General features: G+C 40.1%; 1 protein-coding gene across 2 annotated transcripts; it reads left to right on the forward strand.

Moving 5' to 3' along the window:
• The first annotated feature begins 2,339 nt into the window (after positions 1-2,339).
• CXADR (CXADR Ig-like cell adhesion molecule) lies at positions 2,340-53,901 on the forward strand. 2 transcript variants are annotated; one of them, XM_068546918.1, is made up of 7 exons: positions 2,340-2,493; positions 33,834-34,000; positions 39,158-39,362; positions 46,140-46,295; positions 47,239-47,361; positions 47,924-48,062; positions 50,277-53,901. In XM_068546918.1, the coding sequence occupies exons 1-7, from the start codon at positions 2,454-2,456 to the stop codon at positions 50,539-50,541; spliced, it is 1,095 nt and encodes a 364-aa protein (XP_068403019.1). In that variant the 5' UTR covers positions 2,340-2,453; the 3' UTR covers positions 50,542-53,901. The 2 variants fall into 2 exon arrangements, with proteins under 2 accessions (XP_068403019.1, XP_068403020.1); XM_068546919.1 differs by lacking the exon at positions 47,924-48,062.
• Positions 53,902-69,920: the final 16,019 nt, after the last annotated feature.

Below are 69,920 nucleotides of genomic sequence, written 5' to 3' on the forward strand. Positions count from 1 at the left end.
TACCAAACAATCCATAATTTGTACATTCCAGAATTAATGAGATTATCTCATTACAGATTCCAGGAGACGTAATTTCCAAGCTGACAACAACAACAAAGACTATTTAAGGTGTCATTAAGAAGTTTCAGACTACTGCATAATTTCAGCTACTGTTTATACGAAATAATGTACTCATAAGCCAAAGTCTAAAGATGACTTCAAATAACTTTTTCCCCCAGTTTTAATGTAATTTCTAAAAGAAAAATAGTTCACTAAATAAGATAAACTGCTCCTTTCAAAGTTACTTAAATCTTAGAGATGATACATTTGAAAAATCTGTGTTCAGTAATCTAAAGAAGTAGAAAACATTAATTTTGTGAAATTTACCTTTACTTGCTAAAAAGCTATATTAAGATGTAATGATTTGTGAGTTATTGTACAGATATTTACATACACTTTATTAATATATGAATTAAATATATTCAGTTCAACAAATACTAGAGAACCTACTATGGGCTGTGCTCCCAAGAGTAAAAAAGATGAATAATGTGCCTTTTGGCCTTCTAGGAATATTCAGAGTAAGAGAAGTGATTGATAGGTATGAAAATGCCTACCACAGAAGGAGGCAAAAGGTAAGGAATGTACAACAAAGTACCAGAAGGAAAAGGATTAAGATGAAAATCCTTTTGGGTAGTTGCTAAAGATTTCCTCTAGATGACCCCTGAGATGACCCCTGAGGGTGGGTTTGCTTTCTACTGAAGGAGACACTCAAGGTAGCAACCTGATAACAAAATGTGTGCTGCTTGGAAGTGATTAATACTAGAAAAGTCCTCATAAACAGTCTGCAATAGATATGAACTTTAATACTTAATCTCTTCTAATCTCATAAAATATAACGTGGTGCGTAAAATTTCAAGTTCCAAATATTTTATACCTTCAATTATATCCAGTAGAATTCCTGTTTCCTCAACTAATAGGAAGTCCCTAGCAGTTACTCTGGACTCTCCTTAGATCAGCCAGGATCCCACTGGAGACAAGTTAAATCAGGATCGCTGGAGTAGGGGTTCAGGTATTTGTATTTTACAAAAGTTCTCCAGATAATTTTAATGTGCAGCCAGGGTTGCAAACGACCTGCCTAAATTGTAGCTGGGCAATTTTGGTCTTCCCGATAACTGGTTTACTTTCTTTGCTAGTTCAATAAATAACAAGAATTTTCCAATATTATTTTTTATTAGCTTCCACTTTACTGACCACTTACTATGTGCCAGGCATGGTTCCAAGCATACTTTTGTGCATTGTCTCTAATTTTCATAGCTACCCTTGGAGTAGGTGCTGTTTCTAAGTTACTTGCCCAGTTACTACCCCATTCCGGAGCCCAAGAATTTACCCACTGCACAATACTGCTTCTCTCCTCACTAACTGACTCCTCATAAGGAACTGTTGTGAACACCAAAGTCTCTCAGCAGATGTAAATCAACGTTATCTGGAAAGACCAACGAAGAACAAGTAATGGAGGGCACCAGGAGGCAGAAGCGACATTGCAGGGCTGACCTGGAGATTCTGCGAGATTCAAGATCTCTAATCCCCCGGTCTCCCAACTACCACCCGCCCCCGCCCCCGCCCCAAGCCTTTAATCGTCCCTACTTAGCCCCGCTTTTCAACCTCACTGGTCCTTGTTGGCCAATTTCAGAGCTGGAATAACGTTTAAATACAGGGGAAGAAGCCCAATCCGGGTATTTCCCAAATTAGCTTAGTCATTACTGGAGATGGGGAAAAGCCTTCTCTAGCCTTCTTCTACACCAGCCGGAAAGGACTCTACGAGATGGGAGCAAATGCCAGGGCTGCCCACTTGGCTTCCTCTAGGGCTTTAGGTGGAAGAGCCCGCCCCAGCAGCAAACATCCAGAGATAGGAGGCGTGGCTGGAGGCTCCCACCCCTACTACCCCGAGGGGAAGGTGGGGTAAGTGCAGGCGGGGCTGACTGCTTTAGTTGCCTTTCAGGGTCCGGGGGCAGGTGGGCGAGTTTTGTCACGTGCCTTGCCTTTAAGCCAGGGTGCGATAGCAGTTTCAGTCATCTGGGGAGAGGGGCTGGCCCGACCCACGTGCACAAACCCAATTTAACTGAAGGCATTGAGGGGGGGGATCCGAGTTCAGGCTTGGGGAGAGTAGCTGCCGGCGCACGTCAACGCCCGAGCTCCGCTGGCAGGAGTTCCTTACTCGCGTGGGTCCCAGGGCAGCCCGCCGTGGGCTCCCGGTTGCCATAGCAACCCCACGCGCCTGGCAGGGACGGCGCGCGCCGCGGGGCTTCACTACTACCGGAAGTGACGTGTTTCACCTGCCGAGCGAGGGCGGGGTGGGACCGGGCTGCGAGGTGCCGCCGCAGCCAGCCGGTCGGGAACGCGCGGGGAGCCGGGTGACTGAGACCCCGGGTGAGAGCCGCCTACCTGCAGTCGTCGCCCACAGCTGGGCCGCCACCATGGCGCTTCTGCGCTTCGTGCTCCTGTGCGGATTCGCGGGTGAGTGGGGGGCAGATCGGTCCCTCGGGTCTTTATTGCCTGGCCAACCCTGGGGCGCTCGCTGCCTGCGGCCACCCGGGAACAATGAGGCTTGGGGGAGGGGGCGGGCGCGACTCGGGGGCGCTGCGGCAGTGGTGGCGGTGCGCGCGGAATTGCACCGGGGTGATTTTGCCGGACCGGGCGCGCGAGCCCCGAAGGTGGGGCCAATGGGAGGGGAGCCCTGCGGGGCCGTGGGGTACCGGGGGGGGCGTTGGAGTGGGGGACCGAACCCCGGGATGTGGGGCGGCGGTGAAGAGGGCTCCCCGGGCGCGGGTGGGTGGGCGCGGCGTGCCGGCTGCGCCTGGCGTCTCTCCCAGACTATTCTTTGCCGCGGGTGCGGGCTTTGCTTTATTTGCTCTTGCCCTTTCCCTTGTTAGCCGCGGTGTCGTTTCCATCGGGGTTACCCGGTTTCAAAAGCCTTGGGCGGCGAGTTTTCAGGTGTGGAGCAGTCCAAGCCAGGAGACCGAATTACAAACGCCATGATTAAATGGACACTGAGCTTTTCAGTGCCTCAGATCGTCCAAGCTACCTCTAGGAAAGAGGCGCTGAGCGAACTGTGGGCTGAGCATTCTTGGTCTCACGGAAGAGGCGAGCCCAGGCACGAGCTGTTAACTAGACGGTAACTCGACGAAGTGGACCGTGGAAAATCAGTAGATTCCTGCAAAAATGCAGTATTGATTTCTGCAGTCGCGGGGCAAAGTGCAAAGGAGAAATTAGTAACCTTGGTTTTGAGTTTATAACGTTTTGATTCATTTTGATGATAAGCTGACTTGTACAGGGAATTTCGAAAGGATTCGCCAAGTAATACATGTTCGACTGCGCGTTTCTCGGGAGGGGGAAAAGGGCATTTAAAACTGAGTGGACAAAAAAAAAAAAAAAACTGAGTGGACATAAGGCATAATCGTTCGATATCTTTAAAAAACGGATTTGTTGCCATGTCCGTGCTTTAACCGACTGATATTGTTTTGTCAAAGTAAGCATTTTAGAACCAAAGGATTCATTAAACCAACCACAACAACAAAAAAATCCATCAGTGGGACCCTAGGAGGCACACTTTGTGTAGCCTCCGGAAGGATAATTTTTTTAAGCGCTCTAAAGCTGGATCGAGTGGCCCTTTCTGTTGGGATGGCTCTCTGCTTCCTGTTGAAATGTTAATTCCATTGTTGGATGCCCCAGCTGTAAGCATTACTCATGGGATCAACATTCTATTAACAAGTCTAATCTTCGGTATGAGTCTATAGCGTTACCTCCACCTTTTTTAATACATATCATTTAGACATGGGTGAAATTTCCAAAGTAAAGCTTCCGGAAAAGCTAAGAGTCAGTAACCATTTTACATGATATGTTACGCCTTGTTTTGGTCAAGGACTAAACTGAAGTAGAAGTTGAGAACATTGTGATCTCTGTGGGAAAAAATGTTTTAGCCTACATCCAGAGCAGAGAAGTGGAAGAACATAAACCATATAGAGGATTCCCCCGCCCCCCCCGCCCAGGGATATCAGGATAATTGTCTGGATTTCATGTTTTTCTGGATGCCTCACTTTGGTAGGCACAATCTCAACCTAGGATATTTTGATACATATAGAGTCATTCTGCTCATATACTGTACACTATGGTACAGTGAACATCTCTTTAAAGGACTGTTGTCTTCAACTAAACTATTTTACCTCAATTTTCCAGCTTAGGAAGCAACTCAAAAACTGTAATTGATGTATGGCTTTGGGTATTTCTTCAGATACTTCTTGACATCTTAGAAATTTATTGCCATGAACTCAGTTTGAGTGGTAACAGGATTGGATTGTACAATTGGCAAAACAAGGTGGAGGCTTACATATTAAAAATTGCAGTGCTATTAGTAGATCTTCCTCTAGAGCTGTCTCTATGTGGGTTGTAGAGTTTTGTGTTGTACTCTGGTTGCTGATGGAACACTTTTTGATGCGTTTTTATCGCCTACCTAGCAGCAAGTCGTACCACTAGAAATAGTAGTGTCAGTAGTGGTAGAGCAGTAGCAGTAGTAGTAAAAATAAAGCCTTGATTACACAGTTATTTTTTTTAAATAAATTTATTTATTTATTGGCTGTGTTGGGTCCTTGTTGCTGCGTGTGGGCTTTCTCTAGTTGTGGCGAGCAGGGGCTACTCTTCGTTGCGGTGGCTTCTCTTGTTGTGGAGCACGGGCTCTAGGCGTGCGGGCTCAGTTGTTGTGGCACATGGGCTCTAGAGTGCAGGCTCAGTAGTTGTGGCGCACGGCCTTAGTTGCTCTGCGGCATATGGGATCTTCCCGGACCAAGGCTCGAACCTGTGTCCCCTGCATTGGCAGGTGGATTCTTAACCACTGCGCCAACAGGGAAGTCCCTGATTCCTCAGTTATTAAATGCCAGGCACTGTTCTGAGGGCTTTACATACACTTATTTAATGTACCTTGCAGCCCTAGAGGATATATATGTATTATAATGATCCCTACTGTACAAGTGGAGAAACTGAGGCATGAAGTGGTTGTATAACTTTACTTGCCAAGGTCACAAATTTCCTTCTGAATCCCTGCTCTTATCACTATGCTGCCACTTTCCTCTTCGATTACCTCTAATCAACATCTTAAATTTGTATCACTGGTTATCTGTCATTTATTAAGAACCTGCTGTTGGTTTGACCGTGTGCCAAGTACTGAAGGCTTTTATTATTAGCCTTTTAATTTCTTGATCTTAGTTGAATATTTTCAGGCCCTCTGCGAACACGAGGATCCAGGGCTTAGACTGGTGTTGTAAGCTTAAATGGCCCATGACCCAGCAGCATCATTGTCACCTAGGGATGACAGTGTCAAACCACTTGTTAGCCGTGCAGTGGCGGCAGGACCCTGTTCTCTGTGCTTCAGTTGCTGCTTGTGTCAAGAATGGGAATCCCACTATAGCAGCTGATATAGTGGGAAATGTTTATTGTTTTGCTTTACCTGGAGTTTTTTCCTTTACTTGAAAAAAATGAAGATTGTTAGATGTGAACTTTATCCCCTCCATATGCCTCTCTCTTAATTACATTCCTGTCATTATACCACCACCAGGGCAAAAGTTGCCTCTTCTCCAAGGCAAGCCACCCAACATTGGCTCCTTACCCTATCTGTTGTGGAGTTTCCATAAAATTACCCAATATACCTCATTGCACTAGGTCAGAGGGCAGGGGCATTGCCTGTGCTTCTGTTCATTGTTGCAGTCCCGGTGTTAGCTTGTGGCACCTGGCAGACAGCAAGTGTTCAGCAAATGTTGCACGGCTGAACGTTTTCAGCCTCTTTGCCAATAGGCCTATGTATATGATATGGCTCTCTTCAGTTATATCTCTCTTTCCCTTCTCATCCAATAAAGATGGTCCTCCACTAGTGATCATTCCACTAGCCTTATTTCATTCCATTGTGAGAAGTTAAACCTCTGCTTTATCTCTGACCTCATTATTCTGTCTCACCCACCTGCTTCAGTTGCCAAAGGTACCAATAACCACGTGCCAAATCCATTTATTTCTTGAGAGCTCCTTGACACCTATTTTGGTTCTTTCCTACTCTGTTAACTTGCCCTTCACTACCTTCTTCAATAGGTCCCTTAAATGCCAGCCTCCCCCATGATTTGACCCATAGCCCTCTTCTCAGTCTCCATCTTAAACCTGGGTGACTTCATCTATCCATCACTGTACACTCAGAATTGTTGCTAGTGACTTAAAAATGTTGCCAACTCACCTCTCCTTTGAATTCTGGGCCACTATTTCCATCTGCCTAACATTCGGCATCCCACCTGAATGCACTTGAGTACCTCAGGCTCTGCAGGTCCTCAACTGAACTTCCCATTAATTAACTGATTAAATGATCCAGTCATTCAAATATCTATGGCCTACTGTATACTATGGCTGTGCTAGATGCCCCTACAATAGTACAGGCGTTTGCAAGGTGCAAAAGGTTTGGTGGAACGTTCCCAGCAGATGGAGATCTGAAAGGGTATGATGTGCCTTGGGTTCAGTGCGTATAAGGCATCTAACTAACACTTCTCTTTTTGATGTGCACCTGAGTCATTATAAGGATGTGTGGGGTGGAGCTTGAGAGTTTACATCTTAACAGGTTCCACATGACGTCACTGCTGAGTACACTTTGAGTGGACAGAGACCCAGAGACTGTGCCGAGAGCTTAGGAAATGATCCCCCAAGAGTGGCACTGAGAAGCTTGTGGAGGTGTTAAAGAAGTGAGGTTATACACTGAGGTTTAGTCTCTTGAATGGTGTAGAACTCTGCAGCAGTTCTGGAGGCAGTTAGGACCAATAGATCTAACGCATTAATCCATCTGGGATGACCTGGACACAAGCAGTCCCTGATGAAATACAGCAGAGTGGTGCTGGGCTTCCTCTTTCATCTGAAAATTGTTCTGAGGGAGATGCAGAGGAACCCGGTATCTGGTTGATTGAATGAGTGGCAAGAAAAAGTTGGAGGGAGCCAGTAAGATTTCTGGCTTGAGTGAATGATCATGTCACTAATCTATAGGGAATAAAGAAAGGAGAAGCAAGTTTTAGGGAGATGACAGTGAGCTTTGGACAAGTTGTATCTGTGGTGCCTGAGGGGAATGGAGGTGAAAGATACCCAGTAGGAAGACTTAAGCAAAGGACTGGATCTCAGGAGAGAGGCAAAGATTGGCGATACAGAATTGAGAATCACTGCTGATAGGTGGCATCTGTGTCTGGTTAACCAGGAAAAGCAGGAAGGACTAGAAAAGAAGGTGAAATGTGATGCTGGGGAACATCAACATCTAATAAGTAGGCAGGAGGTGAGGGACCCGGGGACAGTAAGGAGTGATGGAGAGTGCAGGAGAACTAGAGGATGAGGTGTCCCAGAAACTGATGAAGAAATGAGCCCAGTGGGTCTTACATTAGGAGATTATTGAGAACATTTGGGAAGTGATCGAATCCAGAGGGAGGACAGTACCTGTACTGAGAGTAAAGCTAGATTTTAAGAGATTGAGGAGAGGGCATCAGGTAAGTAGAGAATGAGAGATTACTTTGCACTTGCAGTTGGTTTAGTGCATGTTGCACATATGGCCTTCATTCCAGGGGACAGTAGCAGACTCCATGGGAGAAGGTAGAAGCCAGAAGATAAGAATCTTAACTTGTGTGTGTGTGTGTGTTTATTGAAGTTTAGTTGATTAACAATGTTTCAGGTGTACAGCAAAGTGATTCAGTGTGTGTGTGTGTGTATATACACACACACACTTTTTCTCATTCTTTTCCATTATAGGTTATTACAAGGTACTGAATATAGTTCCCTGTGCTATACAGTAAGTCTTCATTGTTTATCTAGAACTCTTAACTTCCAACCACCCAGACATAGAACCTTGTTCACATGATCATTCTTCTTTAAAACAGTGTATTCCTCTTTACACGCATTCCGGGACTCTGAACCCCTTGGCTTCCCAGGGGGTGTCACTGTCTCATCCCATCTCTTATGTAGGGATACCATCAACTTTAAAAATGCTTAAATATCCCTCCTGACATGCCTTCAACCCTTATATCCCTCTTTCAGTACTGCCTGTCTCTCCTTTTCTCCACCGGATTTCTTGAAGAAGTTGCCTGCATTTGTTGACTCCATTATTTTCCTTCATATCCATTAATTCTTCCACCCTTTGCAATCTGATTTTCACCCCCCTCAACTCCTGTGAAACTGCAGTGGCCGCTGTGGCTGCATCCAGTGGACATGTCACACCTTCAACCTCTTAAACCTCTTAGCGAGAATGGCTCTATTGACTAATCTCTTTCTTCCTTGAGCTGTTTCTCATTCTCCTTTGTGGGCCCACTTTCCTCCCTCTACTTAAATGTCAGTTTCTGGCTTCAGTTACCATTTATGTCCTTACAGCCTCCAGTGTGCTTCCTGTCTCACTCTCCCAAAGCTTTGCCCATAATGTCAAACCACTCACTTGACAGCTCTGCTTAGACTTCCCACAGGTACCACCAGTTGAACCTGTCTCCAAACCACTGTTCTCTCTCACATTAAATGGCATTTTCAGCCACCAACATGCCCAGGCAAAAATCTGGGTACCTTACTTGACTTTTCGTATTCTCTTCCCAGCTTACACCTAGTTTCTAAGTCACTTGTGTCCCTCCAGCCACTCCTGGAGGGATACAGCGTACCTCAGTGTATACCACCATCTCTTAAGATGGTTGAAGTAGCTTCATAATTGGTTTTTCATTGAGTGAGGAAATAAATGGGGAAAGATGTACTAGGCAGGAGTTTCTGTTTGTTGGCTTGAGAAAAGACCTGGAAGGGAAAGAGTATTTGAAGATCAAGGATAGGTATATCGTTGAAGAGGTGAGCAGGGCTGGGCTCGGCGTCCTGCACAGGCCAGCTTTGTGTGTGTCAGCCCTGCCATGCGTTCAGTATTGGAGTGAATTTATGTTACCACTCCAGTCTCATTTTAATCCCCTGCTTGCAGCCTGTTCTCCCCTCTCCCTTCGTTTCCGCCTTTCCTCTCTCATGCTCAAATCATTATCAGGTGTAACTAAGTAAAGGCAAGAATTGAGACTGGGAGCTTTTGATTTGCTTCATTTGGTGGCCAGCAAGTAATGAATGTGAACGTTAAAATAATTTAAAAATTATTAAAGTAATTATTAAGGTAACCTGGAAAATAATTAAAAATTATCTAACTGAAATGAGCTTATGTCTTTATCTTACTGTCATCTACGTAGCATTTTTATTTCTATTTTTATTTATTTACGTATTTCGGCTGCGCCAGTCTAAGTTACTGCATGTGGGATCTTTAGTTGCGGCGCGCATGCGGGATCTAGTTCCCCGGCCAGGGATGGAACCCAGACCCCCTGCATTGGGAGCTCAGAGCCTTAGCCACTGGACCATCAGGGAAGTGCCTCCCTTGCATTTTTTAAAGAAAACAAATCTAATGTTCTAGAATAATTGTTAGATTGGTTTTGGAATTAGATTGGTTTCTGTTAAGAATATGATGCTAAGTGGAAGTAAAGAGCAGTAACCTTTTTTAGCCCTGGCTCCTGTATTTTCTACTTAATTTCTTCAGTGGGGCTGAAATTACAAATGGTGGAGTGTGAGGGGGATGGGAGAACTTCACCTTGGCCCAGTGAAGTGGTCTGTACAGGAAGCTGGTAGTTTATGGTCTGGTGATCTCTTGGGGCTCATTTATTGATATTCTTTGTAATTTGTTCACTTTGTTGAATCCATTACTGTCTCCACGTAAAAGAAAATGGGAAGGAAGTTGAAAATGTTTCTGTATTCAGTGGCAAAATGGTGACTTAAAGGAACATTTACCTCTTTTGTGCTTTCCCACTGGTCTTTTCTGTAGGCTTTCCCTCCCCTGATTGACTCACCCTTTCTGGTTTCTAATAATGAGTTAGCCAATTAAAGTTTAAGCCTTAAAGGCCTTAGCTTGACTCAGCAGTATTTGCAGTTTATTTTAATTGGCAGGGTGCTGGTAGAAGAAAAGGTTATTGCCTGCCCTGTTGACAAAGGGAAGGTAGGATAAGGGAAGGAGATAGTAACAGTCTATTTTTAGGGTAGGTGTGAGATCAATGGCATGGTTCAGTTTGTCCTCTGATAGTTGGTGAGAAAAGGATTAATAGTCACGTTAACCAATGTTTATACATACTGAGACAGTGCAAATTTCTTTACAGACTATTAAATCACTTTCATTCTTTCAAAGATATTTTACAGGTTGGAATGGGAATGACTTTGTTTCATTTACTTCTAAGAAATAAAACTTTAGATTTCAAGAAGAAGCAACATAACTAATCATGATTACTTTTTCACTTCCGTATCATGTAACTGTACGTTCTGTGTATTTATTTATCTATCTATCTATTTATTTATTTATGGCTGCCTTGGGTCTTTGTTGCTGCACGCACGGGCTTTCTCTAGTTGCTGCGGTGGCTTCCCTTGTTGCGGAGCACAGGCTCTAGGCACACGGGCTTCAGTAGTTGTGGCCCGCGGGCTTAGTTGCTCCAAGGCATGTGGGATCTTCCCGTACCGGGGATCGAACCCATGTCCCCTGCATTGGCAGGCGGATTCTTAACCACTGCGCCACCAGGGGAGTCCCTGTGTGAGTTTTATAGGTTTCTCCAAAGGAAGTATGGTTTGGCTGCACAGATAAAAATGCTGTTAAGGAATCTCAAGGAATATGCAGATACGGTGAAATGAAACGTGTTGAGCCACATCTTTGCTGAATTGTTAGAGTGACTCTAGTTGACCCTCCTCAGTCTCTCAGATGCCCCAGTGAAGAGTGATTTGAACTCTTGAATACCAGACTATTCCCATGGGGGTTTTCTTTAATGGACCAGACAAAAACTTCAAGTGTTTTGTGCCCTGGATAGTTCTACAGTAAGAATTGAGAAGACTCTTTAACCTACTTGGTTGTACACTGTGAAATCTGATACTTTTAGAATGAGCTGGTAACTCTGGACTAGAAAAGTGATCTTACTGTGTTTTTAAAGATAGTTTCACATGCATCTAATTTGAATCCACTCTCCTGACAGACTATGGGTAGGAAGGATACATTTTTTTTTTTTTAAATAAGGAATCAAGTTGTAAAGCCAAGGCCTTAAGTTCAATAAATTATGGCATTGGTCCGAGACAGTGCTGTCCTAGTAGAAACATATGTCATTTAAAATGTTCTGGTAGTCACATTTAAAAGTGAAAAGGAGAAGGTGAAATCAATTTGTATATATTTTGTTTAACCCAATATATACAAAATATTAATTCCATATGTGGTCAAATTGAACATCAGTAAGATTAATTTTTTTTTTTATATATACTAAGCCTTCAAAATCTGGTATTTTACCTACCTGTGTGCGGCTAGCAGATACCCTTTTGGTCAGCACAGGTCTAGAACTTGGAGCTTTAGTTCCAGAACATTCCACCATATTTAGTTTCAGAACATTCCACTAACTAAAATAGCATGGGTGTGGTGTGCCATCAAAACAGCTTTGTCAAATAGAAAGTGCCTTTGGAACTGCTCTCATGAGATTTTATCTAAAATAATTATTTGTGTCACAGTATTCCCGTTGACAACAAGTTAAATAAAGTCTCTTGTTATTTAGTTTCTTGTAATCATCAGAGCATTTGTTGCACACAAAATTATATCAGCTGTCCTTTTTTGGTAGTTATATTTTAGGTATAACGTAGAAAAAACAAATATATGGACAAAAATAATATTTTTGGCTTGCCTATGGGGGGAATAAATGCATTTATGGAGAGATTGAAAGTAAGGATAGAGTGGTCCCTGGTGATGGTTGCTAGGAGATTTGAATTCATTTTGGGATATTAGAAAGGAAATCATGCCAAGATTGAGGCAATCTTAACAACAGTTAGACATGCTTACAACAGGGTTTTTTTAAAATTTTTTATTGTAACTAACCTTTTCTTTATTAACTTCAGTATTTTCCATAAGTAGATAACTTTTGCTTGCTTTGCTATTATGTCTCTTTGCGCTTTTTTTTTCATGTGATCTCATCTTTATAAGACACTTCACCTGAGTTTCTTTGCTTTTTTTTTGTTGTTGTTTTTTTGGCCAGGTACTCACTTTTCCTGTTTCATGTTAATTAAAGGAAGAAAAGAGAGCCTGAAGTTTTTTTTGAACAAGGAGGCAAAGGCAGATTTCTTAAAATGAAGCGATACATGTTATTTTATGAAGGTGATGAAAATATTCACTATGGCAACAGATCTGCTTTACCCATAATGCAAAATACCCTATTTGCATTTGTTTTGCCAGAGACTTCTGAAATTAGCATCTCTGTATTAGAGAACATGGGGAAAATAATATACTACATAGATTGAAAACAGGCTGAGACTTAATTTTTTTTTTTAAGGTTTAAAAAAACAAAACTTTTATTTAGAAAGGCTGAAATGATTGCATGCTAATTTGAACAGATAGGTTGTATAAGAAAATTCCATTTTTGATACCCTCCAAGAGTTGGATTCCATTATGTGTGCTTTGCTCTTTCTTTAGACCTCTTAACTTCAGACTGGAGTTGAACAGAAATGTGGCTTACTCCTTTCCCCTCAATTCACTGAGAACTAATTTTATTTATTTATTTATGGAAGGGTTTTCTTTTTTTTTAAATTAGTTATCTGTTTTATACATATCAGTGTATACATGTCAATCCCAACCTCCCAATTCATCCCCCACCCCGCTTTCCCCCCTTGGTGTCTATACGTTTGTTCTCTACATCTGTGTCTCTATTTCTGCCTTGCAAACTGGTTCATCTGTACCATTTTTCTAGATTCCACGTTAACAGAATATAGAAATTCCATGCTGACTTACTTCACTCTGTATGACAGACTCTAGGACCATCCACATCTCTACAGATGACCCAATTTCATTCCTTTTTATGGCTGAGTAATATTACATTGTATATATTTACCACATCTTTATCCATTCGTCCGTCAATGGGCATTTAGGTTGCTTCCATGACCTGGCTATTGTAAATAGTGCTGCAATGAACATTGGGGTGCATGTGTCTTTTTGAATTATGGTTTTCTCTGGGTATATGCCCAGTAGTGGGATTGCTGGGTCATATGGTAATTCTATTTGTAGTTTTTTAAAGCACCTCCATACTGTTCTCCATAGTGGCTGTATCAATTTACATTCACACCTACAGTGTGAGAGGGTTCCCTTTTCTCCACACCTTCTCCAGCATTTGTTGTTTGTAGATTTTCTGATGATGGCCATTCTAACCAGTGTGAGTTGATACCTCATTGTAGTTTTGATTTGCATTTCTCTAATAATGAGTGATGTTGAGCAGCTTTTCATGTGCCTCTTGGCCATCTGTATGTATTCTTTGGCCCATTTTTTGACTGGGTTGTTTGTTTTTTAATTTTTTTAAAAATAAATTTATTTAATTAATTTTTTTAGGCTGCGGTGGGTCTTCATTCTGCACGCAGGCTTTCTCTAGTTGCAGTGAGCAGGGGCTACTCTTCCTTGCGGTGTATGGGCTACTCATTGTGGTGGCTTCTCATTGCAGAGCACAGGCTCCAAGTGCGCGGGCTTCAGTAGTTGTGGCACGCGGGCTCAGTAGATGGGGCTCACGGGCTCTAGAGCACAGGCTCAGTAGTTGTGGCACACAGGCTTAGTTGCTCCGCGGCATGTGGGATCTTCCCAGACCAGGGCTCAAACCCATGTCCCCTGCATTGGCAGGCGGATTCTTAACCACTGCACCATCAGGGAAGCCCTGTGCAAAGGTCCCATTTGTTTATTTTTGTTTTTATTTCCATTACTCTAGGAGGTGGGTCAAAAAATATCTTGCTGTGATTTGTGTCAGAGTGTTCTTCCTATGTTTTCCTATAAGAGTTTTATAGTGTCTGGCCTTACATTTAGGTCTTTAATCCATTTTGAGTTTATTTTTGTGTATGGTGTTAGGGAGTGTTCTAATTTCATTCTTTTACATGTAGCTGTCCAGTTTTCCCAGCACCACTTTTTAAAGAGACTGTCTTTTCTCCATTGTATATCCTTGCCTCCTTTGTCATAGATTAGTTGACCATAGGTGCGTGGGTTTATCTGTGGGCTTTCTATCCTGTTCCATTGATCTATGTTTCTGTTTCTTGTGCCAGTAGCATATTGTCTTGATTACTGTAGCTTTGTAGTGTAGTCTGAAGTCAGGGAGTCTGATTCCTCTAGCTCCTTTTTTTTCCCTCAAGACTGCTTTGGCTATTGGGGTCTTTTGTGTCTCCATACAAATTTTAAGATTTTTTGTTCTAGTTCTCTAAAAAATGCCATTGGAAGTTTGATAGGGGTTGCATTGAATCTGTAGATTGCTTTGAGTAGTATAGTCATCTTCCAATCCAACAGCATGGTATATCTCCATCTGTTTCTGTCATCTTTGATTTCTTTCATCAGTGTCTTATAGTTTTCTGAGTATAGGTCTTTTACCTCCTTAGGTAGGTTTATTCCTAGGTATTTTATTCTTTTTGTTGCAATGGTGAATGAGATTGTTTCCTTAATTTCTCTTTCTGATCTTTCATTGTTAGTGTATAAGAATGCAAGAGATTTCTGTGCATTAATTTTGTATCCTGAAACTTTACCAAATGCATTGATTAGCTCTAGTAGTTTTCTGATGGTATCTTTAGGGTTCTGTACGTATAGTATCATGTCATTTGCGAACAGTGACAGTTTTACTTCTTCTTTTCCAATTTGTATTCCTTTTATTTCTTTCTCTTCTCTGACTGCCGTGGCTAGGACTTCCAGAACTATGTTGAATAATAGTGGTGAGAGTGGACATCCTTGTCTCGTTCCTGATCTTAGAGGAAATGCTTTCAGTTTTTCACCATTGAGAATGATGTTTGCTGTGGGTTTGTCATATATGGCCTTTATTATGTTGAGTTAGGTTCCCTCTATGCCCACTTTCTGGAGAGTTTTTATCATAAATGGGTGTTGAATTTTGTCAGAAGCTTTTTCTGCATCTATTGAGAGAATCATACGGTTTTTCTTCTTCAATTTGTTAATATGGTGTAGCACATTGATTGATTTGTGTATTTTGAAGAGTCCTTGCATTCCTGGGATAAATCCCACTTGATCATGGTGCATGAACCTTTTAATGTGCTGTTGGATTCTCTTTGCTAGTATTTTGTTGAGGAATTTTGCATCTATATTCATCAATGATATTGGTCTGTAATTTTCTTTTTTTGTAGTATCTCTGTCTGGTTTTGGTATCAGGGTGATGGTGGCCTCATAGAATGAGTTCGGGAGTGTTCCTTTCTCTGCAATGTTTGGAAGAGTTTGAGAAGGATGGGTGTTAGCTCCTCTCTAAATGTTTGCTAGAATTCGCCTGTGAAGCCATGTGGTCCTGGACTTTTGTTTGTTGGAAGATTTTAAATCATAGTTTCAATTTCATTACTTGTGATTGGTCTGTTCATATTTTCTATTTTTCCTGGTTCAGTCTTGGATGGTTATACCTTTCTAAGAATTTGTCTATTTCTTCCAGGTTGTCCATTTTATTGGCATAGAGTTGCTTGTAGTTGTCTCTTAGGATGCTTTGTATTTCTGCAGTGCCCGTTGTAACTTTTCCTTTTTCATTTCTAATTTTATTGATTTGAGTCCTTTCCCTCTTTTTCTTGATGAGTCTAGCTAAAGGTTTATCAATTTTGTTTATATTCTCAAAGAACCAGCTTTTAGTTTTATTGATCTTTGCTGTTGTTTTCTTTGTTTCTCTTTCATTTATTTCTGCTCTGATCGTTATGATTTCTTTCCTTCTACTAACTTTGGGTTTTGTTTGTTCTTCTTTCTCTAGTTCCTTTAGGTGTAAGGTTAGATTATTTATTTGAGAGTTTTCTTGTTTCTTGAGGTAGGATTGTATTGCTGTAAACTTCCCTCTTGGAACTGCTTTTGCTGCATCCCATAGGTTTGGGATCGTCCTGTTTTCATTGTCATTTGTCTCTAGGTATGTTTTGATTTCCTCTTTGATTTCTTCAGTGATCTCTTGGTTATTTAGTAGTGTATTGTTTAGCCTCCACGTGTTTGTGTTTTTTACGTTTTTTTCCCTGTAAATGATTTCTGATCTCATAGTGTTGTAGTCAGAAAAGATGCTTGATATTTCAGTTTTCTTAAATTTACCAAGGCTTGATTTGTGACCCAAGATGTGATCTATCCTCGAGAATGTTCTGTGTGCACTTGAGAAGAAAGTGTAATCTGCTCTTTTTGGATGGAATGTCCTATAAATATCAATTACATCTATCTGGTCTATTCTGTCATTTAAAGCATGTGTTTCCTTATTAATTTTCTGTCAGTGATCTGTCCATTGGTGTAAGTGAGGTGTTAAGATCCACCACTGTTATTTTGTTACTGTCAATTTCCTCTTTCATAGCTGTTAGCATTTGTCTTATGTATTGAGGTGCTCCTATGTTGGGTGCATATATATTTATAATAGTTATGTCTTCTTGGATTGATCCCTTGATCGTTATGTAGTGTCCTTCCTTGTCTCTTGTAACATTCTTTATTTTAAAGTCTATTTTGTCTGATACGAGAATTGCTACTCTAGCTTTCTTTTGATTTCCATTTGCATGGAATATCTTTTTCCATCCCCTGACTTTCAGTCTGTATGTGTCCCTAGGTCTGAAGTGGGTCTCTTGTAGACAGCATATATATGGGTCTTGTTTTTGTATCCATTCAGCAAGCCTGTGTCTTTTGGTTGGAGCATTTAATCTATTCACATTTAAGGTAATTATCGAGGTGTATGTTCCTATTACCATTTTATTAATTTTGGGGGGTTTGTTTTTGTATGTCCTTTTCTTCTCTTGTGTTTCCCACTTAGAGAAGTTCCTTTAGCATTTGTTGTAGAGCTGGTTTGGTGGTGCTGAATTCTCTTCGTTTTTACTTGTCTGTAAAGCTTTTGATTTCTCCGTCAAATCTAAATGAGATCCTTGCTGGGTAGAGTAACCTTGGTTGTAGGTTCTTCCATTTCATCACTTTAAATATATCGTGCCACTCCCTTCTGGCTGTAGAGTTTCTTCTGAGAAATCAGCTGTTAACCTTATGGGAGTTCCCTTTTATGTTGTCAGTTTTTCCTTGCTGCTTTCAATAATTTTTCTTTGTGTTTAATTTTTGTCAGTTTGATTACTATGTGTCTTGGCGTGTTTCTCCTTGCATTTACCCTGCCTGGGACTCTCTGCGCTTCCTGGACTTGGGTGGCTATTTCCTTTCCCATGTTAGGGAAGTTTTCGACTATAATCTCTTCAGATGTTTTCTCAGGTCCTTTCTCTCTCTCTTTTCCTTCTGGGACCCCTATAATGCGAATGTTGTGTTTAATTTTGTCCCAGAGGTCTCTTAGGCTGTCTTCATTTCTTTTCATTCTTTTTTCTTTATTCTGTTCTGCGGCAGTGATATCCACGGTTCTGTCTTCCAAGTCACTTATCCGTTCTTCTGCCTCAGTTATTCTCCTATTGATTCCTTCTAGTGTATTTTTCATTTCAGTTATTGTATTGTTCATCTCTATTTGTTTGTTCTTTAATTCTTCTAGGTCTTATTTAAACATTTTTTGCATCTTCTCAATCTTTGCCTCCATTCTTTTTCCCCGGTCCTGGATCATCTTCATTATCATTATTCTGAATTCTTTTTCAGGAAGGTTGCCTATCTCCACTTCATTTAGTTGTTTTTCTGGTGTTTTATCTTGTTCCTTCATCTGTTACATAGTCCTCTGTCCTTTCATTTTGTCTGTTTTTCTGTGATTGTGGTTTTCGTTCCACAGGCTGCAGGATTGTAGTTCTTTTTGCTTCTGCTGTCTGTCCTGTGGTCGAGACTTAATTTTAATCAGAAATGAAATTTGAGTGCTTTCCTGAGATGAGTATGTCTGTGTGTTCGTGAGGGGCAGGGGGAACGGGTTGGCCACAATCCAATTCATCAAATACTTAGAGAAAATCTATCTGTATGTTCACATTCTTAACTCCTCCCTGCTTTGGTTTTACATTATAATTTACACTTTCCCTGGTCCTGATTTATAAGTTATATGTTAAGTTTCTCATACAGAATCTCAATCCCTGTGGGAGAAGTTTGGGGGGTAAATAAATAATCTGTACATGTGGGTGAGACATTGTAATAGGTGCTTCAGGAGATACGAGGAAGATGCCATTCCAGTACTATTGGCATGCTTCAATCTGGAGGAGGGAGACTGACACTTATTCTTGAGTAAAATAAAACAAATAAGTAAGTAAATAAGGCAGAGCAGGGTACTAATTTGAACAGATGTGTTATGTGATGTAAAACCATATGGTTTTCTGATTATTCTCTTGGGGACCCACTGGCTTCTCCAGATCATTTTCCCCCTTCACCTTGTGTACCAACCCTTCAGCCCACTGGTTATGCCAAACTTCTGGTTGTTTCCCCACACTGACCATGAAATGCCCTGCCTCATACTCACCACCCCCCCACCCCCATCATAGCATTATCTTGGTATTTTAGGATTCTTGTCCTACAGTTCACTTTTCAAACATCTTTACACCACAGTTCCTTGATCCCTCAAACACAGTGATTTTCTGTGCATTTCACTTAGGCAGTCCTCTCCTTACACTTGGTTCTTCCTTTGAAATCTTGAACTCTATTGTCATTATTTCCCAGCTTTGTCAAATTTTCATCACATCTTGCTGTCAGTGAGATCTCCAGGCCCTTACCCACTTCCACCCTGCTTCTAGTCTTCCAGTTACTTTAAAACCAGAATTTCTTCACCAATCCTGCATCCCATAGTCAGATTTCAGCTCCCATCCCTGGTGTGGATCAGTCCTACAGGCCAGTTTCTTTGCTCCTGCTCATGGACTGGGGTGCACAGCTGGAGAAAAAGTGCACATGCATAGCTGCATACATTAGGGAGACTGTTCTTATTTTCCCATTTGGCTAGACTATTTTTTTCAATTACATTTATAAAACATCAGAACGTTTTATATACACATACTATACACACACACACACACACACATATATTTACACATACACACACATATATATATATATATTTACTGTTTGGCTGCACAACGCAGCTTCCAGGGTCTTAGTTCCCTGACCAGGGATTGAACCCAGATCCCGGAGTGGGAGCGCCGAGTCCTAACCACTGGACCACCAGGAAATTCCCAGAACATTGTATTTTTAACAAAGACAAAATAAAAATAAATTTTCTGCCTCTAACTCCTTCAGTTCTTTTTAAATTCATTTTTAAATAGACCTTCTATTTGAAGTATGACATTCATACATAGAATAGCATGCAGTTTAGAGCATTATTTACCAGTTTACAGGTGAGAACATTATCACAAAGCAGACCCATCTATACAGTTATCACCCAGATCAAGATTTATTACATAACCCGCAACTCAGAAGTCCCCTCATGCCCCCTGCAGTCACTTCCTTCACTGTCTTCTGATTTCTAACAGCGTAGATTAGTGTTGACACTTTATATAAATGTTATACAGTATAAGTTTTTCTCCCTAAGTTTCCTATCATGCTTGTACAATTATTCCTATTGTGTAGCTCTAGTTTATTCATTTGCTTTGCTATATGGTATTGCATTGTGTGACTGTACCACGGTTGATTTACCCATTCTACTGTTTTTGTATCCATTCAGCAAGCCTGTGTCTTTTGGTTGGAGCATTTAATCCATTTACGTTTAAGGTAACTATCGATATGTACGTTCCTATGACCATTTTCTTAATTGTTTTGGATTTGTTTTTGTAGGTCCTTTTCTTCTCTTGTGTTTCCCACTTAGAGAAGTCCCTTTAGCATTTGTTGTAGAGCTGGTTTGGTGGTGCTGAATTCTCTTAGCTTTTGCTTGTCTGTAAAGCTTTTGATTTCTCCGTCAAATCTAAATGAGATCCTTGCTGGGTAGAGTAATCTTGGTTGTAGGTTCTTCCCTTTCATCACTTTAAGTATATCATGCCACTCCCTTCTGGCTTGCAGAGTTTCTGCTGAGAAATCAGCTGTTAACCTTATGGGAGTTCCCTTGTATGTTATTTGTCGTTTTTCCCTTGCTGCTTTCAATAATTTTTCTTTGTCTTTAATTTTTGCCACTTTGATTACTATGTGTCTCGGCGTGTTTCTCCTTGGGTTTATCCTGTATGGGACTCTCTGCGCTTCCTGGACTTGGGTGGCTATTTCCTTTCCCATGTTAGGGAAGTTTTCGACTATAATCTCTTCAAATATTTTCTCTGGTCCTTTCTCTCTCTCTTCTCCTTCTGGGACCCCTATAATGCGAATGTTGTTGCGTTTAATGTTGTCCCAGAGGTCTCTTAGGCTGTCTTCATTTCTTTTCATTCTTTTTTCTTTAGTCTGTTCCGCAGCAGTGAATTCCACCATTCTGTCTTCCAGGTCACTTATCCGTTCTTCTGCCTCAGTTATTCTGCTATTGATTCCTTCTAGTGTAGTTTTCATTTCAGTTATTGTATTGGTCATCTCTGTTTGTTTGTTCTTTAATTCTTCTAGGTCTTTGTTAATCATTTCTTGCATCTTCTCAATCTTTGCCTCCATTCTTATTCCGAGGTCCTGGATCATCTTCACTATCATTATTCTGAATTCTTTTTCTGGAAGGTTGCCTATCTCCACTTCATTTAGTTGTTTTTCTGGGTTTTTTCTTGTTCCTTCATCTGGTATATAGCCCTCTGCCTTTTCATCTTGTCTGTCTTTCTGTAAATGTGGTTTTTGGTCCACAGGCTGCAGGATTGTAGTTTTTCTTGCTTCTGCTGTCTGCCCTCTGGTGGTTGAGGCTATCTAAGAGGCTTGATGGGAGGCTCTGGTGGTGGGTAGAGCTGACTGTTGCTGTGGCGGTCAGAGCTCTGTAAAACTTTAATCCACTTGACTGTTAATGGGTGGGGCTGGGTTCCCTCCCTGTTGGTTGTTTTGCCTGAGGCAACCCAACACTGGAGCCTACCTGGGCTCTTTGGTGGGGCTAATAGCAGACTCTGGGAGGGCTCATGCCAAGGAGTACTTCCCAGAACCTCCACTGCCAGTGTCCTTGTCCCCACAGTGAAACAGAGCCACCCCCCGCCTCTGCAGGAGACCCTCCAACACTAGCAGGTAGGTCTGGTTCAGTCTCCCCCAGGGTCACTGCTCCTTCCCCAAGGTCCTGATGTGCACACTATTCCGTGTGCGCCCTCCAAGAGTGGGGTCTCTGTTTCCCCCAGTCCTGTCGAAGTCCTACAATCAATTCCCACTACGCTTCAAAGTCTGATTCTCTAGGAATTCCTCCTCCCGTTGCTGGACCTCCAGATTGGGAAGCCTGACATGGGGCTCAGAACCTTCACTCCAGTGGGTGGACTTCTGTGGTATAAGTGTTCACCAGTCTGTGAGTCACCCACCCAGCAGTTATGGGATTTGATTTTACTCTGATTGCGCCCCTCCTACCGTCTCACTGTGGCTTCTCCTCTGTCCTTGGACGTGGGGTATCCTCCTTGGTGAAGTCCAGGGTCTTCCTGTCAATGATTGTCCAGCAGCCAGTTGTGATTCTGGTGCTCTCGCAAGTGGGAGTGAGAGCACGTCCTTCTACTCTGCCATCTTGGTTAATCTTCTCCAACCCATTCTACTGTTGATGGACATTTTTTCCCTCCAGTTTTCTGCTGTTGTGAAAAATGCGGCTGTGACATCCTCAGGTATTTGTTTTAGTGCACACGTACATACAGTTCTCTAACTATGACTGGCTTTCTGGGGTCTTATAAATTATACATCTGTGTAGCTTTAGTTGATGCTGCCAAACGTTTTCAAAAGTTAATTGTAGGACTTCCTGGTGGCGCAGTGGCTAAGAATACGCCTGCCGGTGCAGGGGACACGGGTTTGAGCCCTGGTCTGGGAAGATCCCACATGCCACAGAGCAACTAAGCCCGTGTGCCGCAACTACTGCGCCCACACGCCTAGAGCGCGTGCTCCCCAGCAAGAGAAGCCGCCGCAACGAGAAGCCCACGCGCCGCAACGAAGAGTAGCCCCCACTTGCCACAACTAGAGAAAGCCCGCACGCAGCAACGAAGACCCAATGCAGCCAAAAAAATAAACAAACAAGATAAACACACACAGACACACAAAGTTAATTGTACCAGTTGACACTCCCATCAATAGAGATGAGAGTTGCTCCACATCCTCATCATAGCCTTTTTTCATTTTGTCTGCTCTGGTGGGTGTGTAGTGCCACATCATTGCAGTTTTCTTTTTAAAACATTTTTATTATGGAAAATTTCAAATAACTATGAAACTAGAAAAAAAAATGGGATGATAAACCATATATCTTTGCTCAGCTTCATCAGCTATCAGCTCGTCTCCGTTGGACTCGTGGTACCATTCTGCAGTCCTTTGATTCTTCTCCCATTCCTCTTCACATAGTTCAGACTTGAACCAGTCTCCAAAAACCCCTCTACCCACATTTTTTTCTGCCTCTTTTATTCTAAGTAAATGCTCTGTGCCTCCTTTGTTACAGAGGAAATGTCCTTCCCTCGAATCTTATTTAAAGTTGTCTTATCCCGTTTTCTAGGTCTCGTTGTCTCCTGGGGTCTTGATCCTTCACTCTCTGAATGTTCTGTTCTATGTATTTTAACCTCCCATTCTATTTGCTCTTTCCTTTTGAGTTATAAACATGCTCTACATTTCTTATTTTGAAACAGCCTTTCCTTGACCACACAGCACACTGCTATCTCCTACTCTTGGGAGCCATGTTCCTCAAAAGAGCAGTCATTTTCTGTCCCTGCTCACATATTTCCACCTCTGTAGTTAGAAATATCCCATTGCACCCTCCCCCAACCCCGAGCCTTCAATAAATCAGATTTGGCCTAGGTCACCAATGAGGTTCTGATTGCGAAACGTAGTAGATACATGTCAGTGTCCTTTATTTACATCACAGATTTTGAGTTCTTCCTATATGGAAGGCTCTGCTTAGTGTGACGGATAAAAGATTAAGACACTTTCCCAACGCTACATGAATTTATTTCTAGTAGGAATGACAGGCTTGGAAGATGACAGTCAATTGTCATACTGGATACTCTCTAATTTATTTATTTATTTTTGGGTGAAGTAGAAAAGAACAGCTTTATTGCTTTGCCAGGCAAAGGGGGCCACAGCGGACTAATGCCCTCAAAACTATGTATCCCCACCTGGAGGAGGTAATGAGGAGTTTTATAGTAACGGTTCAAAGAGGAGGGCATGGTCAGCTCATGGACATTCTTCTGATTGGTTGGTAGTGAGGTAATTGGGAGTCAGCATCATTGACCTGGTTCCAACTGGTCTGTTTGTATGCAGCACACAGTTAACTTCTACGTGGTAGGGGTTTCAGTATCTGGTCTCAGGACTTAATGAACCTCAGGTTCTTGATGTCTCATCGCAGAAAGAATTCAGTGAGAGACAAAGTGATAGGATAAGTAAGAAGTGGATTTATTGAGAGAGAAACACACTCCACAGACAGAGTGTGGGCCATCTCAGAAGACCAGAGGGTCCTGGATACTGCTTATTGAAAGGATGATACCAAGTTGTGCTGGAACTGTTCTAAGAGCTTTACATGCATTATTTTATTTAATTCCTATAAAGAAGTAAGCATTGTTACTACTAATTCCCATTTTACAGAAAAAAACGCTAAGGCTTTATTTGGCTGTGTTGGGTCTTTGTTGCTGCCCGTGGGCTTTCTCTAGTTGTGGCGAGCGGGGGCTACTCTTCGTTGCGGTGCGTGGGCTTCTCATTGCCGTGGCTTCTCATTGTGGAGCACGGGCTTCAGTAGCTGTGGCTCTCAGGCTCTAAGAGCGCAGGCTCAGTAGTTGTGGCACACGGGCTTAGTTGCTCCGCGGCATGTGGGATCTTCCCAGACCAGGGCTCGAACCCGTGTCTCCCGCATTGGCAGGCGGATTCTCAACCGCTGCACCACCAGGGAAGCCCCAACGTTAATACTTTAAAAGGCTAGAAACTTGCCCTGGCTAAGCATTTGGTAAGCTCAGTTTGAATTTGAATGCAGATCTGACTTCAGAGCCGATGCTATTTGTGGGCAGAACTGCTTGCATAATTCAGTCTGCTCATGTGTCAGAAATGTCTGCACTTGCTGTGAGGTGAACTCAGAGAACTGTCGCTACTGCCTTTGAGTTGTGCAAGGAGGGGAGGGGATGGATGTTAGGGGAAGGCTTCTTGTTGGTTGCTTGATTGATGGTCATATGTAGGACATATTTAGATCTGAAACAGATAATTTACTAACACCGTTTATTTATGTTTGAGCCCTAGAGAAACAACATGTCCAAAGTGATAGAGCTTTTTTGTGACAAACTTGACAACAGATCCTGGTCTGGTATTTATTTCTCTGTTTAAAAAAAGGGTCCACCCAAACTCCTGAACCATGTGCTACCTAAAATGCTGTCTTCTTGGAAATCTAGTATAGGAGAGGAATAGTGTAAATCCTGAACCCTCCTTCCATCAAGGTGATTGGAATGGGGTCTAATAACTTACTGTTTTACTTTGTAGTGATTTTTAAAAGGATATGTCTTATGTCTGGGGCTGTTGACTGGTGGACTTCTACTTGCAGGACGAGTGTGGCTTGGGAGCCAATCTGCCTAGATTTGTATCTTGCTCCCATAGTAGCGTAGATACCTCTCAGTGTCTCTGTTTCTTCACTGTAAAATCGGGATGATCTTAGTACCTCTCTCAGAGTTGTTATGAGGCTTGAAAGAGTTAATATGTGTAAAATATTTTGAGAAGTGCCTGGCACATAATAGGTATTCAGTCATTGTTAGTTACTATTTATGGTTAAGATGATGGTTTCCTCATTTCCGTCTCAGTTTATTTCCTGGGCACTTTTTGATTTCTCACTTGGGGTGGGGAGCTGAGAATTGATATTTTAAAAATAGCATAGAAAAAAACAGCATTAAGTAAGTATACTTAATGTCATTTCTCATTGTTATTATCTGACTGTAAGTATTATTTTCTTAGCTCTAAGTACATATTAACATCCTGTATTGAGTAACACATGGGAATTAAACAAAAACTCCTAGACAGCAAAGAGTGTAATTTCTATCCACCTTCTGGTCTTTTCTTCTCTTCCCCAGCAATATTTAAAGGCCTAGTTGGGGTAGATAACTAGTGTTAACATACTTAAAGTGTTTTTCTTTTTCCTTTCTAGAAAGAAACACTATTTAGGTGATTTTAAACATTGCTAATCCCAAAAGAATTCCCTGGTGAGAAGGAAATTGGCAGATTGGTGTTAGGGTCAAGGAAATGGTCTAAATAGCTTGGCAGTTGCATTTTTGCAACATTTAAAACAGGGTTTAAAGTATCCCAGTGACTTGCTTGCTAACCCAGACATCTGATGTGTAGTGTTTGTTGTCAAACACACACAACAAAATTATACTTGTCATGATCAATCCCTTAAACATACCACTTCCTGATTTTTCCAGTTTATTTTTTAACATTGTTCTCATGAATTATTATTGAATGTTACTGTGTTTTTATGTAAGGTTCCTGAATTCTATATTCTGAATTAAGCAGGACAATTGAACGTCTTCTCTATTTAAAATAGTAACCTCTATGACATACTTTGACATTTCTCACAAAAGTCAATATCAAATACGTTCTTTGTAACAATTGACATGAAGGTCATCATAACATACCCCTTTTCAAGAAACCAAAGAAATATGCAAGACTTCTGGAATGTGAAGTTAAATTATTCTTATTTTTATTCCTAGTTTTTCTTTTTTGTTAATATCTTTGGAATGACTCCAGATTTTCTTTCTTTTTTTTTTTTTAATTTTTGGCTGTGTTGGGGCTACTCTTCATTGCAGTTCATGAGCTTCTCATTGCGGTGGCTTCTGTTGTTGCGGAGCATGGGCTCTAGGCACGTGGGCTTCAGTAGTTGCGGCATGCGGGCCCTAGAGCATGCGGGCTTCAGTAGTTGCGGTGTGTGGGCTCAGTAGCTGTGGCACACAGGCTTAGCTGCTCTGCGGCGTGTGGGATCTTCCCAGAGGGATCGAACCCATGTGCCCTGCATTGGCAGGCGGATTCCTAACCACTCCGCCACCAGGGGAGTCCAACTCCAGATATTCTGAGAAACCACACATTGGTGTGTAACATTTTTCTCATTTTGCTTCATGTTGTTCTAGAGATAGATAGACAAGCAACTTTTCTTCATCCCTAGTTGTGATTTTAGAATATTCATGAATAAAAGTTTTTCTTAATGTCATATTTCTTTCATGTTAATATAACTATACTTAGGGACTTCCCTGGTGGTCCAGTGGCTAAGACTCCACGCTCCCAATGCATGGAACCCGGGTTCGGATCCATGGTCAGGGAACTAGATCCCATGTGCTGCAACTAAGAGTTTGCAGTTTGCATGCTGCAACTAAGACCTGGTGCAGCCAAATAAATAAATAGATAAATAAATAGGTAAAATATTTTGAAAAATGAGTGACTGATGAGGTAGGCTGCTTTAAAAAATATATATAACTAAACAAAGTTGCATACACATTAATTTCTTACCACATTTGCTAACATTTCTTGTAACGTGAATATTAAAGTAATAAGCATCCGTCTTTGCTCCTGTTAGCATACGACCAGGCTTGTTCAGCTCCCTCTGAGCTCCATATATCTCCAGTGACTTCACTGTTCCTTTCCTTTACTTCCCTGGATGCACAGTCTTCCCGTGGCTCTCCTTCCCATACTTTTCCCAAAAGGTTTCATGGTCCTCTCTCCCATCACCACTCCTCTTTCAAATAGCTCCTTCACCTTCCCTCTGCTCTTGAGCTCCCGCCCTCCACTGGAACTGAGCAGTTTCATCCAAGGCAGGTCTGGGGTCTTGTTGAATTAAAGCTTGGAACATGCCCTCCAGAGATGAAACTCTGACACCCTGTTAAGCAAGTGAAAGTATGTGCTTAAGGGTAGGGACATGTAAACAACTACCTTCAGTAGAGGTGCAGGTTGTGTAATTGAGAGGAGGAAGCAATTAACACTGCCTGTGGGGATCTGGGAAAACTTCGGAGGAGGCCACAGGTGAGAGGTACTTTGAATGGCTGCAGGTGCTTTCAGTGGGAGAAAGTGGGCCTTTCAGACGAGGGAAACGTGCACAAACACAGGTGCTCCGCAAGTGTGCGCTTAACTCATCTTTTCCCCTTTGGTGCTTCCTCTGATTTCTTTGATTTCCTTCTGTGATTGGTTCTAGACCAGGACACTTTCATTGTTGTGGTTCCACGTTTAATAGAGAAAAGTCTTAACGTATTTTCACCTACTTTTAGCCACATTACATCTTGTTAATTTTTCTCCACTATTTTGAAATGAAACATCTTTCATTTCTGGTAGATCCTCAGTTTCCCTTCTCTTACACAAAGGTACTACTTGTGCCTGTGAGTTTTCCTTTTTTTTTTTTTTTTAAGCTGAGCACCAGAAATTTTGCTAGGCAATCAATGATAATCAAGAAGCTTTGGCTTCTAAATCAAATGCGAAATATTCCACTGAGGGTATAGGGTAGGAAGGACACACAGTGAACAAGCAACCTCAGTAAAACAGGGTAAGTACTTGTGATGGAGGCCTTATCAGCTGACTGAGGAGTCCATTGGATTCAGTCCGTATTTGGGCACAAAGAAAGAATGCTTTCTGGGGAAGTGCCTGACCTGAGACCAAAGTAGTAGAAGTGATTCCGAAAGGTGGGATGGAGCAAGGAAGGTAGTGTTGTAAAGCGTGTGGGTGCTCAGTGCTGCGGCACGCGGGGAGAGAGCGGGTGCTGAGCAGCCAGAGGTGGGGAGACGCCTGCTCACGAGGGGCCTTGAGGAGGATAAAGGTGTCTGAACCAGGGAGGGGCTGCCAGGGGTGTTCAGACATGGCAGTGGTATAATTTCAGAAACAGCTGTTCAGAGCACACGGGTGAAGCGTGGAGGTGGTCAGAATGAGGTAGAGTGGGTGCCGGGAAGACAGGCTCAGCCTGTGGGAGAGATGGTAGTGGCCTGTACATAGAGAACAGTGGTTGCATTTGGGATATTTTAATTTGACGCCAATTCTGCTGTGTGTGGGGGCCCCAAGGAATTCTTTGACACCAGCTGGGTGTTGTGACATCATCCACCCGGAGGTAGCGTCAGACCCACAGGTTCATAAGGGCTCGGTTCTGCGAACCTGCCACCCCGCCCACCCAAGCGGGCGCGCGCGCGCGCGCGCGCGCGCGCACACACACACACACTTCAGATGCCAGTTCTAATCCTCTAATCACATGATCGCCTCCCCAGGCAACCAGCCCATCCTTAGGTTCCTTAGGAGTTCTCTAAAAGTCCCCATTATCATAACAAAAGACACCTTGATCGCTCCTAAGAGCTCTGTGCCAGGCCCTGGGACACAGACCAAATATATATGTATTATAAATCAGAACATCAGAGTTACATTAAGGAGGTACCAGTTCTTATCGAATTAGGGCTCCGCCCTTCCACCGAATGTAACATAATCACCTCCTTAAAGGCCCTGTCTCCAACACAGTCACCTGGGGGGTTTGTTAAGGCTTCCCCAAGAACTATGATGGGACATGATTCAGTCGCTAGCACAGCCCCCCCAGAGTATTATTATACTTGTATACTTATTATTAAACGTGTATGTTAAAGGTCATATTCTTTTTGAAAGATCTAATTTGATTAGATAACTATCTTTGCTGTCAGGTAAATGGGATTAAACCTGGTGGTGGCAGTGTTTAGTCGAACTACCATTAATGTAAGTGGGAGTCGATTTTACTACCTGAAAGCCATATTTTAGTCAGGTACTTTGGCTGGAGTGGGCTCGTTCTGGCCTAGTGTGTTTGCTCTAGTTCTTTGTCTCAGGTAGGAGAGCTTGGATTTCTTACCCTAATTCTCCTGCCTGTTATTAGGCGTCTAGGTCGTTTTTGGATGCTGCCTTTTGTTGGACATTGGGGTCGTTTTCAGATAACATGCTTGCACATATTAGGTCTTGTGAGTTCAGCCTCAATTCCTCAAAGTGGGTTTGCACATTTGCATTTCACAGGCCTCCTGTAGTGTTGGTCCAGTAAGTTGCACTCGCCCTCCATGGGTGCTGCAATATTTCCAACCCTTTTGCTTACCTTGGCTCTTTCTGTTTCCATTCTCTTATACAAAGGTACTTGGGCCTGTGAGTTTGCTTTGCCTGTGCTGTCCCCAGCATATTGTGACCTGCTTACCTCGGGCATCCAGAATTGCTTGAATGCCATTTGATTCTGTTGTAACGAAGCATTTCATTGATTGCTTAGATCTCTAGACAGCTTATGTAGGAGCCCCTCTCTCCACCCAGGTGAAAACACCTCGCCCGTCACTGCTTGAAAGATCCCTGTGCATATGCCATCTTTGGTCAGACTCCACATTTAGTGTCTTGCTTATATAGATAAATATGTGGCAAACATGTTTCAGATCATTCCTTTTGTCTCATTTCCTCAGTGATAGAATAGCAGAAAACCTTCCTTTTGTTCAGCAAGTTTTGTTGAAAGCTAAATGGTGATTTTTTTAACCTAAGATTTTTAATATAGTTAAATTTATGGGGTTTTCTTCATAGTTTTTGTGTTCTCTGTTTTGTGTTCTCTAGTTTTCTTTAAGACTTTCCTCAGTCAAAACCTTATCGAAAATTCTCACACATTTACTTCATTTTTTTTTTTTAATCAACTATAAAGTTTCATGAGCACGTTCCAACTTCCTATGATTTTAAGATTGACAGAAGGAAAAGATAGCTGAAGACCATCCAGGTTAACGTGTAGCTTAAACTTGAAAAGAAATGAAAGAAATAAGGCAGGTTATCAGTTGCAAACGTTGCCTGCCTTCTAGAGGAGTACTGCCTGCCATGCTCTCCAGTTCTGCTCCTTTCTGACGGTGGAAACAGATCGAAGGCCTTGGCAGAAGATGACAACATCAAAGCTGAAAAATACTCTGATGAATTCATGTCATTTTGATGCTCAGATAGAAGTCAGACTGGGCAGAAGAGAGGTTCCACAGACTCAAGTGATTTGGAATTTGGAGATTAGAAAAAGCAAGCAGAAAACCGGGAGATGTTATTTCAGTCACTGCCAAAAAGGGACATGATTCAGTCTGTTTATTTACATAATCCAGTGCTGAGCACTTATTAACAGGACCCTCCAAGTACTTGTGGTTGATCATGTGCTGCGTATTTCATGACATTCTGAATATGTTTGAATAAAATTATAAGAAGATTTGTTATTTGACTTAGTTTTGAGACCATGTTTGAACTTACAAGTAGTTTGCAAGTTAAACTATCACTCAATTTGCTGCATAAATAGAATTGGGCAGTGTTAAGAATATCCAGAGACACTGCCTGAGACCAAGTGTCTGCCTTTTGTCTTCTACAATTTGTGACTGATGCATACATCAGTGCTTGAAAAACTATGCCTTCGTGCAGAGAGGCCCCTTCAGTGTTGCTAGGAAACCCAATAACTGTTTTCTACCATCTTGAGATTTTAATTCATTTCTAGTGCAAAGCAATGAAGAGCAGTTGAATGTTTTAAACATTTTTGGAAAAAGAAATGCTGAAAGCCATTTAAAAGTCTGTTTAAAATTTCCTTTAGCAGTATACATATGAAGGAAATCTCATTATAAAGCTCACCTTTCTTAAAATCTCAGTTGTGAAAAATAACTAACAGTTTGATATCTATCCAGATCATTTTTATACACATGTAACTGTTTTCTAAGATATTCTTTAAAAGAAAAGTCATTTTTAATGTATCAAAGAAGAAAGAATGGATAATACTATCATGAAAACGAAGTTACATTTAATTCTAATGACTGTAGTATAAGTACTGAGAGCATGAATTAGGAGAATTTAAACTTTTACTCATTTGATATCTAACTGATGCCTCTAAACTTTTCATTTGATTTTTTATAAAATAAAAGCTCTAGAAACACAGAGTAACCAGGAAGTTTTAATTGTTTTTTTATAACAAATTTTCATTCTTACTTATATATTTTTGCCTTCATATTTTTGGGCTGTGTCTTGATTTGTTTGAAATGGAATTCTCACCCTGGACTGTACTTAGATTGTTCTTCTCTTACATTATACATATGGTATTCATACCCAGACAAATGCAGACAATTGTAGGAGCTATGGACAGGAGATCTTCAAGTAGCAGGACCTTCTGGCAGATTAATGCTATTTTTCAACATTTCTAAAATTCATCAAACTTATAATCCAGTCACCAGTTATTTTCTACTAATGTGCAAGGAACGCAACAGAGGATAAAGGTATCCACAATTTCTGCTGACCCTGATGGAGCTAATGGTGAATCAGGGCATGCATTTTAAAAATTCACTTAAAATTACAAGGTAGTATGGGAAGATAAGCTCATCGATATCTAGAAGATGGGACAAAAACCATGGAGCCTGAGTTTATAAAAGGAAAAAAAAAAAAAGAAAGAAGATAGTATACGCTGAGTGCCAAACGGGTGATAACGGATAGCAGAAAGTAAAGTACTGTGAGCGTTACTAGGAAGACGGAAGGAAAAATCATTGTAGGCTGGAGAGGTAGCAGAGTGCCTGAGTGAATGAGGTAGGAATGGAATTGAGTTTATTAGAAATGATAGAAAGTATTTATTCAGAGGATTGAATGTCAATCAGGAGAAATAGTTGCGATTATACAGATACCTATCAAATCATACCATCTAAAATAGAAATGTGCACATGAAATGGAGATTGGAGTAGTATGGACTTCTGGGGGGATGGTAAGTGGTCCATTTGGGCTGAATCAGTGGTTTTGGATGGCATATCCATCTTTGCCGTTTAACAGACCAACCCAAACTTTAGAGGCTTTAAAAGAACAATCGTGTATTAGCTCATGATCCTGTCTAGGGTCACTCCTGGAGCTGCAGGCAGCTGGTGTGGACTGGGCTGGTGTTTTAGGTCAGCTGCAGGTTGGGTGCTTATAGCTGTTGGTGTCTGACACCTCAGTTCTCTCTATGTGCAGCAGCAACGCCTCTTGAAGCCTAGCCTTGGGACTGGCTCAGCAGTACTCAGGCTACTTTCTATTGGCCAAAACAAGGCCACCTCTGATTTAGGGGAGGGCCTGCAGAAAGTCTGTGTCCAATTTTAATTTGCTGTTTGATGAGTGCACTTAAATGTGATAAAAGCCTAGGATGGTGCCTGAATATAAATGGTCTTGAATGTAACCTGACTTTTCTTTCATTCTCAATCTATTGGCTACAACCTTACTAACATTTCATTACAACTGATAGTCCGCGTGTATTAAGCCTCTTCTAAGAGCTAATGGAAAGGTTCATGTGATGGATAATAATATAATTCTTCATTTTGGTTTGTTCTGTTGGAATGTGTCATTGGAAAACCAGCAACAAAACCATCATTATGGAGAATTAGGACTTGGATTTACTTTTAATTTTGCTCTGTGTTTATTTTTATGGTGTGAGCAGGGGGATGGGAAGTGGGGGAGAGAGGAAAGCCCCATGTATCATAATCTTTGTGCTTGGGGCCTCTTCCAGGTCATCATCCAGCCCTGGAAGTCAGGGTTGGGTGATGTAGAGGCCCACGTTGTGGAGCTGCTGAATGGAAACCAGTGTATTCATTTGAAACTTCAGATCTGCATACGTTACACATTTGACTTTACCCATAAGAAAATGTTGGGTTATCACAAGGAAAACATACAGTGACAGACTAGTGTGGTTCAAACTTTTATAGTGTAAATAGTAAAAAAAGAAAAAAAAAGTTTTGTGTGATAGTTCATTTACAGACTAAATTTGCATTTTATATTAAGTTGTTGGTTGCTCAAACTGTAATCTTTATTGTAAGACATAAGTAGTGAACAGATCTATTTTTATGTGTGAATTAAACTTGGTATTTTTTCCCTTATTGGTAAGAAATAGCATCATTTTGCTCATAGTTAATTTCCATCTTTTATGCATGTAAAAGATACTGATTTTGTTACAGTAAGTCATTAGCCACAAGGAGGAGACTTTTTTTTCAATTCTTATGGGGTTGCAGTGGGTCTTAGCCATCTCTCTCACAAACTCAGTTGGAAGAAACTATGTTGGAATTTTTGTTTGGGGCTCAGGACATCTATTTTTGCTTTTATAGAGTTTTCAAATATTGCCATCCCGCATTAGTGTGATCTAAGTGGAATTTTCATAGAATACAAATTTGAGAATAGGTTATGGAATTTTATGATGTCCTTTAAAAAATGATATAATAAATATGTCTGACTTTTTCAGAAGGGAAATAAGAAGGGACAAACAGTAAGAAATGTCTTAAAAATAATATTGAGGTCAATTATTTGGTACATTTAAAAATATATAAACTGACAGTTTCTTCTCTTTTTGAATTGTCATCAAAATTTATTGCTTAGAAATATTTTTAAGCATTCAATAAAAGTTACAGAATCAAATTTAATAAAAATTTGGAATTACAGAAGCCTTGGCAGAAAACGTGTCAAAATTCATCAGCATGTGCCCCAGTGATGGGAGTTCCAAGTGTGTCCCTGGCACCATGGAAGCGTGAATTAATGTGGCCTTGAATTAGTGTGACGTAATTGACCTTTCAGAGACTCTAGCCAGGTTCAGTTTTAAACATCTGCTTGCATAATAGAAATCCTTTACTAGGTTCTTGTAATTCATATGAGAATGCTGGTATTCCATATAATGTTGGGAACTTCCCAGTGTTCTGAAAGGAAATTGTATTGAATAAGATGGATATTAATATTTGTCATTCTATTTCTACAGAAGCACAAACTTAAAAACTGGGGACCGCCGAGTGGGAATTTCATTACTCTGGTCCCAAATAACATCCTGTTTCACCCACATCCCGTGCTCCCTCTGAACCGCTGAGGTGTGCTGAGTGTGCTGCCAGCCTGAGAGTAGATGCTCAGTCGATATACATGTTTCATATTCTAGATTTCGCCAGAAGTTTGAGTATCACTACTCCTGAACAGATGATTGAAAAGGCCAAAGGGGAAACTGCCTATTTGCCGTGCAAATTTACCCTCGGTCCAGAAGACCAGGGACCTCTGGACATCGAGTGGCTGCTATCACCAGCTGATAATCAGAAGGTGGATCAAGTGGTATGTGCTGCTTACTCGGCAGATGCCGGGAGCTGGTCTTCGGTGTCTGTCACTGTGCTGATAACGTGTAGGGGGACCTGGGGAGCTGCGAAGAAAGGCATAGCTTATGGTGTAGGTGAGGCAGGCAGATGCTGTGGAAATTGAGGACACGTATGTAATGGAGTGAAGTGGATAATAAGTGACCTCCAATTTCAAGGGGAAGAGAAGTCCACCAGACTTCTTAAAGAAGGCTGCAAGGAAGAAGAGGAACTTGTGAACGTTCTGAAAATCTGGACTTAAGTGTATGTGAGCCAGGGAGCAGGGGAGGCGTATGTGGAGCAGGTATGACAGTGCAGCAGGAATGTGCATAATGTGTTAGGGGATGCCTGGTAAACTAGGCTTTGAGAAAGGTTAGGTAGAATTGAATTTTTACATTTCACACAAGGATTCCATTACCAGTATAAGGGTCAAGTCTAACAGTGTAATGAAGGTACGTATTATTACAGTCTGCTTTCCATATTTTTGCAAGTTAAATATCCTATACATTGAATTCCTTAAAAAACAAAACAGCAGTCGGCCCTTCGTATCTGTGGGTTCCCCATCTGTGGATTCAACCATTCATGGATTGAAAATATTCAGGAAAAAAAATTCCAGAAAGTTCCAGAAAGCAAAACTTGAATTTCTCACATGCCAGCAACAATTTACATAGCATTTACATTGTATTAGGTATTGTAGGTAATCTAGAGATGAGTTAAAGTATATGGGAGGGTGCATATACTTTAAATCATCTCATAAGTGTGCTATCTTGTATGAGGGGCCTGAGAATCTGTGGATTTTGGCATCTGAGGAGGGGAGGGGGAAAGGGAGGAGGTCCTGGACCACCCCCATCCCCACCCCCACCGTGGGTACGGAGGGATGGCTGTATTATTATTTTTTTAATTTTAATTTTTTTAAATAATTAAGATCTAGGTTTTTTTTTAATGTTTTCAGTTTTATTTATTTATTTTTGGCTGCATTGGGTCTTAGTTGCTGCACGCGGGCTTTCTCTAGTTGCAGCGAGCAGGGGTTACTCTTTGTTGTGGCGCGCGGGCTTCTCATTGCAGTGGCTTCTCTTGTTGTGGAGCACGGGCTCTAGGCACGCGGGCTTCAGTAGTTGTGGCTCGCGGGCTCTAGAGCGCAGGTTCAGTAGTTGTGGAGCACAGGCTTAGTTGCTCCGCGGCATGTGGGATCTTCCCGGACCAGGGCTCGAACCCGTGTCCCCTGCCTTGGCAGGCAGATTCTTAACCACTGCGCCACCAGGGAAACCCCGGGATGACTGTATTATTATAGAATTTTTTCTAACTACAAATTAATAAGAGCCTAATGTAGAAAACTTGAAAAGCCAAAAGTAACACAAAGGAGAAAAATTGCCCAATAACCTTGTTACTTAACCAGGTTCCTTTGCCTGACTTGCAGCAAGACAAATGCTGAAAGACAAGAGCTGAGATGCCAAGGTTTGCAGCTGAGAAAGAGTTATTCACAAGGCAGCCAAGTGAGGAGACAGAACAAATCTCAGACCTGCCTCCCTGAAGGCAAGGGGCTTGACATATATATGAGATAAAGAAGCAGGGTGGTCTTAGGCATGGGGAAAGGTGTTTGGAGGTAGGGAAAGGTGAGGTCATCAGTGTTCTGTGCAGGTATATCTTAGTTACCTGCTTTTTCTTGAGATTCATGTTCAGAAATGGAGGCACTTAGCATGATTGAGGGTGGAGTTTTCAGCCCTCTGACGTCAAAAGGTCATTCAATGGACACCTGCCCAAACTCAGTTTTAGGGTCGGTGGTCCCAACCAACCTTAGCCGGCTTGAACTGGACAGAAGCCAACTCCCAGTTCCTGGAAAACAACTTAAGCCCCCCAATCACTATGTGACCCATACATCAGCATTATCTATAAAGGTGGTTAAGGAGTTAAAAAATAATTAAGGCGAGCTGGGTCAGTGGAGGTAGGGTACAAGTGGAGGGGTTTTGAACAAGCTGTGCTCTTATGTGCTGTTCTCTAAGACAAGCTCAAGAATTCCTGTTAGTCACCAGTTTCTGTTAACCCTTTGGGGCACGATTTCAACCTCATCTCCAAATACACATATCACGCTTTGCCTTTTAATGGTACCAGAGTATTCCACTAATTTAGAGTGCTTCATATTAGCTTCGCCTGATATATTTAATTTAAAAAAATCAGTGTTAATAAATTATATTAAACCAGGGAGAGAAAAAGAAGTTCAAATATTTGAAGGAATATTATAATATATATAATATATTTGGAAGAGAAATTTTTACTTATGGTCCATATTAAAGAAGGGGTTATCCAGCCGTTTAATGGCTGAATCAGTGCAGTTAGGTAATTAACTATTTTTGGCAAATACAAGCAGTCTGTCCATGATGTATTTGTGAAGAAAAAAATTAAGGTGCTTTCCCAAGTTGTAGATGTCTAGGGCCACCCCCTCCAACGATCTATCTCTGCCCTGATTCTGGTACTAGAACTTCCTTCTCTCCCCCTAAGCAAAATAAATTGAGCCTGACTCATCCTGTGTACTCAGCCCAGATACCGTGTCCCCTCCCATCTTGCTCTTCATCCCCTCTCTCTTTCCATGGCAGTGCCAGCACCCTGAGCGCAGGCTTCTACCTGAGGTCCTACACACCCCGGACTCCCTTGCCAGTGCAGTGCCCATCCCCCTTTAGAGTCCAGGACTCTGGTTCCATGGTTAAGATGCCTGAATGGAGAACACAGGTCATAAATGCTTCTGGCTTAAGACTCATGGGTGAAGCCCTGTGACCAGGTACGTCTCGAGACCAAGAAGTCCAGCGTGCCCTGTAGCCTTGCGTTTCTATTCATGTAAGGAGAACCCAAGGACTTCTGTGCTGAGTGGGAGGCCCAGCCTTGCTGCCTACAGGACTTGTGAGACAAGTGTGAAACTAGGGACTGGGTTGAAGTGTCCATTTCTGGGTTAGAAGCCTAGCCTCTAACCTAAAACACAGTAAAGGAAAGACCAAAAGAAAGAAGGGCTAGGGAGAGATTGTTGCAGAAGAGGATGCTTACATAGAATTTCAGCTACATTATAATGCTCGCTAAATCCTTATTTTAATATTCTTAAGCTAGCAGGCAGTGCGGTGGGGGACTGGGCTGGAGAAATTTCCATCCTCATTCCCTGTGTGATCTCTTTAGTCAGCAAACAGTTACCATGAACTGTGCACTTACTGTGTGCTGGGCAGTGTTTTATATACTTTAATTATATATACTTATTTAAGCCTTAAAACAGCATCCCGGAATGAGGATGATTATACATGTGAGGAGGAGGGAAATGAGGCCCAGGGATTTGAAGGAACATGCCCAGGGTCACGCAGCTGGCAATAGACACAGCTGGGGGTCTGAACCCCGGTCTTTCTGACCTTGCCCCACCCGCCACCCCCCAGCCTGCACTTGATTATCCTCTGCACTAACGTGTACTACCTCCTCTGTTCCTCATGTGTAAAATAGGAACAGTACACCTGCCTCAGGATTGTGGTACGAATTCTCTGAAATACTGTATGCATTAGCATTTCGTAAGCCTGTAAGTCATAAAGAAATGTTTATAAAGTCAGTCAGTATACAGTGCCAGGCCAAATGGATCTGGTTTGCATCTCAGCTGTGTGGCTTTGGGAGAGCAGGTCTGTGACAGCCGCTGCTTTCCTCAGGTTAAAGGTTAAATGTGGATAGAGCCTCCATCGCTGCTGGGTTGTAAAGAGGAATCAAAATTGCCTGGTAAATGTTACTTCCCCATTTCTTAACTACTGTTTATAAGACTGTTTTCATGGGAAAACATAAAGTGAGTTTACAAAAATGACTGACAGTGGAGACACATTTTATTTGTCAGGCCCTCCTTGAAAGACTGCTGAAGTGTGTGTGTAGCAAAATGAGGGACTGACCTTTGTGGCTCAGGAGAGTCCCCAGTTTAATATAGAGGAAGAGACACTGTCTCATTTGAGGAATTCTCCATGTTGCTGTTGTCAAGCGGGTGTGGGGAGAAGATGGAGCAAAGTGATGGCTTGTTTCACAGAGTAAGTCAGCTGTGGACCCTTCAACTGTTTCTTTTATTAGTGAACCGGTATTGAGTGTGTCTGCAATGCAGACACTTTATACAAGCAAAAGATCTTTAGTGAATTGGGGGTGGGGTCCGCATGGTAGGGGAGGTGATAATAGAAGAACCCAAGTCTGTGCCCTGGAGAAATTCCTACAGATGGCACTGATTCTGATCTTATTGTTCATAATAAACATCTCAGATAAAAAATTATTTGCAGGATGTAGACTGTAGTTGTCTTTTCTGATTATTATTTGACTTCGGTAGCACTGCTCTTTGGCCCTTGGGTCTCAGATGGCCAGAGTGAAGGATTTTACTAGCGAATGAAAAATTATAAAGTGTGTTCAATTAATTTTAGTGATAGTTAGAGATGACTGTTATAAGTTCTCTTCCAAGTCAAGTTTAGCAGAATTTATTTTCCCTCTAAATCTAGCCTTTAGTTATTTCCATCAAAGCCTCTAACAGTGGTTCAGAAAACTTAGTGGAATTAGGAAAGGTCTTTGCTCTTAGTCACAGATTAATTGGAAGGTCCTGTTAACCTGGCTGGGCACACACATCTTAACAGGTTTATTTTATTATTTTATCTATTAGAGTCTGGAACCTTCGAGTGCCTCCAACTTAGTATATTAAGACAAAAAATGTTGTCTTTTTTTGTTTTTAAGTTCCACGGGTAAATTATCATAAGCCCTTTTTGGGGAGTAATGGTGGTTTGTACCTGATTTTATACAGTTGATTGGCATACTGCATCCTCTGAGGCAGCTGAAAATAGAGTGTATCAGAATTCGCAAATCCATGCTCTTGCGGTCACTCACCGAATGGCTCTCTGATAGAGGGCTACATTACTTAATCATGTGGCGGTCTTGGTTTCCCCATTTACAATGACAGTGTGTGACCATACTTAAGGATCATATTGTGGTTTCTTTTTCTTAACCTGTGATTTGAATAACTGTAGATTCCTCATGATACTGTGTTCTTATTCTTTTTTTTTTGCATCCTACAGTACCATGGTGTATCCAGAGCTCCTTTAATGAGACAGAGAGTTTGCTTGCTTGTTTGTTTTTTCCTTGTCTTATCTTGGCTTTCTTTTAGATTATTTTATATTCTGGAGACAAAATTTATGATGACTACTATCAAGATCTCAAGGGACGAGTACATTTTACAAGTACTGATCTCAAATCTGGTGATGCATCAATAAATGTAACAAATTTACAGTTGTCAGATATTGGCACATACCAGTGCAAAGTGAAAAAAGCTCCCGGTGTTGGGAATAAGAAGATTCAGCTGACAGTTCTTGGTAAGTTATTTGTAATAATGTTGCTTATTAACAGGGTGAGTGGTCACAGTACTATAGTGGCAGCATTTATGTGAGACAAAGCTTAGGTTTTTAGAGTAATAATTTTAAATACTTGACATAATTCTAATGTCCTCTAATAGCATAAAACATAAAGCTACCTTTTTTTTTTGGATAGGAAAAATAAGCGACCAACTTCTTTGTGAAGTTCATGAAAGCATTTGAAAGTAAACGAAGGAGTTCTGTGATATGGGAGAAGAACCCAAAAGCAGGAGTTAGGGAATCCAGGCTTTTCCCATTGTTCTCAGGTTTGCCCTGAGAATTAAATAGAACCTCTTCATTTCCTGGGCCTCAGCCTACATTTTCAAAACATAAAAATAATTATCGTTAAATCTCTTTGCAGTCTTATTCAGCTCAAAATTGTGACGTGTGCCTTAAGCTTTTTCGAACTGCATTTCCCAAAGAATAAATGAGGTTTCTATGATGAATAATTGGAGCATTTAGAACGGAGGAGACGGAACATGGTAGCTGGAATATTGCATTGGCGTAAGGCCTTTAGACCTTAGATAGTCCTTTAACCTCCGTGAGCATCACTGTTTTTCATCCTTAAAGTGAGGAGATTAGATGGGTGGCCACTAAGATGCAGCTCTCCAGGGTAGTTAAGAAGGAGATGTGTATAAACTGCTTTATAAACAGTCAGAGCTGCAGAGTTTGTTATCCTCCTCTAGATTCTGTGGTCATGCACAAGCACTCTTTACCGCTGCAAATTGAGAAACTCTGAAAGGTACTGTTCATAAATATACTTCTAAAATCTTATCGTGGTGGGCTTGACCCAAAATTACAATGGCTGCCATGTAGAAAATCTCAACTGTCTAGCAATATTCAGTGACAGTAAATTCCCCTGCGACCTAAGGTGTCAGGTTTGGGGGACATTTGGGCACCCACTTTATGTGGGAAATGCTGGTTGCTGGAATCACCTGCCATACCCCTGGAAATAACTAATCTGGACACCTCCCCCCTACATCAACTTCTACCTTTTGTTCCTTTTGTTTTAGAAACTGAGCAGAGAGGTTAAGCGCGTTGGGTTCCAGACTCATCCTGAGTAGCATTCTTTTCTAAAGAATGAATATCAGAGCAGGTAGAGATTAGGGATAAGAATGCGGATTTCTTTGCACCCCAATGGCAACTCCAGGGGTTGTCTTGGTTGGTAAGGCAGTCTTCTGGCAACATCACTGAGGGGGGCACACAAGGGGGTCCTGGTAAAGGGCACTCCATGCTAAATGGAACTCATTCAGAATATGTCTGTGGTATGAAAGCAAGTGAACCTGAACAAGGAACCAGAAAAAGGAATATGGTAACATTGGAAATTCTAGCCTTTTGTGTCTACATTCAGCGAACATGGAGTTGCCTTTCTTTTTTTATAAATATGAAAGCAGGTAAAGTTTAATAATTTGTCTGAACTCTTAGCCCAGGCATACCTGGAATTATAACCCTGAGTATATCTTCTTTAAGCACTGCTCTCCAGGGAGCACTGAGTTAGGATATATATGAAAATTTTACTAGTTCATGCTGTACCAAGCAGACTATACATATTTATCAGAATTATTTATTGTGAAATCCCTGTCTGATGGGGACAGGTACACTGGGAGGAATACGATTGGCACATGTTCCCAGAAGAGGTGTGCACAGGCGCTGTGTGAATGTGTGTGAGAGGGAGAGAGAGAGAGATCCCTTAGGAACAGGCTCTGGCCGGGCACACTGAGGCAGCAGCCGTGACAGTCGGGCAGGAGGGATGGCCTTTTACATTAAACCTCACACCCCAGATATCTTATTCCTCAGCCTAGATCTGTGGGAAGCATTGACACAGTAACTCCTTTTGTTAGCTCCGTGGGGCATCACCGTGGCCAAGCAAACCCTGAAGTCAAATCAGGGAGGGAGAGAGGGATTAAAATGAGGGGTAGGGGAGAGTGGGGGCAGTGGCTGCTGAAGGGAAGTGGGGATGACTAATCCTCTGACCTGGGGGCTGTCTCAGAGCCAGAGGAGAATTTCTTTATCTCTTCCGTGTTTCCAGGTGAGTCATGACCACTGTGGGAGAAAACATTAGAAGTTTCTCTTGAAAGTGAGAGCTGGACAGAAGCCTAATTTGCTCGCTTTTTTCTGAAAATTCTGCTTAGACAGTCTGGAGGAAAGATTAAATAAAGTGCCCTCTAGGGACCAGACTGAATGGCAGTCCAGTGGACCTCTTGCTTGGTTCATTGTCAGAGGCTCTGCCTGATACTTTGATTCGTTTGTGGGAAACCTGAAGATGCCACCATGGTGTTCACAGAGTAATGAAAGCTCGTTCGGTGAGCCACGGGCGCTGTGTGGACCGTTAGCTGCCTCGGTGTGAGGGGTGGTATGTTGCTATCCCTCGCTCCATGGCTGGGGCCCACCCTGCTCTTTCAGATACACCAGACGTATATGTGGATGCAACTCAGGAAAGAAACTGGACAGGGGTGATGATAACAAAGGGAATTGACAGAGGGTTAATATGCTGGCCGCACATTACCAGCACCTTCCCTGAGAACTCTGAAAAAGCCTATTATTGAGACCTTTTGGTATAAATAGACTGGGCTGTTTTGCAGAGGAGAGCACACACAGTTAACTTTCCTTCATGTGTGTATATGGTGCGCTCAGACTGCACCCACGTCACAAGAACACGTGGCAACAGCATGTGTGGGGACTCAGTCAACACTGGGATTTTTTTTCAACTTTTTATTCTGAAATAATTTTAGTTTTACAGAAAAGTTGCAAAAATACCAGAAAGTTCCTGAGGGTATACCCATAACCTAATTTTTCCTAATGTTAACATTTTATAAAATCATAGTACAACTACCAAAAGCAAGAGATTAATGTTGGGACAATAATATTAACTAAACTACAGGCCTAATTTGAATTTCACAGCTTCCTGTTAACGCCTTTTTGTGCTGGGGTCAAATCTAAGATCCCTGCTGCGTTGACATCTGTAGTCTCCAGTTAATGTCAGGGGGCACATGATATCCTGTCTTATTGTTAACCATGATCACTTGGTTTCAGTTTTATCTGATAGGTTTCTCCGCTATAAAATTACTACTTTTCCCTCTGGGATTAAAAAATAATCCCATGTTGGTGGGAATGTAAATTGATACAACCACTATGGAGGACAGCATGGAGGTTCCTTAAAAAAATAAAAATAGAACCACCATACGACCCAGCAATCCCACTACTGGGCATATATATACCCTGAGAAAACCATAATTCAAAAAGAGTCATGTACCACAAGGTTCATTGCAGCACTATTTACGGTAGCCAGGACATGGAAGCAACCTAAGTGTCCATCAACAGATGAATGGATAAAGAAGATGTGGCACATATATACAGTGGAATATTACTCAGCCATAAAAAGGAACGAAATTGAGTTATTTGTATGAGGTGGATGGACCTAGAGTCTGTCATACAGAGTGAAATAAGTCAGAAAGAGAAAAACAAATACCGTATGCTAACACATATATATGGAATCTAAAAAAAAAGAAATGGTTCTGATGAACCTAGGGACGAACCTAGGGACAGGACAGGAATAAAGACACAGACATAGAGAATGGACTTGAGGACATGGGGAGGGGGAAGGGTAAGCTGGGATGAAGTGAGAGAGTAACATGGGCATATATACACTACCAAATGTAAAATAGCTAGTGGGAAGCAGCTGCACAGCACAGGGAGATCAGCTCGGTGCTTTGTGACCACCTAGAGGTTTGGGATAGGGAGGGTGGGAGGGAGACGCAAGAGGGAGGGGATATGAGGATATATGTATACATATAGCTGATTCACTTTGTTATACCACAGAAACTAACACAACATTGTAAAGCAATTATACTCCAATAAAGATGTTAAAAAAAAAAAATCCCAGTGGGGGAGCCACTTTAAGACTATGCAAATATCTTGTTTCTCCTCAAACTTTTGCCCATTGATTTTTAGCATCTATGCATGGATTTTGCCAGGAGTCAAGGTATTTTGAACTAAGCAAAAATATTCCTGGATGGATGACATGATGATCCAAGCATATTCTGTCCCAAATAGAGATTTAGAGTGTTTCCTATAGACTGAGGCAGTCAGCCCCTAGCATGGAGGGATGGTGATATAATACACAGACGGAGCACAGCATTGCTAAATCGGTGGGACACTGACCGAATACCAGTTGACGGCCACGTACCCTTAACTGAGAAGGACTTTTTATTAGCTCTGCTAGTGATCATGGTGGCAGATGTTCTGAGGACAATAGCTAGATATCCTGGAGCCCCAGACCAAAGAAACATTAGTGGGTAAGACTTTATTTTTGTTCCTTTTGTGGTTTCCTCTTTCTTTCAATTCAGCTAAGTGCCGTGGATTAGGAGTTCATCTTCCCGGCTTTATAATGGTGGGGCTGGCATGTAAAAGACTTGCGCTTTCTCCACCCAACGGAAAGCAGGCAGCCGCTCCTAAGCACCGCTCAGAACCAGTGCTGGTAAAAATCTCGTTCTGCTGTGCATAGAGTATGTTGAAATCTCAAACTCAGTGGGACCCTGATTTCCTGAGCAGCCACTTTAAACAACTGCCTGTTATTGGATATGTTTGGGGAGGGGACATTTTTCAGTAGAAAAGAAGAGGTGTTAGGGTTAGAACGCTGTATTACCAATAGAAGTTTGATGTCCAAAGCGTTGCTTCAGTATCTCACTTACTGCTAGTTTGTGTAATAAAGGATTTATTGGTCGTTTGAAGAAATGGAGAGCAAGGCTCATTTTGTTGAAGACTCAGAGGATGAAATAATGCACAAAACTGATTCAGAAGTCCAGTTGATGTAATGTCCAGGGCAACTGGTCAATCTGAAAAAGAAAGAGATTTGCTTAGGAAAGTCAACAGCGCAGTTAAATGCATCTGTTGAGCCTTACTAAAAAGTGTAAGTAGTAACAAAGGGGAGAAATCCAATTAAATTTAAGAATTACCAGGAAATGTGTGAAGTGAGATCATGATTGACAACCTTAGGTAAAGATGCCCCACTGCGTATGACAGACCCTGTCAGCCAGATTTGGAAAACAGTTTGACACTTTCTTATAGAGTTAAACATTTACTTACCTAATATGAAAAAGGAAAACATATACCAGTATTTACAAGCAGTGTTGTTCAAACTGTTCACGTAGTGCCAAACTGTAAAACCCATTCACATTTATTCTTAGTAGTGAAAGAATAAAAACCCACCCAGGACTTGAAAGAATGAAAATCAGAAAAACAGAAGAAAAGCAGTCCTGCCATTTATCAGACTGGGAGGAGAGATGCAAATAGAGCCAGGTACAGGGTTTATGGGGAATGTAGCTCTCCCAAGGTCGTGGAACGCTGGTAAACTATAGCCTACTGCTGTCTCCTCATTGTTGCCCCCAGACCCACTTTGCACTACTCAGCCTTTACTGGGGGTACTCAGGTTGCTAAATGGCCCTCGTCTCCAGTTTAATCCCCGCTTCTCCTAATCCTGCGTCAGAAATGGCATCAGATTCAGAACTTATCTCTGCCTCTAGAAGACTCTTCTCAGAGCCTTCAGAATCCCTCTCTCCCCTGTCACAACTCCTCATAGCGCCTCCTCGCCGGTCAATCTGGTTTCCACAGACTTCACACCTGCTCCTGGTCAGTTTAGCTCATTAGGCTTTAACAGTAGCCCCAAGACAGGAAACAGTGTGCATCAATACCTGAATGAACAAGCAATGGGATACAACTCGGTAGTAAGAAAGAACGGACTACTGATAATATATACAACAACACAGATCAATTGGATCAGTCTTAAAAGCCTTACGATGAATAAAAGAAGCAAAAGTGCATACTGTATTTTTCCATTTATAGGACTCACGAAGAAGCAGAACTAATCTATAGCAATAGAAATCTGATCAGCTGCTGTCTGGGACCAGGATTGTGCAGTGAGATCAACTGCAGTCAGCTTGCGGGAAATTGCTTGGGAGAGGATTGGAGTGGTGCTTTGTGTTGAAAGTGATCAGCTCACATGATTAAAATGTGTTAATTTTATTGTATGTGTATTATGCCTTAGTGCAGTTCAACAAGGGAGTATGAACTTCCAGGGTGTTAACCTAGTGTTGAGGTGGGTTCCACATAATGGAGTTAGCAGCTGCTCTAAGTGGTTACCCGGAGAGACCTGGAATATAACCTCAGATCTGCCTTTTTATAACACTGCTCTCTGGGTGGTTTTGGATTGCTGTAAATGTGGGAAATAATTGGTCCTTGCTGTACTAAGTGAATTGTCCCTCTTATCAGCATAATTTATCGTCAGCCCCCTGATTGTTGGGTTAACAGCACACAGAGAGGGATGTGACAGTGCACATAGTCCCAGAGGGCTACATGTCAAGCTCCAAGTAGAAGAACAGGTTACGGAATGGCGGGTGGGGGGAAGAAGCTTCCTTGAGTCTGTCGTAGCCCAGCCCGCATCACCCTTGCTTTTTTCACATGTGCCCCATGGGATGGAGGGGCACAGAGCCACACCTGAGATGCTGCCTGGCCTTGTGCAGCGGCTGCTTGCCTGAGCTCGTTCTTGCCTGTTCTGTGCTGGATCAAGCTGAGTAAACTGGCGTTGGCAACCTATTGCAGTCTTTGAGTCTTGTCCACTCTGAACCCAGGACCCCCTGCTATTGAGTTAGTGGTTGTGCGACATGCTGTGTGTTTAAGTAGTCATTAGAAACACACATTCCGTTCTGTTGTATAAAGTTATAACTTATTTTCTTTTCTCAGTTAAGCCTTCAGGTACAAGATGTTACATTGATGGATCAGAAGAAATTGGAAGTGATTTTAAACTAAAATGTGAACCAAGAGAAGGTTCACTCCCATTACGATATGAATGGCAAAAATTGTCCAACTCACAGAAACTGCCCACCTCATGGTTACCAGGTACTGCTGATTTTGCACTTTGAATCGTGTGCCATTGATTTGGACTTAAGTCTAGTAGGGTTTGTGCATGTAAGTGTATATTTTTTAATCCCCAGATACCTTCCCTTTTCTAGACAGAGCAATCAGGATTCTATGGGAATTAGTCAGTGTTTTATAATGACAACTTGGTGTCATATAGTATAAGTGAAGAGATATTTGTATAATGATCACCATTTAGGATATTATAATTGGTTTCTTTGTTGTATATTTTTTAATTGATGGTAGTATTGATGGAAACTGTTCATTATCATAAATTAGTGGTTAAGTTACAACAAGAGCTGGATCTTGAGTGTTTTGCCTGGATTCATGTTGAAGATATGGTTATTTAACCATGGCATGTCTGTGAAAACAGCAAAACAACAGCTGTGACTAACCAAAAAGATTCAAATTGGTTAACTCTGATTACTCATCTGTATGTTGTAATTAACCTGTTATTCAAACTGGTTACCGTGCTCCACCCTCCTCCCTCCCACCCTGCCCCGATCTTAAGGAGGATCTCTCTCCATCTCTGTTTTTCAAACTAAGAGGCTGAACAATATGACCGCCTCTAACTTTCTTTTATGTTTCTTCTGTCTGGGGGGATGAAATACATTTTGTAAATCTTACTGCTGCACCTAAGAACCTTTGTGGCACAGAATGTTTTTTTATAATCAATGTGGCTCTGCTTCAGCAGAGATTCTCTGTGCCTGGCTGAAGGGGGTCATGATTACCTTGGCTTTGACATAAATGAACTAGAGGCACAGTCGTTCGCATCCCAGAGACATGCACATGTCTTGCCAAGTTTGTTCTGTATGTAGCTTCAGTTTGTCTCACTTTTACCTGGATTGTCAACCAAGTAGAGTTTGCCTTTACTAAAAACTCAGCAAAAATGGGTTTTGCTCCCTTACCCCCTTTCTTTTCATAGAAATGACTTCACCTGTTATATCTGTAAAAAATGCCACTACCGAATACTCTGGGACATACAGCTGTACAGTGAAAAACAGAGTGGGCTCTGATCAATGCCTGCTGCGCCTGGATGTTGTTCCTCGTAAGTTATCTTCTTTCTGCTGTGATAGTGTTATCTTTATACAGCCTCCTTTGGTTCCATCAGTGAGTGTGGGTATTAAGGGCAAGGGGGTGCTAACTTTGAGCAAAGCCCTCTGTGGCTTGGTTGCTAGCTTTTCTAAGTCATGGAAAGAAAAAAAGTACTACATTTTATTAATAAAAACCTTCTTCATCATTGTAGTGACATTAAAGAGGCAAGAGTTGTCAAATTGACTCTTGTACCATATTTAGCCAGTGTAAGTGAGGACAAGCTTTTTAGAACATTCTTATATGCCAACCAAGATAGCTGTGAATATTAAAATCTTTTAGAGTGGTTTTATTGTTTTTATCCTTGAAATAGCTTACACAGTTCAGAAGAAAGTTCTTTTAGTGGATTTTCCCCTAGACCAGAAAAAGCTAACTAATTTGTCTCTTAACGTTAGTATATGCGATGAAATCAATGTCATTGTGTATCCTTACCTTCAATATGACTAGATGGAAGTTTTTTTGTTTGTTTGTTTTGCTTTTTTTAATATTAATTATTTTCTTATTAACATTTTATCTAGCTTCAAATAGAGCTGGGACAATTGCAGGAGCCATTGTAGGAATTTTGCTGGCGCTAGTGCTCATTGGTCTTATCGTCTTCTGCTGCCGTAAAAAGCGCAGAGAAGAAAAATACGAAAAGGAAGTTCATCATGATATCAGGTAATTAAGTGACACAGGAGTTGACTGATGTATATGCAATTTATTATGTCACTAAAGCATTAATTCTCTTAACCATCTGAAGCATTTGCCCCTATGAGAATTGGATGAAAGAGCTATAGCTCTTCCCCTCAACACATTTGACAGCTTTTACTTATTTCAAGTGTGTGGAGCCAACCAACCTACATTGTGCCCTCCTCCCCTGTTTTGGGCTCTACTTTAAGAACCATTGCAAAATGCTTTTCTCAAGACTGTCTACCTTCTCCCAGTAAAGTACAGGCATGAAACAGCAAAGGAAACCATAAACAAGATGAAAAGACAGCCCTCAGTATGGGGGAAAATATTTGCAAATGAAGCAACTGACAAAGGATTAATCTCCAAAATATACAAACAGCTCATGCAGCTCAATATCAAAAAAACAAACAACCCAATCCAGAAATAGGTGGAAGACCTAAATAGACATTTCTCCAAAGAAGGCATACAGATTGCCAACAAACACATGAAAAGATGCTCAACATCACTAATCATTAGAGAAATGCAAATCAAAACCACAATGAGGTATCACCTCACACCAGTCAGAATGGCCATCATCAAAAAAATCTATAAACAATAAATCCTGGAGAGGGTGTGGAGAAAAGGGAACCCTCTTGCACTGTTGGGTGAAATGTAAATTGATACAGCCACTATGGAGAACAGTATGGAGGTTCCTTAAAAAACTAAAAATAGAACTACCATACAGCCCAGCAATCCCACTAGTGGGCATATACGCTGAGAAAACCATAATTCAAAAAGAGTCATGTACCACAATGTTCATTGCAGCTCTATTTACAATAGCCAGGACATGGAAGCAGTCTAAGTGTCCATCAACAGATGAATGGATAAAGGAGATGTGGCACATATATACAATGGAATATTACTCAGCCATAAAAAGAAACGAAATTATTTGTAGTGAGGTGGATGGACCTAGAGTCTGTCATACAGAGTGAAGTAAGTCAGAAAGAGAAAAACAAATACCGTATGCTAATACATATATGTGGAACTAAAAACAAACAAACAAAAAAACGGTTCTGATGAACCTAGTGGCAGGGCAGGAATAAAGACGCAGACGTAGAGAATGGACTTGAGGATACAGGGAGGGGGAAGGGTAAGCTGAGAGGAAGTGAGAGAGTAACATGGACATATATACACTACCAAATATAAGGTAGCTAGTAGGAAGCAGCTGCATAGCACAGGGAGATCAGCTGAATGCTTTGTGTCCACCTAGAGGGGTGGGATAGGGAGGGTGGGAGGGATGCTCAAGAGGTGGGGGATATGGGGATATATGTATGCATATAGCTGATTCCCTTTGTTGTACAGTAGAAACTAACATAACGTTGTAAAGCAATTATACTCCAATAAAGATGTGAAAGAAAAAGTACAGGCATAAAGTTTTCAAAAAATGGAGATGTTAAGGTTTTGGGTTTTTTTTTTAAAGATCTGATTGTATCAAGTGACATAGGTAGTTAATAGAACTATGGGTAGAGTGATTTTATTTTATTTTTTAAATATTCTAAACCAGTAGATCTTAACTAGAAGTGCACATTGGATTATAGAACTTGTAAAAATAATAACATATGACCAAAGTAACACCCAGAAAATTGACATTTGGTGGGTCTGGGCACTTTTATTTTTTAAATGCACAGAAGTAACTCAGATATATATTCTATGTCAGTGCTTAGTGTGAAAATTCTTATGCCTAATTCTCAGTTTTTGCAAACTTCAATCTGCTAAGTTTTCAGCTAAAGTCTTAAGATGAGTAACTTTCATAATAAAAAGGATATTTTGTCTTGTTCTGTTTTTGGTAGAAATATCTCTAGGTGTTAGTGCTTTATTGACTGTAGAGTGTTATGTGACTGTAACCAGGTTATCTTGATGAGTGATACTAGAATATGAAAATATTTGAAGTTTGTTCTTTGTAATACAGCATTATAGAATCGCACATTTTTGTAAAAAACACATTTCATTGTGTGTGAAGATAGAAACTGTAAATGATAAATTTGGGACAGATACACAGTTCATGACATTATGCCTTATTGTGCTTGTTTTTTGTGTGTCACACACAATTTTATGTACTTAATGCTTAAATAGAGGCTCTTCCCTACCCATGATTCATAGCTTACATATTGTAGGTTTTTAGAAATTTGTTCTTTGAACGTGTATTGGGATCTTTATTTCTAGGGAAGACGTGCCTCCTCCAAAGAGCCGTACGTCCACTGCTAGAAGCTACCTCGGCAGCAATCACTCATCCCTGGGATCCATGTCCCCTTCCAACATGGAAGGGTATTCCAAGACTCAGTATAACCAAGTACCAAGCGAAGACTTTGAGCGCGATCCTCAGAGTCCGACTCTCCCAACTGCTAAGGTAGCTGCCCCTAATCTCAGTAGGATGGGAGCGGTGCCCGTGATGATTCCAGCACAGAGCAAGGACGGGTCCATAGTATAGAGCCTCTGTACCCTTCATCTGTGCTCTCCTCTTGAGATGTGAACACCTGTTTTAATTTTTGCTACCAGCCTCAAAATATATATATATATAAAAAGTTAACCAAAAACTGTAAGAATAATACTTCAAAAAGTTTTGTTTGGTTATATTGAAATAGTAAAGGCATTAAAGTTCTAAGGACAAATTCACCATCTAAATAATATTTCCTTTAAGAGCTTGACTTTATAGGTTTCTGACTATCAATACTTAAGTCAGCTGTGGCACTTTGAATATGAAATCATAGGTGAAGAAATAAATTGGTGAACTTACACGCATACCAAGTTGATACTTGAATCATCTGAAAGTGGTACTTTATAATTTCTGTTATTTTTATATTGCTTTTTTCAATTAATTTATGACCCAGTAGTGTCCCCCCGACCCCCTGCCAAAATTGGTAAAGAAAGATTCATGGCAAAAATACTTATGTAGATTTATGTCTGTTCTTGTTTTTGCTTCTTCGAAAACTCTGAATGTGTTTGAAGAGTCTCTAATAACTAGAAAACACTACTAGAAGTCACTAGTTCTGAGTAATTCATAAACCTTGTATATGAAATGACTTAAGTATTTAATTGCTAGATTGCTGTGGGCAGCAGGGACATAGTAAGCTCTTCTGTATGCTAAAATAAAGGAGCATTTATCTGATTCATTTAGAAAATTTGTTGTCAGCTACCTATAGCGATGACACTAATGGTGCAGTCGTAAGGATGAATTTTGTTGATTAATGTTCCAATGCCCTGAGGCCTGTGGTGGTCTTCAGAACAGTGACCTGCTATCAGGGAAGTGTAGTATTTTGCAATTCCCAAGTAAATGCTGGTCCTCCGCTTTAGGTGATATTTTTCTAATAAGAAAAATTTACAACTCATTTATTATTCGACAATTACAGATTTTAATTCCGTAATTATTGGTTCTAAATTTAAAATTTTTTTTTCCTGGTTCAGTGTTTTGTTTTTGTTTCTGTGATGGTGTTGTACATTATATGTTCTAGAAATGTAATCTTAAATTACCCTCTTGAATGCAGTTCCTGGAGGATATTTTCTTCATAGACTTAGAATGATGAAATACACTTTAAACTAGTAAGGGTCCTCTATCAATTCTGTGTTTCAGACTTGGGAGGATGTACAGTTGCTATTGTATGGCCAGCATGTCTTGTGTAGTTGCAGAAAATCAAGTTGAGCTTTGAAAAGTTTGTCTTAGTTTTGTGGAAGTGACTTAATCTTTAAAAAAAAAAAGAAAAAGAAAAAAAGAAGAGAGAAATGAAAGGAAAAAGAATAAAAGGAATACTCCTACCTGCCAAATGTGTTAAGTACTGTTTTAGTAGATGAAAGTGAATTTATTGTACTTTCCTTAAGATTGTGAGGGAGTGTGGATTGAGTAGAATGAGCCACCAGTTTCTTTATAGTAGTACGGTCTGCAGTAAATTATTTCACTAGCTCTGAAACCATTTCCCTAGATTTTAGTAGGGAGTTGGTTTCTGTTCATCTCTTTGGGTGCTGTGGTGGTAAATGCTACATTATAAATTAATGTTGGCATGAGTTTATGATTAGGCAGAGGATTGTATACACTTTTTAATGGTAAATTGAAACTGAATGTGTAATGGATTCGTGTATAGTTTTACATATTTGGAAGCATTTTAAGAATAGGTTTTTAACATTACATAATATTGCTTTTATTCTTGTGTTAACGTTTTCATCTGTGCCTTTTGGGTAATTTAGTTTTTATTATGAATTTCTGGTGCCTATGAGCTAGCTATCGCCTGAAAGGTGCTTAGAGGTGAAGGTACTGTTCCTAAAAATGCATCACTGTGATACCTTTCTATCCTCATACTTTCAGTCTTGCCTCTTTTCTGATCTTTTTGGATGCAAGTTAACTGATTGTGTTACTCATAAAGTTTTTAAAATTTCAACATCCCCTACACTCTTTTGACTGTGTTTCTGATTTTATAATAATAACTATTTTTGAATACCAGGCCTCTGGTCTGTTTCATATGAATAAAATTTATAAGATATTATAAAAATAAATAGCAGAGCACAGACATTACTAATAAAAATTTTGGTCCTCTCTAGTCCCAGTTTTCATATAATGAAAATTAGGCTATCAATCTGAGTAGAAATTACTACAAAAGGTGGACATATGTAAGGCTTTCCTTCCCTTAGACTTCATAGTTCGTCTAGGATTTGGTTATAAGTAAATCAGAATGTCTTCTAGAAACGCTTCCTTCCAGTTCAGGGCCATTACCACCTACAACCTGAGAAACAAGCTTGGAAAAAAAACTACTGTTGTGACCTGAAGAGACCTACTGGATGTGGTTGAGTTTAGAGGACAGAACTCAGTTTTAGGTTTATGTCTCCAGCTACTCATTGTAAATTTCAGTGAATCCAAAAGTCAAATAGTACTGATAACTTCCTAAATAATTCTCAGTGGTAGTTTCTGGTGAACTAGAGATCAAGTATTTGTTCTAGAATTACTATTGGTAATCATCAAGCAAGTCAACAAAAAATTGTTATTCAAGCATTTCCACTAGAAGCCAAACATCAGTCAAGGACGGCACTGAACCTTCAAAGCAAAACTCTTCCATTCTACTTTATACCTAAGAGACTTGACACCATCTTTCTGAGTTATGCAGGATAACTTCAAAAGAAATATCATAGAGGATGTAATTCTGTGCTTTGAATATGTAGATTACAGGTTTCTTTTTCTTATGGCAACCTTACTAATATTTCCGTTAGAAGGCCAAAAACAAAAAACCTTATTGATAAACGGGCCAAATAACTTTCTTTAAATTTGGGCTATCTGCCGGGAAGTTGTTACAATGGAAACACAGACTGTGTCTTAGGGGGAGGTTAATTCAAGAAACACAATTAGATTATTGGTATGAATTAATACCTGGTTTTTATTAAAAAGATAATTTTTAGGATTGAGTTCTGGAAATTTGGAGCAAGTGAAGGGGCAAATAAACATTTTGATTAAATATGAAAAGAACTCATTGCATGAAGTTGGATGTCAAATTCTGTAATGTACGGCTTCTTAACTATTCTCTGTCTTTCTGTGTGCGTGCAGCATGTAAATCTGAAGTTATATGAATGTTTAAAGTTTTTTTTCTAATCTTGTTTCATCTCCACAGTGTTTAGGGCTTTCAGATGCCTTATTCCAGTGTGAACAGAAAAAGTCCGTATTTTTTGTGGTTACTGCTTTGATGTGTCATGTAAGGAGTAGTTTGTAGAAAATGTTGGCATAATTTTAACTTTTTAGTGGCTTGTGACATTATATATTATATATATGTATATATATCTTTATAATATTCCTGTGTTTAGTAGTATAAATGTTCTGGGCAAGTTTTAATATTTCAAATGCCTCTGGATATTCTTGCAGTAAAGACAACGTGTTCTGTAGTTAGATTTTTTTTACTCATTTGACACTGAAATGGTCTATAACTGAGCACAAATTCTACCTAATAGAAGCAGGAAAGGATAATAAATAAATTGGTGAATTGTGGTTCTGTTTATCTTATGGATGGTAACACCAGCAAATATTTGCTGCATTTGGCTTCTCACTGTTCATTAAAATCCAGTTTTACAAAATACCCTATTTTGTAATTTCAGAGTGCGGTGTGAATATCAGTTGGATTTGGTTTTGACCCTGAACACTAAAAGCCCCAAAGAACTCTGTTTTCTACTAACTTAACGGCACAAGTGTTAAGAGAACCACAATTCACTGATTCACTGATTTTCATCCCTAACTGTGAATTTCTGTGACAAATACACTTATACTACTGAGAAGTAATATTTTGACACTTCACATATGCAAGTAGAGAATTGATAGTGTCAGTTTCAAAAATGATCTTTTGTATTTCAAGTTTCTGGCTTAAATATCCAATGGTGCAGATTTTGAAATTTGTAAGAACAAAATTTGGTTTAAAAAAAAAGCCAAAAACTTGCTCTGGTTTTGTGACCTTGTGTACCTTTAAAAAAAAATAAAATCAAGAAAGCAGTTTTCTGCCTCATGGTGTGGCTTCATTGTGCCTTTTATTAAAAAATGTCTACTTTATAAAGCTTCATTATACTGTTCCTCTCTGCTTTCCTGAGCCAGGGTTTCCTTTTGCCCTCTCCTTTGCATCTTTTATTAAACAAAGTAAAGATCAGAACAATAACATCAATGAAAACATATCAAACATATTTATAGAAATTTCTCCAGTCCTGTGCATCTATATGACAGTAAATAACAATGTATTTGGGGTTGAAACCTCCAAAGTTCTGTTACCGTGTCACAATTTACAGTGTAAATTCAAGAGTTTTTCAGATGAATTAAAAATGCGCGTACATGGGGCTTCCCTGGTGGCGCAGTGGTTGAGAATCTGCCTGCCAATGCAGGGGACATGGGTTCGAGCCCTGGTCTGGGAAGATCCCACATGCCGCGGAGCAACTGGGCCCGTGAGCCACAACTACTGAGCCTGCGCGTCTGGAGCCTGTGCTCCGCAACAAGAGAGGCTGCGATAGTGAGAGGCCCGCGCACCGCGATGAAGGGTGGCCCCCACTTGCCGCAACTAGAGAAAGCCCTCGCACAGAAACGAAGACCCAACACAGCCATAAATAAATAAATAAATAATTTTTAAAAAATGCGCATACATATATGTATTAAATACACACACATCTAGTTATACTTTAAAGCTATTTTCATTGACTGTTGATTTCAGAAAAAAAACAGGATGGGGTTAGCAGTGCTTTTTTTTTTTTTTTTTTTTTAAAGTGGACCATTTTTTTTTTAAGTCTTTACTGAATTTGTTACAATATTGCTTCTGTTTTTATGTTTTGGTTTTTTGACCACAAGGCATGTGGGATTTTAGTTCCCCAACCAGGGATCGAACCCACATCCCCTGCATTGGAAGGCAGAGCTTTAACCACTGGACCACCAGGGAAATCCCAGCAGTGCTTTTGTAAGAAGGTATTTTGAGAAATATTTTGTTTATACTACAGTTTCTCAACCTTGGCACTTTTAACATTTTGGGATGGATGGTTCTCGGTTGTGGGAGACCATGCTGTGCATTGCAGGATGTTTAGTAGCATCACTGGCCTTTACCTACGAGGTGCCCTCCTCGAGTAGCTCTTGCCCTCCTTCCCCCAGATGTGATAACCAAAAATGTCTCCAGTGTTGCCAAATAGCCACTGGGGTGGGGGGCAAAACTGCCCCTAGTTGAGAACCAGTGGTTTATACTAATGTGAAGTTTTCTACTCGGAGGTTAAAGGACGAGCATAGGCTTTGGAGTCAGACATATCTGAATACCACTTATTACTAGATGCTTTACTTAGCTTCAGTTTCCTGGTGCTTAAAAAGGGGATAAAAATACCTACATCACAGGGGATGTTGGAAGATTTTAAAGAGAGAGAATTGATATAATGAAAATTCTTTGCATTTGTCCCTGTTTGCTGGGATGCTGATAGTGGTACACAGATTTTCAAAGAATCAAGATTACAATAAAATATGCTAACAAACTACTAAGTATAATTTAATGCCTTTAATTTAGATCATATTTTAATCATGAAGTTCTAAAGGCCAGATCATATTTCTGGTTAATTAAGTACCAAATGGCAAAACTGTTGAAATTGAGTCAAAATTGAATATAAAGCAATCTGTTGTTAAATATTGATAAAAAATGGTTTTAAGTCTATGTCATAAACAAATGTAGTTTCGAAATGCAGTAAAGGCAGCTGAAAAGATCAGGAAGCCAGTGCTAGGAATTCAGCTCAGTATTTCTTGCTGATATTTCTGCAGTATAAATCAAATGGGATTTGTTGTTTTGTTACTTAAATGATGTTTCTAAATTTTATAACTATTTATAGGGGAAAAAATTGTCCTAAGGTAACTGCAGAAAAAGTAGAATTTCTGAAGTTAATGAAGAACTGAGAAATAAATTTCAGTCTAGTTAATCAAGGGCTTGATCAGTATGCTTCTCGTTTCACTGCTGAGCTAGGAAATTCTAACTAATGGAGAATGAGAGAGGTGGGAGGAGATACAGGAAATTACAGAGGGAAAACCTGATGTCAGCCCTCAACAAAGTGCTAGAAGCCGTCGTGATCTTGTCTTTCCAAAAGTCATTCGTTGTCCACAGTCCTAGTGGATTAGTTGTTTTTTTTGTTTGTTTTTTTTTTTATTTATTTATTTATCTATGGCTGTGTTGGGTCTTCGTTTCTGTGCGAGGGCTTTCTCCAGTTGCAGCGGGTGGGGGCCACTCTTCATCGCGGTGCGCGGGCCTCTCACTATCGCGGCCTCTCTTGTTGCGGAGCACAGGCTCCAGACGCGGCAGGCTCAGTAATCGTGGCTCACGGGTCTAGTTGCTCCACGGCATGTGGGATCTTCCCAGACCAGGGCTCGAACCCGTGTCCCCTGCATTGGCAGGCAGATTCTCAACCACTGCGCCACCAGGGAAGCCCGGATTAGTTGTTTTAAAATGTAAATCTGATATTAAAAACCAGATCATCTTAACCTGACACAGAAGGTCTCTGATGACCATTCTATTTCTCTGTGGTTTATTTTTTATACACCTCTAGGTGCATCTTTGTGATAGCCATACTCCATAGCTAAGGGGCCGTGGTCTCATACCTTTGTGAACGTGCAATTTCCTCAGCCAGAGAGGAACCCATCCTTGTTTACCTGCCCAGTGCCCTGCAAGTGTCAGTCCAAACTCTGTCTCCTTGGAATCATTTTTCCTATTCTCACCCCTGCCCCTCACTCAAGTTAAATTTGGGGTGCATCTGGGCCCTCTACATTGCCAGTATGGGTCTTTATGGTACAAAAACCTTTTTGCATTCTAATTATTTAACATTCTTAATAGACCTCCTTGATGAGTTTGAAGCTGGTTCATTCACCTTTATCCCCAGTTCCTAACTCTGACTTGCATATTGCTCAGTAAATGCTGAATGAATTTTTAGAAGGGAAGTTATGGGCATCAGGAGCAAGTGTGCATTTATCAAGTGTGTGTTATGTGTTCTGCAAGACAACGGACCTGGTTTCTTCCAAGAAGGCAGTATCAAGAGAAAAAGGGTGAGTGTGTACGGGTGGTAAGGGAAAATTCTGCACAGGGCTTAAAAAGTTAACTTGCACGAATAAAGACTGGGTGACCTGACTCAATAGGACCCAACACAGAAACAAACCTAATTATTATACAAACCTAGAGAAGTGGAGAAGCATTGGAGAAATAAGCTTCTAAAATCCCCCTCAGAGATTCTGAGTAGTTTTGGGGTAAGATAAGTGACTGTTTCTCCCAGGTTATTTCAATAATCATCCAAACTTGGGAACCTCTGAACTGTTTAGGAAACCCTGTGTAGATGACTGGTGTCCATGCTAAGTCACTAGTAGGTAGAATGTTTTTCTTGGACCTCACAAACTTTCAGAAATATTTGAGTACACCTTTAGTGAGGCCAAAAAACTTACATGCTTAGATATCATTGCCTAATTTGAATATAGTAATATTTCAGAATTTTTAGGGAGACCTACTTAGGTAGATAAAACACTATATCTTGGAAGATTTTAATTTTTTAAAAATGACATAATGTTAGTTGTTTTCAAGTCTTTTAAAATGATTAGTCTCCTGAAGAGACTAATCATTTATAATTAATTCTGTGTATAATTGTATTAGTTTGCTAGGGCTACCATAACAAAGTACCACAAATTGGGTGGTTTAAAAAACAGAAATTTACTGTCTCACAGTTCTGGAGGCTGAAGGTCTGAGATCAAGGTGATGGTAGGGTTGGCTCCTTTTTTTTTTAATTGAAGTGTAGTTAGTTGATTTACAATATTTCAGGTGTACAACATAGTGATTCAATATTTTTATAGATTATACTCCATTTAAAGTTGTTATAAAATAATGGCTATATTTCACTGTGCTGTGCAATATATACTCATAGCTTATTTTGTACATAGTATTTGGTACCTCTCAATCCCATACCCCTATCTTCCCGCTGTCCCTCTCCCCACTGGTAACCACAAGTTTGCTTTCTATATTTGTGAGTCTGTTTTTGTTTTGCATATACATTCATTTGTATTATTTTTTGATTCCACATATAAGTGATATCATACAGTGTTTGTCGTTCACTTACCTCACCAAGCATAATATTAAAATAAACAAATGGGACCTATTTAGAAGGGAAGTTATGGGCATCAGGAGCAAGTGTGCCTATGTTTTCATTTAGGAATTTAATGGTTCTGGTCTTATATTTAGGTCTCTAATCCATTTTTAGTTTTGTATATGGTGTGAGAAAATGTTCTAATTTCCTTCTTTTACATGTAGCTGTCCAGTTTTTCCAGCACCACTTATGGAAGAGACTGTCTTTTCTCCATTGTATATTCTTGCCTCCTTTGTCACAGAATAATTGACCATAGGTGTGTGGGTTTGATCCTGGGCTTTCTATCCTGTTCATTGATCTATGTATCTGTTTTTATGCCAGTGCCATACTGTTTTGATTACTGTAGCTTTGTAGTATAGTCTGAAATCAGTGAGCATGATTCCTGCAGCTTTGTTCTTTTCCCTCAAGGTTGCTTTGGCTATTGGGGATCTTCTGTGGTTCCATATAAATTTTCAGGTTATTTGTTCTAGTTCTGTAAAAAAAATATCATGGGTATTTTGATAGGTATTGCATTGAACTGGTAGATTGCCTTGGGTAGTATGGACATTTTAACAATATTAATTTTTCCAATCCATGAACATGGAATTTCTTTTCATTTAATTGTATTGTTTTCAATTTCCTTCATCATTGTCTTACAGTTTTCAGAGTATAGGTCTTTCATCTCCTTGGTTAAGTTTATTTCCAGGTATCTTATTCTTTTTGATGCAGTTGTATATGGAATTGTTTTCTTGACCTCTCTTTGTGATAGTTCATTGTTAGTGTATAGAAGAACAACAGATTTCTGATATTAATCTTGTATCCTGCAACTTTAGGGAATTTATTTATTCTAGTAGTTTTTATGGTGGAGGGGGTTGGTTCCTTCTGAGCGTTATGAGGGAAGTTCTCTCTCCTTGGCTTGTAGATGGCTGTCTTCTCTCTGTGTCACTTCATGTCACCTTCCCTCTGTGTGTGTCTATCTCTGTGTCCTAATTTTCCCTTTTTATAAGGACACCAGTCATATTGGACGAGGACCCACCCTAATGACCTCATTTTAACTAATTGTATCTTCAACAACCCTATTTCCAAATAAGGTCACATTCTCAGGTACTGGGGATTAGAACTGCAGCATAGGAATTTGGGGACACACAATTCAATCCATAACAGAAATGATGACTGGAAATTGTGAAGCAGGACTAATAAATAAAATAGAGAAAGTTGGTACGGAATACATTCCCAAAGAGTTTTTTTTTGCTTAGTTGTTAGTGGTACAATAAAAATAGCAGCACCTGAGTGACTATGCCAATATTAGTTATTTCATGGTTCTCAGTCTCCCCCATCCTTACCCTCAGGAGTATACTATTTTTATTTCAAATATGCAGTGACCATAATACACTATTAACCTCACATCTGCTTGTCAAGTGAAAAAGTAGTTGATGAAATGATTATGGATTGTCTTCTTATGAATCTTGCTGACAAGACAAAACTATTTTTCCAGGGAAACAGTTTTTAAAGTTCTTATTTCAAGTTTTTTATATAATATTTGTGAAATGAATGGTTTTTTTTTAATGTTTCAAATATTAACCTCTATACTTCTTCTCTGTAACAGTAAAATGAGGATAATAGCATCTATCTCATGGAATGGTTCTGGGAATGATAAATTAATACATGTCAAGCACTTAGGCTGGCACTTGTCAGTGCTCTGTAAGCACTGGTTGCTGTCATCATCATCATTGTTATTGTGTTATAATAGTAATATTTGCCTCATATCTTATAGGATTAGGGGACTATATCCCGGTTTTCCCAAGACAGTTCTGTCTTATGCCTGTTATCTCACTGTAATTACAACAGCAATAGACCTCTTGCTCTAGAAAGTGTCTCAGATTGGACAGTAAGATCTGTGGTTACCCTTCCTTTGGGGTTTATAGAGTCATAGTGATCTAGTACTTGGCATGAAGAAAGTAAAGTATTTCACCCAAATGACATCACTACCAAAAACCTTTCTGTTTTGTTTCTCTTCTAGTATATTTAAGTATACATATTATTTTTAAAGTGAATGTCCTCTGTTAGTTTCTTTTATCAACTTGTTGTTGAATCATACTTGTATGTGTATCTTAGCTATTGTTAGAAGTATTTATATATATCCATTTTAATAGCTGCAAGATGTTTTATTAAGTTGATGTTCCGTAATTCATTTTTTTCTTATTTGTGGACCTAGAGGCTTCCAATTTTCTGTTATATGGTAATATTGCTTCCTAGAGTTTTTTTCCCATTCTTTTGAGGTATTTCAGAGCACAGGTATTAAAGCAGTGGGTTGTTAGGGCAGATTAAGTTGTGGGATTTAAGTGAAAGCACTATGAAGTTGTTTCTTACACACAGATCATTTCACAAGCTACTTTTTGTGGATGCAGTGATCTCTAAACTACAATTTGAGGAAACTGGTAAAGAGAAAAAGTGAAGTTCTGGGCTTTTTAAGCCAAAGGCATGTGTATTAATACGTTAAATCTACAAAAGAGGGTGAGATCACTCAGGAAAGAGTGGTTAGAATGAGAAGAGGACCTCAGTCAGCCCCCTGGGGCACAAAAGACTGAAAAAGAAACCATTCTGGGAATGAAGTCACTCATGATGACAGACCAGTTCTGGTGGAACAGTTGTGCCAAGCCTTAGTTCCATGGATTGAAGCGCGGATGAGAGCTAAGGAAGATCTAGAAACATAGTTAGCATGCAAAACATGCCTCGCTGAGATTAAATCCTACAGAGTCCAAGTTATATAAAAGATGAAACGGCTATTGTTTGTCTCGCCATAAGATCCCCACCAGCTCTTGAGACGTCTGATTCACAAGACGCAATTTGAAAACTATACTAGACTATTCTTTCAATATTCTTGGCCATGAAGGGAAGGAGGAAGCCAGAGGAAACAGCAACTAGAGTAGGGCAAAGGTTAGCTTGTTTGTGAGGATGGGAGAGACTTGAGGCTGTGGAGAAGGGGCCTGGAAAGAGGAAGGAGCCAAAACGGAATGTGGGCGGGATTAATTTGAAGAGGGCAAGGAGAACATCTTCCCCAGAGGTTGAGGGGGAAAGTCAGTGAGGTTGGGGGCAGATTTAATAGGTTTGTGGTTGTGTGGACGGGATATAATTAGATGATCTCACCTTCCTCCAGGAAGTAGAGGTGAGATCATACTCTAGGAGCATGGGGCGAAGGTAGCTAGGTAGTAAGAGGACTGAGGGAAGAGGTGAAACTAGGAAATTTTGGGTGAAGCATGGGAGAGAGAAAAGGCTAACACACACACAAAAGGAACCCTGAATGGTCCTGAGAGGGCAGATGAAGTTTGGATCATGACTGTTATGCCTGGCCTGTTTAGCATCTGGTACTATAGCTGACTAAAATTAAGTGTTCAGTGAAAGCATGATTCGTTTCAGTTCTGCTGCTTTTATTAAAAGAAACATCATTTCCTATTCATTTACTACTGCTTGGAGAGGACTTGGAAGCATCTAACCTCAGGAAGACATGAAGAGGTGATGGACCACTTTAGAAAGAAATGACCTACCTGACAATAGGAGCAAGTAGATGACCATTTCTCTACAGTTATCTTTTTTCTAGACAAGAGTTGATTAAAACTCTCCAATTCGAAGTTAATTTTCTTAAAACTTTAGGTTCACTCCCTTGCTTGAAAGCTCTCCTGGACCTCTAACTTAAAGTCTAAACTCTAGCCTAGCTTTTGACTTTCATGGCTAGCCCTCCACTACAACACTGACTCTGTGCTTACACTGGCATATATATACGTGTATATATATATTTTTTTTTTAATAAGGTTTTATACACACTTGTTTTTTTAATTTAGCAAATTCTCAGATCATTCTGTATATATGTATTATCTATCATTTATATATCTACCTATCTAAAACAACCTTATTTGTTTTCAAAACTGTATAATATTACATCAACTTGCTACACTGTAACTTATTTAGCCAGTCTCCAATTGGCCATTTAAGTTGATCCCATCTTTTTGATATAATGAATAAAATTATAAGTAGTATAATGAATAAAATTATAAGTAGTATATTTGTATATACATCATTTTTCCTATGTGCAAATATATCCTTAAATTTCTAGAAGGGGAGGTACTGAGTAAAGAGTATTGTGACAGCTATTATTACAATATCTTTTTTTTTTTTTTATTTTTATTTATTTATTTATTTATTTTTGGCTGTGTTGGGTCTTCGTTTCTGTGCACGGGCTTTCTCTAGTTGCGGCAAGCGGGGGCCACTCTTCATCGCGGTGCGCAGGCCTCTCACTGTCGCGGCCTCTCTTGTTGCGGAGCACAGGCTCCAGACGCGCAGGTTCAGTAGTTGTGGCTCACGGGCTTTGTTGCTCCACGGCATGTGGGATCTTCCCAGACCAGGGCTCGAACCCGTGTCCCCTGCATTGGCGGGCAGACTCAACCACTGTGCCACCAGGGAAGCCCTTATCTGACTTTTTTATCTTTCCTGATCTCTGAGAAGAAAATTTTGTTATGGTTTAAAAGTCTATTTCTGTTTGGTCAGTTGAGCATCTTTTCCTATGTTTAAAAACCATTTGTGTTTTTTAGAACTATGTTCATATGGTTTGCCCACTTTTCTTTTATATTACAATTCTGCTAATTTGGAGGAGCTCTTAAATGTTAATAAAATTAGCCCTTTGTGATATGAAATACACCCCCCCCCCTTTTTTTTTTCTTTTGCAAGGTTATCCTTTTTCTTTGACTCTGTTTATGGTCTTACCCTTTTCTGACCATGTAATCCTAATCCTTTCTAAGATGTTCTCCTAACTTCTCCCTTCTTGAGATTGTAACCTCAGAGGAAGCTGAGGGTCACCTGTCTTCATGTATCTGTCTCCTCTCCCTAAGCAGATGCCAGACTTCTCAAAGGTGGAACATGTTTACATCTAAATGATCAACACATAATAGATTCTCAGTATACTTTGTTGATGATAATAATTGCAGCAGTTCTGGCTATGTTCGTATCAAGTTATTGCCACAAGTGTTCCCATCACGGTGTATTTCTTCGTCATTTATCTTTGGTTTCTTTCTTCAAGTTTCTGGAGTTTTTGCCCAGAGCAGTTTTATGGAATCAGCACAAACTACTAATGGAGAAAATGAGTTATCTTGCACTTGAAAAAGAAGATGTGTTGGTCACATGTTAGGTGAGCTGTCACACACTGTTCCAAGTTGAATGTTGGCTACTGGCACTGTGCTCTTTTCATGTTGCTGAGTAGGACATTTTTCCTCATGGAGTCCCAGAACTGTCAACAGTGAGAACATTTCTAGAGAACAGTAGAATGACCTTGCAATTCTGAGAGGAGACAGTGTGATAGCGAAGATACAGTAGTCCCCCCCCTTGTTCCTGGGGGGGTACAATCCAAGATCCCCCAGTGGATGCCTGAATCTGCAGGTTGTACCAAACCCTAGGTATACTGTGTTTTTCCTACACATACATACCTATGATAAAGTTTCATTTATAAATTAAGCACAGTAAGAGATTAATAACAATAATAATAAAGTAGAACAATTATAACAATATGCTATAATAAAATTTATGTGAATGTGGTCTCTCTCAAAATATCTTATTGTACAAACTTAATACATTTTCCATTTAACTAAGTACTTAACCACACACTGGCTATAACTTTTTCAGTTTGAAGTGTGACAGCAAAACCAGCACGAATTTTTTTCCTTCACCATTTCCCGGATAGAAGATTTATTCTTACTGTAGATCTTAGCAACCTCGGCATTTTTTTTTTTCTTTCCCTATTAAGTAAAGAACTCTCACCTTTTCATTGAAAGGAAACACTTTACAGCTTCTTTTGGGCATATTAGGATTACCAGCATCACTACCCTGGCACTGTAAGGCCGTTATTAAGTAAAATAAGGGTTACCTGGACACGAATGTCCATCTGATGATTGAGACGGCCACTAAGTAACTAACGGGTTGGGTACACTGGACAAAAGGATGCTTCACATCTCAGGCGGGACGGAACAGGATGGTGCAATATTTCATCACACTGAACAGTGTGCCGTTTAAAACTTATGAATTGTTTATTCATAGCAATAATATTAAATGGAAAATTGTTTGGACCTTGGTTGGCTGCAAGTAAATGAAACCGTAGAAAGTGAAACCATGCACAAGGGAGGAACTACTGTGCCAATGATTTGCAACCTTTTGGAAAATCACGGTACTCCAATGTTCAGCCTCCACCAGGCTTTTGATCTCCTGACAAGGGGAAGACATTTTATATGTTCACAAAAACAAGAGAACACAAAGTAAAATAATTACATGAAACGAAACGTAATCTCTGCCTTGCCAGCTAAAAGATAACAACCTTACGTCCAGGACAAGGTAAAGATGCACTGTATATAGTAGCCAAGAGAACTTTATAAACACATGTTTATGTAGGTTTGATTTTTGTGTGTGTGTAATTTTGTAGCATTTTTGTTTTTGTAATATTATGGGCAAAAGATTTGTAGTATAGTTAAGTGAAGAAAATTTACATAGCAGTTCAAATTTGATAAAAACCAAACAAAACCCCCCAAATATCCATGGGCTATGTTATCTAGTTCAATATCATTTTATGAAAATATCAAGATTCAGAAAGGTTTTGATTTCCCGAGGCCAGTAGTTAGGAATGAAATCTAGGTGTCCTGATTCCTGGTCTAGTGTTTCTCTAGGAACCTTGAGTCCTTGGCAGTCCTGCCCTGAGAGAACTATATGAAAGGAAAGAAGAAGGGAAGAGGTGGGAGGTGTGGCTCTCTCTCACCTCTGATCCCCCTTCCCGGCAACACCAGCCCAGGAGAAGGCCCATGAAAGGAGAGGAGACTGGCCTAAGCACGCCCTCTGCCCCCCCAAAACGGGGTCCCCACTCAGGGCACACTGACTCTTCTTGACGATACCCGTGTAGGCCCCAGTGGGCTGTATGATTGACGAGAGTCTGCTTTGTTTGGTACCAAGCCTGTTTATGCTTGTTGTATTGCTGATGACATAATTAAAGTAAATCGTATATACCAACTGTACTAGGTATAGTGAAGACATGATAATCAGAGGGAATGATTCTGTTGGCACATTGCTTCAAAAATATGTTGCTTTCACTTGACTGCAAAGAAACCTAACTTTAAATTAGTATCAATATATTATGGATGTAGGTTATGGAGAAAAGAAAACAGCTCCTAGAAATAGACCAATATTCTAAGAAAAATTCTTAACTCCACATCAAAAATTTGGTGCCTGAATGTATACTGATACATTTTAAACATTTAAAATATTTAAGGGATGTATCATTTTTAATGGTTTCCCACTTAAGCTTTTTTGATTGGCACTCCTAATTGTGCTAGGGAGAGGGATTTTACAGTAAATCTGCATGCCAAATCCCTATATCAGATCTTGCATCTTAGCTTTTTGTGTATTCCTTTCCAGATTTTACAGTGACTGTCAAGCATCACAAATGATCTTCTCAAAATTATTTACTCAAGGATCTCATTAACTATCAATATCAGATTTTAAATATAGTCTGTTTTAACATTGACAATATTAGGAAACATGAAATAGTCAGATTTCACTTTAACTCAGATAAAAACTGAAGTTTACATTCTCATGTTCCAGTCACCTTAGACAAAGTTTAAAAATTTTAAATACAAAGTTTTTTTTTTCCGTTGAATTTAGTGTAAGTCAATCTATTTTTCTGTTGAAATTTCACAGCTTTACTTATTAATTTGACTCTAAGAAATTTATCATCTATAGATTTTCTGTATGTAAATTAAATTGGCAGTTCTAAAATCAATTTGCCCATTTATTTCTGGACTTCAAAGGAATACCCCCCTCCCCCAACCCACTCCCAACAAAGGAGTTATATATTTAGATATAGGACTGAAAAAACATTTCCAAAAGAGATCTGTAGCTTAATAGCTAATGATAAAGTTTGGTAAAATCAATTAAGGCAATATATATGAATACTATGAAACTATTAAAAATCATGTTTTAGGAAAAAAATCAGTGACATAAGATGTTCCACATTTCCAAATTGTGAGACCATAAAATGATTATATTTCATAACACAACAAAACAGGAGTCTAAAAAAGAGGGAGCTAAAGTAAAAGCTCCCTCTTTTAAACATTCCCCCATCCACTAAAATTTTAACAGTGGTTATCTTTGCTGGAAGGATTATAGGTAATTTTAATGATCTCTTTGTACTTTTAGGTAATTTTATTCTCCCAAATGAACTATACATTTTTTTTTAACAAAAATAATTCTAATAAATAAAAGTTGTATATAATAACTATGGCATACTTAATTAACATTCTGCATTAGCAATGGCAATTTCTGTATGTAGATGCATAGGAAAAGCAGTGATTTAAACTATAACCACTAATACTTTTCATGGAGAAGGGAGATTATTTACAACCTTTAGCTTGGAAGTTGGAAAAAGAACATCTGATGCCCTCTTGTGGCCAATAATTTTTATAAAGTGATTTATTCTTTTTCATTGAAATCCAGTCTAAGCTAAGAGAATAATACCAAAATATCTATTCTATTGCTTTCTAAAAAATATTGCTTACACACTATTATTAACAGTTTAAGGGTAACTATTAGAAACAGTTTAGTGTACCTTTTCAACCCCCTATCTTGCTCTTAAAAGCATGTGTCCTGGAGTCATACTGCTTGGGTTTGAAGCCCTGCTAGTTTAGGTCACCTGGGACAACTTAACTTGAGTACTCTGAGACTCAGTTTCCTTGTGTGTAAGGTGAGGATAATACTAGAACACACATAAGTTTATCATCAAATGGAAAGCACTTAAGTACCTGTCAAATGGAATTTCATTTTGCTGGATGAAATGCTTTATAAACATGTATGCATGTCTTCCCTGGTGGTGCAGTGGTTAAGAATCCACCTGCCAATGCAGGGGACACGGGTTCAGGCCCTGGTCCAGGAAGATCCCACATGCCGCGGAGCAACTAAGCACCAACTAAGCCGTGCACCACGACTACTGAGCCTGCTCTCTAGAGCCGGTGAGCCACAACTACTGAAGCCCGTGAACCTAGAGCCCGTGCTCCGCAACAAGAGAAGCCACCACAATGAGAAAAGCCCGCACACCGCAATGAAGAGTAGCCCCCGCTCGCCGCAACTAGAGAAAGCCCACGCACGCACACAGCAACGAAGACCCAACACAGCCATAAATAAATAAATAAATAAAATCTATTTTAAAAAAACAAGTATGCATATATATGAACTATAATGGTTAACATTATCCTGTGATAAGCTACCTAGATTCTACTGCCCTCAGTTTTTGTACCTATTTTCATCCTTCATACATCTTATGTAAACATAATAAAATTTATTGAGCATTTGATATTTGCCATGTATTGGAGTGTTTTATATTAATCATCTTATTTCATTCCATGATAAACCTATCAAGTTCTGTTACTATCCTCACTTTCTGCACCATTTTTACCCCTCACACAATATGGTGGACATCTTTCCACAACAGATATAGATCATTCTTTTATTAGCCTCATGCTCTTACATAGTATAAATGAATTATAATCTTTTATTATATAAAAAAAGGCTGCACCCATTGTACATTAATTTTTATACATTTGTGAAAGTATTTCCATAGGCTATCTTCTATATATATAGCATTTGAATTACTGGGTAAGAGAATATACACATTAAAAATTTTTTTTGACATTGTTAAATTGGCTTCCACAAAGAATGCAAGCCACAGTCTTTTCAATGTCAATTTGTTAGGTGAAAAATGGTATTTCATGGTTTCAACTTATACTTCCTTTGTCATTAGTGTGCCATTAGCACCTCTTTTAATTTTTTAGCCATTTGTATTTCTTTATATTTATTTGGCTCTGCTAAATAATTTAATTATATGTAGAAGCTCTTTGTATATTAAGAATACTAGGTCATTTTCTTTTAAACATTCTGTAGGAAATTTCTCCCTCTTTGGAGTTTTTTTTAAACTTTTCTGAAGATTTAAATTTATTTGTTTATTTATTTATTTATGGCTGCGTTGGGTCTTCATTGCTGCGTGCAGGCTTTCTCTAGTTGCGGTGAGCAGGGGCTACTCTTCGTTGCGGTACACAGGCTTCTCATTGCAGTGGCTTCTCTTGTTGTGGAGCATGGGCTCTAGGCACACAGGCTTCAGTAGTTGCGGCATGCAGGCTCAGTAGTTGTGGCTCACGGGCTCTAGAGCTCAGGTTCAGTAGTTGTGGTGCACAGGCTTAGTTGCTCTGCAGCATGTGTGATCTTCCCGGACCAGGGCTCAAACCTGTGTCCCCTGCATTGGCAGGTGGATTCTTAACCACTGTGCCACCAGGGAAGTCCCAGAGTTTGTCTTTTTAAGTGTATTTATGTCTTTTAATATGCAATTAAAAATTTTTTTCAATTCCAAAGTGCCAACTTTTCTGTTTTCATGGGGAAAATTTTCCTAAGCTAAAAGTTTATGAATATCTCCTTCCATATTTCCTCTCAGTACTTTTATAGTTTCATATTTTACATTTTATCTTTATCGAATTTATTTTTTATGGTTTGAAGTAGGAATTTAACTTTAAAAATTGCATAGCCAAATATAGTTCACAATTAATTTTTTTATTAGTGAATTACTTTCAATTTGAAAAGCCACATTCACCATACAGTAAACTTCTGCATCTAAGTGTTTCTGGTTCTGCACTTGTCTTGTTTCATTGGTATATTCACTCCTATGTTATAGTGGGTTGGCCAAAAAGTGCCTTCGGTTTTTAAGTAAAAATAAAAGACATTTTTCATTTTCACTAAGAACTTTATTGAACGTAGTCACCCTTTTGTTCCACTACCTTCTGCCATTTTTCAGGCGACTGCATAATTCCATCCTCCCAAAACTTTTTATCTTTTTGAGCAAAGAACTGTTCCAGGTGCCTTTTACAGTCTTCCAGGGAATTGAAATTTTTTTCTATTAAGAGAATTTTGTAAAGACCTAAATAAATGGAAATCTGAAGGTTCAGTGTCTGGTGCATACGGTGGATGAATCAGAACTTCCCAGCCAAGCTGTAACAGTTTTTGCCTGGTCATCAAAGAAACATGCAATCTTGCGTTATCCTGATGGAAGATTATGCGTTTTCTGTTGACTAATTCTGTACGCTTTCCGTCAAGTGCCGCTTTCAGTTGGTGTAATTGGGAGCAGTACTTGTTGGAGTTAATTGTTCGGTTTTCCGAAAGGAGCTCATAATGGAGGACTTC

Source organism: Eschrichtius robustus, chromosome 6 (genome assembly GCF_028021215.1).
Source record: "Eschrichtius robustus isolate mEscRob2 chromosome 6, mEscRob2.pri, whole genome shotgun sequence".
Classification (NCBI taxonomy): Eukaryota; Metazoa; Chordata; class Mammalia; order Artiodactyla; family Eschrichtiidae; genus Eschrichtius; species Eschrichtius robustus.

Bases quoted from the DNA above. Each gene is read 5' to 3' on its own strand.
- CXADR (XM_068546918.1), top strand. From the start codon at position 2,454: ATGGCGCTTCTGCGCTTCGTGCTCCTGTGCGGATTCGCGG. The intron at 2,494-33,833 runs GTGAGTGGGGGG...TTCATATTCTAG, and splicing joins GCTCCTGTGCGGATTCGCGG to ATTTCGCCAGAAGTTTGAGT. The intron at 47,362-47,923 runs GTAAGTTATCTT...CATTTTATCTAG, and splicing joins GCGCCTGGATGTTGTTCCTC to CTTCAAATAGAGCTGGGACA.